The sequence below is a fragment of the Apteryx mantelli genome, chromosome 1, assembly GCF_036417845.1.
Source record: "Apteryx mantelli isolate bAptMan1 chromosome 1, bAptMan1.hap1, whole genome shotgun sequence".
Lineage (NCBI taxonomy): Eukaryota > Metazoa > Chordata > Aves > Apterygiformes > Apterygidae > Apteryx > Apteryx mantelli.
The window spans coordinates 165176224-165241189 of record NC_089978.1 but is presented as its reverse complement, the minus strand read 5'-3'; the positions used below and the strand labels follow the sequence as shown (position 1 = coordinate 165241189).

General features: G+C 50.0%; 1 protein-coding gene and 1 long non-coding RNA gene across 3 annotated transcripts; both read right to left on the bottom strand.

The window, feature by feature from the left end:
• Nucleotides 1–5776: 5776 nt before the first annotated feature.
• On the bottom strand, nucleotides 5777–13282 carry LOC136991152 (uncharacterized). Its single transcript, XR_010883193.1, has 2 exons — nucleotides 13164–13282; nucleotides 5777–6694 (listed from the first exon to the last, which is right to left on the bottom strand). It is a non-coding gene; the product is annotated as an uncharacterized lncRNA (long non-coding RNA).
• A 3353-nt stretch (nucleotides 13283–16635) lies between these two features.
• Nucleotides 16636–55071, bottom strand: TAB1 (TGF-beta activated kinase 1 (MAP3K7) binding protein 1). Of its 2 annotated transcripts, XM_067310107.1 has the most exons (13): nucleotides 54946–55071; nucleotides 41284–41521; nucleotides 39244–39389; nucleotides 24539–24675; nucleotides 24190–24343; nucleotides 23473–23559; nucleotides 22769–22907; nucleotides 22172–22285; nucleotides 19657–19768; nucleotides 19406–19550; nucleotides 18807–19029; nucleotides 18345–18501; nucleotides 16636–17322 (listed from the first exon to the last, which is right to left on the bottom strand). In XM_067310107.1, the coding sequence occupies exons 1-13, from the start codon at nucleotides 55042–55044 to the stop codon at nucleotides 17115–17117; spliced, it is 1959 nt and encodes a 652-aa protein (XP_067166208.1). In that variant the 5' UTR covers nucleotides 55045–55071; the 3' UTR covers nucleotides 16636–17114. The 2 variants fall into 2 exon arrangements, with proteins under 2 accessions (XP_067166208.1, XP_013803001.1); XM_013947547.2 differs by lacking the exons at nucleotides 39244–39389; nucleotides 41284–41521; nucleotides 54946–55071 and adding an exon at nucleotides 25545–25608.
• Between the last annotated feature and the right edge of the window lie 9895 nt (nucleotides 55072–64966).

Below are 64966 nucleotides of genomic sequence, written 5' to 3'. Positions count from 1 at the left end.
GTTAACTCTTCGTTGTGTGCTTTGTGGGTTAAAGCAATCACCAGCAGAATGGAGAGCGGGAAGAATTTGCCTCAGGCCATACTGGAAGGGGCCCTGGGCATTTTCCGCGGGAGTGGAGACTGTCTGCTAGGACCAGGTGGCTGTACCTCAGCTGATTGATTTTCTCTGACTGCCCGTCGCACAGGGAGGGCCCCGGAGGCCTCTAAAGCTGGACGTGTCCTCACACAAGTCAAAGGCGGGAGATCCACGTTAAATCACAGCTGTCCCCATCCACCCTCTGCCCTCCTGCTCTGTCACTGCATTGCTCCTGGGACGGATCTCTCCTGAGCTTGCTTTTAAATATTCCCGATGGTGTGGTTGCCACCACCACCTCTCTGAAACCACTTCACTGCTGCAGCAGTCTCAGGCGAGGCAGCAGCCCAGCTATCCCTCCTGCAGTTTCCTTTCCTCACCTCTTGGCCCTCGACTCTGATCTGGAGCTCCCTCGATTCGTCCTCCAGCATCTTTTCTCGTCTCACCTGGATTACATCTATTCAACAGCCACAGGCTGCGCTTTAACCTGCCTGGCCCTGTAGAGACACAGCGGGTGGATTTGAGGAGGGGGCAAGGGCAGAGCCCCCCACAAGCACAGCCCCATGGCAAGGAGAGGCCGGGTTGCATTGCAGCTGTCCTCCCCGAGGCAAGCAGCAGGCACTGCTGCCCCTTCCTTCCCTCATCTGATCTCCACCGTGGGCACAGGCGCGGTGGGATTTTGGCCAAACGAGTTAAAATGCTGCTGGGGCGCGGAGTGAGCATGCTTCAGGCAGGCTTGGATCAATCTCACCAGCCACTGTGACTGATACAAGCGTGTCCAGCCAGGGAACTGTTAAGAAAACAGGCTTGAAACCAATTTCACTGCAGCCAGTGCCAGCTGCATGCATTGATAAGGGCTTTGATAACATTGCAAAGAGGAGTTATCGATGTTGGTCGAGGTCGTCTCATAGCTACAGCTCTCCCGCTGCTGGCCGGGGGGAGCTGGAGGCAGGTACCAGCAGCCGCTGACAGCACCTGACAAATGGCCATTGCATGTAACGACAGCGCAAGGCAGCTCCGAGCCCCAGCCGCTGGGCAGGGGGAGCAGCTGGGGCAAGGGGAGGAGAGCCCAGCTGAGCCCACCCCTGGCGGAGGGCTGAAAAGCCCTCGCTGAGCTGCTTGCCTTGTCTGTTGCACCTGAGCTGCATCAACTCCCTCACTGCTTCTCCACCTGGGGAGACACTGGGGACTTAGACCGAAGGGCCATACAGCCCAGGGGGATGAGGGCATCAGCAGGCAATGAGAGAGAACAAGTAAGGGACAGGTCAGAATTTGCTCCCCATTTTCTTTTCCTTTTTTTTTTTTTTTTTTTTTCTGTTCTGACCTACTCTAGGTAATTTCTCGCTCAAACCCTCCAGATTTACTGCCAGCTCTGGGCAATGTGAGAGCCATGTATTAAGGGCTTTGGGTGTTCATCCCAGGTTAGGTGCTGAGCTCCTGGGGGATTTTGGCCCCATGCTGGTCCCGAATCTGCAGCTGCGCTGCCTGCCGTTCAGGAGGACCCCCCTAGGAGGGAGCCGTTGGGTATGTGGGGCAAATGGCAAATACAATGCATACATTATTCAGTTTTCCCTTGTGTGCCCATCCTGTCAGCGGCTAATCTTATTTAGTTGCTCTTTTCTGAAGTGCCTTGAGAAACAGAGGCTTATCAACACATCCCAGCGATAACCAGCAAACCGCCTCGGGAGGGGTGATGGGCACCGGGCTGGAGAGCTGGTGGGATCACGGTCCGCAGGAGTGCCGTGTGGCTGTGGGTCATGGGAAGGAGGCTTCCTGCGGACGCCTTTGGGACTGGCGTGAGAGCTGTTGGCTTTCAGCCTGTTATTTGGTGAAATTTGGCTCTGTCTGCCTTAGATTAACCCTGGAGCTGGCTCTGCCTGCAGTGGCTGAGGCAGGAAGAGGAAACGCAGGCTAGCGCAACCCACACCGCTGGGGCGTGAACCAGCTCTGCTCTCCCAGCCTTGTTAATCTAACTAAACTATTAAACCCTGCTCAGAGTGACAGCTTATTGCAGGGCTGATGTGGTTACACCGCAGTGAGCTAACTCTGCCCAGCACGGCATGCCATTGCAGGGATGCGCAGTCCTCGCCTGTGTGGGGGACCCGGCACCGCTGTCCGGCTCGCCGGGCAGAGCAGAGCCGCCAGGGAGCCCTCAGCAGAGATTTATGCGTCCTTGGAGCCGGGAAGGATTCCCAGGAGCCCAGAAATGCAAAATTAGTGTAACGCTCTGAAAGCAAACAGAAACCTGGAGAGGAAATGACACCTAAAGGGTCTGATCACATCTTATCTGCCTGCAGCTGGGCAGGATTAAAAGGTAACCAAGGCCAACTATCTGGCGCCGCCTGGCTCCCTGATGGCAGATTCGGCCTCCTTCTGGGCACTTCCAAAATTACTGGCTCGGCCCCTTGCGCAGCCTCCCCGTAACCTGCTTCGCTGAAGCAAGGCAAGTTAATTTGTACTGTTTCATCAGTCAGCCTTCCCTCGTTGGGCTCGTGCCGGCCGAATTGGCACAGGCAGAGCTGCCCGTGGAGATGGCGGAGAGGGAGAGGCACCTTGTCATCTGGGCACGGCTGTCGGTGGATCGGGTCTGGTAGGTCAGCTACCACTGCAAAGGGTGCCGAGGTAGGTCTGGGTAGCAAGAAGCTCCAGGCAGGCGCAGTGAAGGCAGCACAGAGAGGATGAGTGCAACCCGCCTCCGTTTTGGGTCACAGCAGTGCAGAAAGGAGCCGCGGGCGGGCAGAGCCGACATGGGGCTAAAAGCAGGATGAGCCCATCCTTAGCAGCCCCCAACAGCCAGGGTTCAACCAGAGTCATGCCGTCTAGTCGCAAAAAGCTCCTGAGTTTGCAGAGGGTGGTTGCCCGCTGGTTGGGGCATGGGAAAGTGGCAGGGAAAGCCCTCTCTCTCCGTCGGGGCCTGCCGCCAGAGAAGTCGGGGGCTGCGAGTGCTCGGCAGGTTTCCGTCAGGCTCAAGGCTGACCTCGGAGGAGCTGGTTGCACAACCCGGTTCACACACAGGGACGCTTCAGGCCTCAGTTTTTCCCGTTCTGGCCTCCTTGGCAAAGGGCTTTGAGGTGCAAAGAGGGAAATGGTTGGAGGAGAGCGAGGCGGCAGCGCCACTGAGGCAGGTACGCGGGGAGCGAGGCTGGTGTCCTGAGCCCGAGCAGAAGAGGAGACTGGTGTCTTCGGTGGATACGGCTCCATGTAACTTTAGCTCCAGGCCATTTCTATTTGTCTTTGCTTCTTGCCTGTTGTGAATAGATATTAGCTCAAGCTCAATGGGCTCCATGCAGGTCTTGGAACCAGATGATTCAAGCTGGGATTTGTTCCATATCTCGGGTTTCATGTGTTTTCTTTAGCTGCATTTTAATTGTGGGGTTTTCCTTTTTGTTTGGTGAAATGCACTACGCGGGTGCCATTCCTTGCAGCTGTAATGGTCCCAAATAAATACTGCTCTCTGTTTATGCGAGGGTGAAGAGGAAGTGCCCTACAACATAATAGGTTAGGTTTTTATCACAGTGCTTCGTCTGGAAAGCTATTGGGAATGTGTCCACAGAAAATGTCTGGCGCTAGTCCGGAAAACAATGTACAATGTCAGCAGAGCCCTGGAGAGAAGAGCATAACATGGTTAAACAAAACTTGGATTGGTTTTAGTTCACCTTTATTTCCACCTTGAACCAACAAGTCCAAATGCAACTCAGCTGAGCTCAAGGCCTGCTGGGAAAGGGAAAAAAATTCACCTCACTTCTGTAGCTCCCTGAATTTTTGAGGGTTGGTCCTGACTGGCTGCAGCAATCCGGGGGCTGTTTTTTGCATCCCGAGCTGCAAGAGGCCAGGAAAAGGCTGGCGGCCCCAAACGAGATGCTCCAATCTTATGCAGACCCATCCAACCTGATGCAATTCATTTCCATATGGGTCACGGAGCAGGAGAGGGGCTGGAGGAGCCTCAGCCTTGTGCAGGAGCCCGCTCACAGGTTGTCTGGCCACGTGCAGGCGTTACTAGTGTTTGTTATAAGACCTTTAGGAGGCGCAGCTTTGACAGGCCACTCCTGGCTTTTGCTGACCCCCCCAAAAAACTAATTTGGGGCAACTTGCAGCCCTGGCGGAGCATGGTCTGCAGCTGTGATTTCCTGAAGTGCTTATGTGCAGACACCTGAGGGTCGAACTGTCCTGTGAGTTATTGCTGTCCCTGCCTCCAGACTTTTTTAACACCACCTGAAGCTATGCCAAGAGTGTCACAGTGCAGATGACCAAAGCACGTGGTCCCAAAGTGCTCCTGGCACAGCCTTCGTTCCCACTGCTGAGCGGGGCACCCAGCTCAGAGGGTCTGTGGCCTGAGCCACGGTGCTGGCAAAGCGGAGCAGAGGGGCAATTTTCCAATGCTTTGGCCATTAGGAAAGTGGATCTCGCAGGAGAACAGGTAAGGAGATGAAGGAAGCATGAAACTCCTTAAAATTGCATATCCCCTCCACTCTGCCGCCTGAGCACTTTGGTGCTGCAGTTCGCGCTGCTCGACTTTCCTCTCACTGTGGTTGTCCTGGCAGGAGCATTTTCCCCATCCTCTGCCTTGAATTTCTTGCACTCCCAGGAAAGCATTGAGAGAGTTGGACTGGGCACTCTCAATGGGTTTTACAGGAAACAATCCTATGGCAAATAAGAAATACATCATTATTTGTGTTGCATGGATTGCTGAGCTGCCTCAGGTAGATGGCCACCTACGTCCCCTTCCCTTGCAGCTGCCTCCACCATGTGGATGAAAACCCACTGAGGAAAGGCTCTGAGCACAGAGAGCTCTCCATGCCCCAGTGTTCGCCGTGCCCTTGTCATCCTGGTGGATCCCAGCTGATGGAGAGCTGCTGGCGGCAAATTTGAGCAGTGGTCCGATGCCAATTTAAATAAGTAAATGACCGCAAATGCTTTGCCTTGCAGAATGGCATCTCATCCAGCTGTTCAAGCATCAAATACCTCAGGGATTCTTTGGGTCTTAATTTGCAGAGCTATTTCCCTTTCTAGTGCTCTTTTATTTTTATTCTGCTTATTTAAACTTGTTTTTCTTGTAGTGAGCAGCTCTTGCAGGTGAAAAGAGGCAGGTTTGGGATGTTGATGGAGTTTTCCTCAGAGTTTAAGAGGGATCTGTGGACTCTATTGAAAAGGCACTTTCTGGCCTTTGCGTCCCCATTTTTGGCTGGGGCGGGGGGATGCAGAGGCACGTTATGGTGGTGCAGTTTGCGTTTCAGTGCCGTTGGGATGACAGATCACTTGTCTGAAGCATGCTCCAAGCGGCAGAGCCTGAGCAGATGTGCCAGAGCCAAGAGGAAGCGTCGCCCGCCGCGGCCAAGCAGCAGCTGCGGAGCCTCTGCACGGGGGCTGCTGCCGCAGGAGCCACCTCCCCAGCCCCTTATATGGGCCACAGGGACTGCAGGATGGGAGGAACGTGCTTGTGTCCAAAATACCGTAGGTGTCTTAAGGAGGGAACAAGCTCAGGCCTGGTGAAATTGCCTTTAATGTCAATGCGATGGGTGAATGCACGGGGCTGGGGAGGAGGGCGAAGAGGCAACATGCCCCATCTGCAGCCCCTGGGCTCTGCCCCATTTGTTTTTCTGGCTCTGTGTGCTTCTGGCTGTGGGGTTTGCACAAAAATGCCTGGGGAAGCTGCCCGGGGCACCTGAAAGGCTCGAAGAACAGAACACAGATGGAAAGGACCTGGTATCATTTTCATTTTTATTTTAAGCCAAACACAAGAATATTAAGGGATCTGATTCCCAATATTTGAACACCTGGGACTGATACACAGCAGAACCTTCTCAGAGGCACGAGATTTTCCCTGGACATAATCTAAAACAAATGTCTTCCTAGTCAACCTCTAATCAAGGCCTTATGGATCAGTGAATAAATACAGGGGCTTAGTTAAATTAGCAAGAGTCATGGTGTTGTTGTTGCTTTTATGACTAGCTCACTTATCTCCTTACGTAGATTTTTGTCTTCTGTCTTCAGGAAAGAGGCCAAGTCTTTCAGCATCTGTTTAATACAGTGGCTAGATATGGTGCTTTGCAGATATTTGCTAACAAGCAACGATGCTTCAGGGCAGGAAGACGCGCACAGGCCCAGGTTCCTGCAAGCCTGTCCTGGATGGCACTAGTTCCTGCAAAAACACCTCCTGCGAGCAGTTCTCCAAGCGCAGTTTTCCTCTGCTCGTGCTTGCATCTTTGTGCTTTTGCATAGTGTTTTTTGCAGGGACACAGCCACTTTTGCAGCGCTGTAGTGGCCTTTTACACTGACGGAGGAAGAGCATGGAGGATTTGCACTGGTTTCATTTCTGAGTGTGTCTAGTCTCTAGCAGCCTTCGCTGTGGTCAACTTTGCCCGCCAGCCAGACCATAAGTAAACGCTTTGGCCTCATGTTTTAGGCAAGTTCAGTAAACACAGTGCGAGCGCTGCTGCAGCCCTTCAGCTCCTCCGTATTCCTGCCAGCTCTCCACAATGATGGATGATGGAGAATTGACTGTATCCTTGGTCGAGAGCCGCACCAGAAGGCGCGGTTCAGCGCCGTGGGGACGACGTGCTCTCCGTGGGGCTGTTCTCCGCCGGTCTCTTGCGTTTCTAGCCAGCCTGAGGGCTCTGCAAAGCTAGAACAAGGAGAGAGGAACTGTCGATGTGACACGGCTCGGTTAGTGAACGATGGTGCTCGTTCCCTTGTGGAAACGGCACTGCTGGTAGAGTGATAAACTGGAAGCCTTCAGGGATTTGCGAGGACAGCTAGGGAGCTGAGGATGAGTGAGACATTGCTGTACGTCTGCATGAATAGACACAGACAGTGGGTGTGAGCTGGAAGGCCCGGGAGACTGTGGAGCACTGTCCTTGGGTTTGCAGGGCCAGCAAAGCCACCAATGTGGCGATTGGCAGACTTTTCCTCAGGTCTCAGCTCTGGAAGGGGGCTGAAGCCATTTTATAGTCCTTACCCTGCCACACACAGTGCTAGCAGATGGTACTGCTGCCGCTGCAAAGCAAGTGCTGGCTCTTGGAGCTGCTTTGTAGCTCTGGGCACCTTGGCCATTGCCACAACGGGCTGGGACCAGGCATAAGCAGCGTGGGCAGTCACTGGGACGGTCCTCTGCTCTCCGTGCCAGCTCTGCTCCTCCTCACCCTCTTCTCATTACCCTGGGGAAAGCAAAATCCAGTTTTGCCTCCATCGCTGATCTACTGTCACCCCTGCGCTCTCCTCTCAGGCTTTCTCCAGGCCTTGGAGGTGGGTGCCTCTGTCTGCCTCCCCAACCCGGTCTTGCGAGGCACCAGCTTTGCAAAGCGGAGCGGAGTTTGCTGCTTCTCGTCCGTGCTCCAAGGCCCTCTGTACCTGCAGAGCCTGGGCTTCCCCACCGCCGTCCACAGCCCAATGCCCACGGTGGGAACGGCTCCAAAATCAAGCGCCACGAGCAGCCCGGCGGCACGTGAGTCTGCTTGGTGAGCCCAGCTGGGGAAGCGAGCTGGCCAAAAAAATTCCCTTTTTTGCAGGGAGGGTTATTCTTTAATTCCGCTCGGCTCCTCGTTCGGGTTTCCGCTGGTTCCTCCAAAGGAGCCGCAGGGCAGCCCGGGGCGGGAGGACAGGCAGGTGCCCTCGGATGGGCACCCTCGCGGGGCGCTCAGCGCCTCGAGGAACGTTGCTCAGCTGGCCGTCAGCTAAAGCTAAAGCTGCTCCGTCAGCAGTTCAAGGCAAGTTCAAATACTGAACTGCGGAGCGGTTTCCTTCCCCACGGACTGAGCGCAGCGCCCGGTCCGCAGCAGGGCCCGGTGCCCAGGCAGCGTGGTCATCGCTCCTTGCTAGCACAGCGCCCACGAAAACTCCCGCGTTGGGCTGGAGCTGGCAAGGGGCGGAAATGCCTTCCCCTGCGCCGCTCCAGTGCTTTGAAAAGTGTTTACATTCCAAAGCGGGATGAGAAGTCCAAATTTTGCCGGCATTTGGCCAGGGAATCGTTCCAATTTGCAAACATTTACGTGACTTGTTTTTTGATCGTGTTAACATAAATAAATAGACGGGATCAAACCGGCGTGGAGCGATCAGCGGACCAGACTGTTTTGACAGCCGAGCTCAACACTGCTTCCTCAAAGGAGTCTGTCCAAAGAGGTATGTCCCAGCAAACCCTTCTGATTTTGACGCCAATTACATTTTCCTAAAGAAAGCTGGTCGTCCCCACCAAGTCCACATGGCGTAGCTTGCTTTCTAGTGACCTTCTGGCCACTTCCATATCCCAGATGATCTATTTAATGTGATTTAGCAAACGTGCCCTCTAACCAGACTGTCACGGCCACAGGGCTGCTCTCTTGGGGGGTTTCTGCAGCAACTCTCTCTCCTCTATCTGGTGACTCTAAGTGCTATTTTCCGGAGCAGGGACTTCATCAGCCACGGTTAACTGGGGAACATGGAGCAGCCCCCTTTGCCACCCTCCTTAACCCCCCACTTCTAACACCCTCCTTTGAACTCTTTAGTGAAGATGCCAGGACTTGACTAGATATCTAGTGCTCTGGTGCTCACTTAAGCCTCCATGCCCTAAATAGCACTCAGCAGTCATTTATCATCGCGGTCCGGGTTCTCCAGGCAGTGTGCTTTTGCATGACAGTATTTATAGCCATGCCAATTTTAATTTTTTCAGAAATACTGAAATACTTGTGTTCCCTGCTAAAATATCTTATCGAAGCTGCCATGCTCCTGTGGTTCAATAAACATCAACCACCTCACAAATGAAATTTGTCACAACATATTCTTTTATTATCCCTTGATCTTCCCTAGTCGTGGCTGCTCTTCTTCTGGAAGCTACCATCATTTCCCTGCTGAGGGCACAGAATGTCTGGGCCACACAGTTGGCTTTCCTAGTGGACGTGGCACTTGGCTAACACTTGGGCCTCACATCTTTCTTCTGTCCCACGTGTTGGTTTGTGTCATGGATACTGGCCTCCCTGTGAATCCCATAAATGACCTGTGTCTGGCCATGGCATGGGGGGAAAGCTGGGGCAATGGGCTTCAGTGCGGTGGTCTGTGTCCCTCCTCCCTTGCTTGGGGGGGGGGTCTTGCTAAGTCTCATTGCCTCCCTCATCCCACAGACCCCCAGTGGGTTTGGCAAAGAGCTGGCAGAGCAGTCTGGGAATCATAGCCCTCCTCCAATGCCTGGTTCCTCTACCTTGAGAAATTGGTCTAATTAGAGCAGAGTGAAATGCTTCTCCTGCTCGCAGAGCCACCGCTCCCAAGACAACTTAGAGCGCTGCCTAACACCATTAGCATGACAGCATGTCTCCTGAAAACTACGCATTTGCTCACACGCTCAGCAGGCTGCAGACCAGATGTAGCCACTCTGGCTGGAGGTGCCAAGCATAACAATTAAGGGCAGCTTTGCGGTGGTTTTGCAAACGGCAGCTGCAAATCGCAGGCACATTTTGCTGTCCTTCTTGTTTCCAGGCACAATATAGACCTCTTGTACCCCCCCGAGGGGCACCGCTGGTTGGTGTCAAGATGACGGTGAGGATCTGCTCATGCCAGCTGGCCTCAGGACCTCAGTGACTTACCAAAACCAGAAGTCTCATGGCAAAGAGCACCAGCTGATATGCATCTCAGCTAAATCGCTGAATATTACATCTTGGTTTTGGCAAGCTACTCTATCTGTTTGTTTTTTAAACGCTGACTCAAGCTGCAGTTCTGCAAACACGGAGTAACTTTATCCAGGTGAACAACCATGCTGAGTTCAGGAGGGATGCCATCGTGCACAAGGGAGCTTCTTTATTTGCAGAATGGATGCAGTAGCAGGCAAAAACTATTTTATTAGGTCTTAATTACTTCCTTACCATCCAAAATTCTTAAATTTGCCACTAAAGGCAGATAGAAATAAAAATGTCACACTTTTGCAGCTCAGATATTTGCAACCATGAATAATAACACACTCACACACTCATTTACTAATGGATATGCTTCTCTTCTAATTTTTCTCCCCCTCCAAACATTTATGAAAGCTCTTTTCATTCCCATCACACCTTTGGTAGCAGTAAACCATTCTGTGTTTTGTTCCTCTTATCTTTTCTCTGAAAGCTTTTATTGACTGCATGTTGGGTTTTTTTTCTCCTCACCCTTTCCATTTCCCACATAGCCTTTTTTCTGCTGTTGTTTTAAGGCTTCAGATCTGAGAAGTCCCTGGTGGAGCTATTTTGGATTTTTCTCTCCGTGGCAACTGAGAACTCCTAGATGAACTAATGACAGGAGCAATAAGGAAATGCAGAGCTGGCTCCAGAATATATTGGAATTCTGGGGTTTTAAGCAAGTTACTGAACTACCTGGATCAAGAATTCATATCCAAAAGCCATTTTGTCTTAGTGCCTGACTCTTATTTACATCTAACAGCTGTAAGTGTTTTAGGGATCGGATCTGAAGTTGTTTCTCTGCATGTTTTTCTTCAAAAAAGAGGAAAGAGCCTCTTCCCTTTTCAAATAACATGTGACTGCAGGTAAAAAAATTCTGTAGCTCATAGGAGGACCAGCTGGAGCCAGTTGTAAATGAGCAGACTTGGACCTCCATGCCAAAAGGATGAGCAGAACTCAGTGAGCCCTTTCAGAAACAGCATTTTTTTGTTGCTGCCTTCCCATCCAAGCCGGGCAGCTCGCTGCCTCCGAGAGCTACGAGCAGGGAGCACTGAGTGGGAACAGGCAGTCCACAGCCAACCTTTCACCAGGGATAAACTGGATTATCCAAACAGGATCCTGGTTTTTAGCTTGTTATCGGTGGCTCACTTTACTGGGTCTGACAGCTGTGTGATACCTGGATGCTAGATGCAGCGGTTCGGCTCTCTCCCGGACTGTTTGTGGGGTATTTTTGTGAGTGACTGAAATGCATCTCAGATGGGGGTCTGCCTCGCTGGGAGGAAAGCTCTGGTATTTGGTCTGGGTCTCTTCTGCATGCCTTTCGGGCGACAAAGCGCCCTTCCCCTCCCGGGGGCACGGTGCCTGCTGGGACCCTGCGCTGCAGAGCTGCAGCTTGCCGGGCTTGTGCCAGGGCAGATCAGCCAACACAGTCTGCTTCTCCTAAAATTCGATGCCATGGGTCTCTGTGTCCTGTCCTTGCTGACACACATGCCTGTTGTCCCTTGCCCGTCCAGCCGCGCTCGCTTGCGAGTCCCTCCGGCTCAGCAAGTGGCCTCCTTCCTCAACGCGCTCTGCTTTTCTTGTACTGCTTTTGGTAGCGAGCGCTGGAGCCAGGGACACAGGACAGCTCTGCCAGTACCTTTCCCGCAAAGCAAAGGTGCCCGGCTCTCCCTCCCCGGCCCGTGGGGTTTGCACAGCGGGGCTGGGCAGCTGGTGTTACCTTCCTTGTGTTGGCGGTGCCGGGGCGTTCATTTAGCTGAGATGACACTCCGTGTCTCCCCTTCCCTAGTGTGTTCCCTTGGGATCGGCCCCTGCATCTGCCGGATGGGGCCACGGAGTTGCAATGTGAAATCACGCTGCACTTGCCCTCCTCAGCTACCGAAATGGGGCACGGGAGGGGAAATCGGACCCTACTCAGCTGACCGGGAGATGACGGACGCCAGTTTTTGCCATTTCATTGAGTGCATCTGCAGCCAGGACAGGAGTCGAGCAGCTCAGGTGCCAAAAAGGACAGGAGTGCACCAGGACATGTGAGCGGCTACCTGTTCTGCTTTGGTTGCCAGCTGCTGTTGGCTGGAGCAAGGGACTTTCCAAATCACTGATGCACGAAACCACTAACAGCTCAACTTTGATCCTTACACTTTGAAAGGAGTCCTGAATTTTTCAAAGCAACCAACTCTCAGCACAGGTCATAGGCAACCACATTTCCCTGACTTCACTTCTTCTGGGAAGGCTATGCTGCATGTTAGGAAATGCCCAGCTACTTCTAGGAACCTCAGTTTTGGGTTACTGGGTTTGTGGCTGCTTTTGGAAATAAACCACAAGGGCCTTCTATGATGTTTTGGTGGCTATTTACCACCTTAATCCTGCACTAACCAAATGGGTTTTTTTTGCAGAAGCGTTTCCTTAGCTCCTGAATAGAGATGTGTAAAATTGGCAGCTCTTCCAAACAACTCTCTCCAATTTTGGCAGGTGCCAAGTGCTTGGCACCTCTGCAGTCACCAGGGGTTTAAGAAAGCAAATCCCGGTTAGATACATCAACGAAAAACAGACTGGGCAGAAAGGGGGAAGTTTAAAAAAGAAAAAGAGAAGAATATTACCTACAGTTCTGTGTAGTCCAAGGAATTTATGGAGGCCTCTTTTGTTTCCATTTGGGAAAGCCCCAAACAGAAGTGCAGGGATGCATGCTAGCCTGAAGAAGAGCAGCTTGCAGGTGGGCTGCGAGGCCTTTAGAGAAGGAGAAAGACCTTTAGTCTTACCCTTCTTTGCTACTAGCTCTTCTGAAGTAAGAGTAGCTATTGGCTAAGTGCATTACTCCATGGATGGGGTCTGGTGTTGCTCCCTAAGAGCGCTTAGTTTCCGCGAGACGCAACGAAGCTCTTTTTGCCCAGCTCAGGCGGGCGCCGCAGAGCAAACGCCGTTTCTAGGTCACTCTGTTCTTGAGAGATGAGGCAAAAAGAGAAAGCAGGTTAGGAGACACTCAAAACACCTAGGAGAGAGGAGGCCAGGCCCAAGCATTAAGTGGCCTAGAAGTTAAAAAACCTCTCTCACATGTCTTGGAAACCCCTTGTCTAATCTGCCTCCTGCGGTGGCAAAGTCCCTGCTAGCAGGGATCCTGCTGCTTGCAGCCCAGAGAGCTTGGGCTTAAGTGGATGCCTGTTTTGGGGAGAATCGGCACAGAGGGGAAGATTCACCTCCAAGCAAGATGTTGAGGCTTCGTTAGCATAACACCAAATCCATCAGATCTGCCCTGGCTGCCCTCGCTGCTATCTGAGGCACTCCCAGCCTTTTCCTTTCCATGTGTCACTGGAGTCTAATCCTGCACGCAGAAAATGCCTTATGCTTTTTGCTCTTATTCCTTCAGGGCATCTGTTTTCTCTTCCCTTTTGCCTGCCTGCTCAACAGTCTGAGCTCAGCTAGGCTAATCCCTCCATTTCCAGTTACGTTCTCCGCTTCACATAATAAATATTAACAGCTTACATGTATCTTGGGGTTCTCGCTCAAGGACTCCAAATAGCTTCACGGTTCATCTGCGCATGGGGAGCACATTATTCACCAGCAAAACACGGCCACTGATGAGGCAGCAGTTGTGTAGCAACCTACAGCAACAATACACAACTGCAAAGATGGGAAGTGAAGATAAATATCGTATCCGTTCGAAACTGGGAGGGGATTGGAGTTGGCGCAATATAAGCATTCACATTGAATTTTAGCCAGAATGCTGCAAATAGTGCTCCTATGCTTACAGAAAGAACTATAGGATTTAAAATACTTAACCCATCCCTGGAGGTTTATTTACAACTCACATTAGTGGTGCTGACATGTTAGGATTTCAGAGATGCCCTTAGCGGGAGAGCGGGTAGTGACTCAGTGACAAACTATACAGGATTGCTCTAAAGCTTTTCCTCAGAATTTCTGTGGAAGGAAAATTCTCACTATTGTATATAAATAATTATTATCTATCAAATTGAAAAATGGGAATTGCTCGGGCAGCTTTGCCCTTCAGCTATGGCTTTCCCTATCCCGCGATGACAGAAAGACAATTGCTACTTTTTTTTTTTTTTTCCTGTGGTGCTACAAACCATTCTGCTATCTCATAACACTCTCCAAACCTTAATGTGGTGAAAGGAAAAGCGGGAGAGGGGAGAGAAACCCGTTCCCTCCTCCACAGCGGAGGGAGTGGAGCGGCCGGCCAAGGACGGCATATTCCCATCTTTCCCTCACCTGGTCCGGGCGGCGGTGGCAGTGGGCTCGCTTGCCCGGTGCCTCCTACTGATTAGGAAAGCCAGGTGTGCCAAAAGCAACGGCACACACAAAGCAAGCCGCGCGCAGGAGCGAGCTGGCCCACGCTCGCTTCAGCTGGTGCCGCAGTTGCTGAAGGGACACTGAAGCCCTTGGGCGCTTGCCCGCAAACGACGTCCCAGAGCTGCAAATCGAATCCAGCCTCTGCCGTGGGGTTTGGGGGCCTCCCTTCTCTGCAGCAGCCGCTGTCGCACTGACGGGGGCTTTTCATTTCTACCCTTGACTCGTAGGGGACTGCTCTCGAAAAAAAAAGGTGACTGAGCTGCCTTTGCGGCAGAATTATTCTGCATATTCAGTCCTTAATTTGCTAGCGCCTCTCCAGCAGTCTCCTGCTGCGTGGCTGGGTTGGTTTTTCTCTCTTTCTGCTTAGGACTTTATGTTTCTGGTGGTTTTGAATTTCACTACATTGAAAAAAAAAAAAAAGCGCCTCTTCTCTTGTTTCTCCAGATCATTCTGGTTCTGTCCTCCTTCATCCACTACTTCATTTTAAAGGGACAGGGAGAGGCGATTTTTCCACAGTCACTTAGTCTGCATCTTCCCAAAGCTCCTGAAGGACAATATTAAACACTGACGTTCTCCCGTGGGTCTCCTTCCACCATATGCACAACACCCATTTTTTTCCTTTGACCTGGACTCTTAAGCTATGGCGTACATAGCACGTACAGAAAACTGACTTTTCCTTCTCTCTTTTTTTCAGTGGCTGTACAGACAGCTTAGTGCAATCCACCCTCTTCTACCCACTTTTTTTTTTTTGTACTTAGCAAACTGGTCATTATGTCAAAGGATATGTTTGTTTTGTGTGATCTGCTTTATATAAGTGTGTTTGGCAATTCTTAAACTTTTATCTGGAGCATCCACATGCTGGACTATTTCCCACTGGAACTGCTCTTGGTATAAGTTAGCAAATACCATAGATAAATGGGAGGGGGGAATAAGCAAGAAAGACTTGTTTATACAGCTCGCAAAACTTGTGCTAGGTTAAGGGAACACAGGATAGCGTAAAACCTTTTCAACTCCATTTCAGTCTCTGTCAGGACTGCACCATCCTGCTAAACAGCCACACAACAGCCTGGAGGAAAGGACTAGGATCCTTGGATTAAACAAGACACTTCGGAGCAGTTCCAGACAGCAAGGCCTGGCTGGACGCTGAGACCTAAAGTCCCCACTCCTTACAGAGCAGAGACAAGCGCAGAGGACCCGTGTCTCTGCAGGGGAGAGAACTGTCTTCCCTGTCCTCAGTCGATCACGGGGACAAAGCAGCAAACCTCAGGCAACTCTGCTGCCTTTTTTCCCCAAGCCATTAAGTGCCATTTCTCTGGCAGGGTTAAAAGGGTCTTGAAAATAGGTTCCCTTGCCAGCACGTTTGGCTGCATGCAGCACACCCAGCCTTCCTGGGAGGGCACAGAAACGAGGGTGTCTGCAAACAGCCTGGCAGCCAAGAGCCCCACACAATTCGCATGAATCCCCACAGGGCAAAGCTGTGCCAAGAGCTGGGGCAGCGATGGAGAGCCACCCACATGTGTTTTAGGGATTCCTTTTGTGCCAAGGAAACAAGCACGTCTCATCACTCAGATTCTGCCCACATATTTCTCAGTAAACTCAGATCTTGCCTTAGGGCCTTCAGTACTATTTCATTTATCCCATTTCAGTCCCCCTCCACCCTGTTCTAACCTTGCACGCCACAAACGCCTTGAACCTGCACGCACCAAGTCTTGTTTGGCTACACACTGGCCGTAACTGCAGCATCCCCTGCTACTTCATCCTTACCCCTTCCTGTTCCCACTCTCCTGAGGTGACCAGTCTGGAAACAAAAATGAATCAAGGAAAAGATCCAGGTGTGTTCTGTCATTTTCACTTTCACTTCTGTAGTCATGTCTTCATTTTGTCTAATGCTATATCACATTTTCACGTGGAGCCACCAGACAGTGCGGCAGTGGTCATCCCAGAGGCCTCTCTGCATTGCTTATGAAAGCCTAGTTCCCCAGGGAGGGGCAGAGACCAGCGTGGAGACTGGAGCGGGAAGGAAAAGAGGCTCGCTTGCCGCCTGCTGTCAGAAGACTGAACTGAAGAGCAACATTTCAGTGATCCTGACACCTTTGACAGCCAGTTCATCCCTCCTGCTGACTTGATGCATTGCAAGCAGATCAGCAGCCCACCTCCTCTCTTCAATAGCCAGCTCTCTGCTCTGACACATGGAATGCACTTCTGCATCTTCAGGGCAGGCACATCACTACATAGCTATAGTGTCCAGTACAATCAACCTGTAACTTCCTCCTTCCTGTTCATTACCAGGAGTCTGCTCAAAGCAAACTGTGTTTGTAAGCTCTCCCCTGTGTTGCACAGCTTTGCAGATTGAGACTGTGAGAGTGCATTAAGGGAAAAGCCATGCATTTTGCCCTGCTGGATAAGCTGAATTTATATTTTAACTCCAAGTCATAAGCTAGGGACAGAACTTGGCAAATAAGCATGCGTAAGACAAACACCTGCTTTGACATCACCAATAAGGGGTCAGGCTACTTTTAAGGCAGAAGCTTGCCTGCTACAAGCTGCAACTCTGTGTTCTGGAGAAATACAGGGTTTCAATGGGAAGAGCTGTCACACCCACACATATGTCTGATGTAAGTAATAGAGCAAGCCACATAGGTGCCAATGAGTGTAGCTATAAGTTATTTATTCTGCAAAATAGAGGTATCTTCTATGGAGTTGAACACTGGAATCACAGCATTATGAACCGAGTTGTGGAAACATTATGACAGCACACACGCTAAGGCACACACACATACACCTACACGCACACACAGCCTTTGTACAGGCCCCTACTCTTGCATTATCCAGAAAGGGAGCCCTCTCTGCAACTTTATTTGTAATAACTTGCAGTGAGGGTTGCATTCAAGATCCCTTCCCGTATGCACAGGGCTTCCAAGGGAACGAAGTTGGTCAGGATAGGGTGCATTGCACAGGCAACACGTGTGTGAGAGAGCTGCACAGGCTCCCCAGCCCAGTGTTCAGCACATGCTGGATAGGAGTTAACTCTTGGCAGAACACAGCTGTTGGCTGGAGCTCTCTCCTTGCCTCAGTCTTTGCTCACGGAGCTGAGTGCAGGGTGGCTGCAGGAGGCACATCCCCATGTTAGGACACAGTCAGCGCTCCCTGCTCGCCATGGTCCATGTTCCAAAGCCGGTAGAACTCTGCAAAGTCCACATAGGGCTCAACACGCCCGTCTTCATCCGGCTGGAGCGAGTGGGTGGGTCGGGAGCGAAAGAGACCCCCATCCGAACTTGAGCTGCTACTCTGCGTGTGGGTATTAGTGGACTGGAGAGTCACAGTTGGACTCTGACTGTGGAGAGAGAGAGAATGAACATGAGCATCTGTATTTTTTCCCAGCCAGTGCTTTGGACATGAAAAGCACCGGTAGAAATGCCAACTTTTTTTCCACAGATCAAGCTATCCTTCACAAACAGATAAAAGAAGTTGCAATCCCTTGCTCTATCAGAGCATTAGCTGTGTTCAGAACTGCCTGGAACTGATGAGTGCCAAAGATATCTATCTCACCTTTAATTGAAGGACCTCAAGTACCACCAGGCTTCTGAGGAACAGAGAAGAAGAAGAAGAAAAAAAAAGCAAGGCATGCACTCTGCTGGCCTCCCCACACCCATGCAGAATGACCTTTACGGGAAAAGCCTGGCAGCAAGAAAGATCTCTTCTTGTGTGACCTGTGTCATGGCCAAAGCAACTCTGGTCTGTCAGCCTCATTTTTTTCTGCAGCTACCAGAGCACAATAACCAGAGAGCTTCTTCACTCTGCAGCGTATACACACTCTACCCTATGCCAAAGGCTCAACTGAAACCAGAGCCATTGGCATGAGCCTGCAAAGTGGATCCAGATGCGATCCAGTTCTAATCTTTATTCTCTTCCACCCTGGCCTCCACCTCTGAGCGAGCCAACTTGTGCAACACAGCTTCTCCAGCAGCTATACAGGTGACCTGCACTGCCCCTGCCCCTTACTAAAAATGCTCCCTCCACGCACAGCACCCACCACACTTTGCACCCAAGACCCAAAGAGAAGGGCTGCATGCTGCCAGCGTGCCCTCCAGCAACTGCAGCAGCTCCTCCCAAGGCACGTTCCCAGAGCTGGTTTCAGCTGCTTGCTTTACTCATTCCCACTCTTCACACAATTGCTTTCCAGATAACACATTATGCTGGTTGTGAATACGGTGTGATGCTACAGTCAGGAGGGCCACGTTGCAGATAAAGGAAATAGTGACAGGTAACTGACAGGTGTCTCTCTGCTTTTCAAACCCATTACACAGTGTGAAGCACAGGGAAGGATTATGGCTATCACAAGAGAATGGTATTTACTTAGTGAGGGTGGGGGTGGCTTCATCCAGAGTAGAGCTGCTGTGGGCACCATTGACCATCTGGCCTTGGGAAGGCATGACGAGGGACAGTGTGACACTTGTCTTACTTGTGCTTTGGGAGCTGGAATACGGCACAGAGACTGGATAGACACGGCCTCCTGAGAAGGGAGAAAACAGAATTATAAGTCCTGTCAAGACATAAGTGATTGGGCACGAACAGGGTCAAATAACAGTCAAAGGAAAGGCCAAAGATCCCAAGAAAAGAACTTGTACTAAACTGCCTTTCTTAAATGTACTGCATTTTGTCAAGTTGTCCCAGGCTCCAGGTCCTAGAAGCAGACAAACCCTTTAACAAGGAAATGCCTTCTACACTGAGCATCTTTTCTCCTAACATTAAGTCAGTGCTGAATCAAGAGACCTTGTCTTCCACCCTCCATTTTGTTTTGTTCCCTCCCCAATATACCTTGCGTTGGTGTCAGCGTGGGCTGGCTCATTTCACCCAGGGGGTACCCGAAATTCCTCACAAGTAGTGTCATGTCTTCATGCCGGGGACAGAACTTGGACCGTTCCCCACCACTGGCAAAAGTGTCACAGTGGATCCGCTTAACCCGGTCCACTACTGCTTGTGCCACTGCATCCAGTGATGTCTGCTTCGCAAACTCTGTGGCTATCATGGCTGCAATTTCCTGAGCACAAAAAAAGGCAGGAGGATGTTTCAGAGAGGATTCTGGAGGAAACTTTTTCCAGCCATCTGGCCTAAGATTTTTTACAGCAACTCATCTGGCTGTTGTGCTTGCCAGTCTCACTCGGTGATATTTGCCTTTGTACCTTGAATCATCTTGTTCTCCTTAATGAACTACTCCTAAAGAACAGAAAGCTGCCTGGAAGAACTGGCTTGGCAAAGCAGCTCTCTCATTATTACAGGCTGGGATGGGGGAGCACAGGCATCCAACCCAGGTGGCACTCACAGGACAGATGGGGAAGAAAGTCTGCATCAGAGCAGCTGGCACCACTGGGATAAGCCAAAAGCCATGGGAATGCTTCCCACATGGGAACGTTCACCTGATTGGCCTGTCCAGGCCCATGAGCTGCCTCCAGAGCTTTGTAGAGCCCTTCTGACATCAGCACCAAGAAACCAGTCATGCCATCCAGCGAGTGCCCTCCATGGATTTCAGGCTCTGCTATGATGGGTTTAGATTTAGCAGCACTGGAAAGAGACAGCATATTTAGTACTTAATGGTGATGTAGTAGGTCAGAGTGGAGGGCCATGAAGAGAAAGTGGGACTGAAGTCACAAAGTTGAGTTTTTCTAACCTGAGCAGTTCAATATCAGTATAGCCATACTTGACTTTGTAATCTCCAATGCGCCGAGTGCTTTCCTGCCCACGAATAGTTCCCACTTGTTTTATTTTCCCTGCATCCAAGCCTGCCAGATTGAAGGAAAAAAAAAAAAAAGCTCATTGACTTTGGGAACTTTGCAGGACTTCTTGAGGTTATACAGTGAGGAATGAGAAAAGAAATATCCACAGCTAAGGAGAATTGTGAGACAAAGTAAGATGTCAAAGAATCATTAGGAGTCCAACAGGAAGGACAGGAAGAATGGCTTGCTCTGTTCAATGGGGCACCTTCTCATTAGTCGTAGCCTGGGAAGGAGAGAGATGCATGCACCCCGACATACACACTCTGAATGCCATGGCTGGCTCCGAGACAAAGCCCATGTCCTAGTCCAAGGCCACCGGTGGCAGCTGGCCTGGACACACACGTATTCACTGAAAAGACAGTGGAGCATCTGTGCCTGTCAGCTTCAGACTGTGTGATAGGAGGAGGAAAGCCAGACTGGGGGGAAAGAAAGAATGTGAAGGATTCTGCTCCATTTCTCTTTCACCTGCTATTGAACCCTGCTCCTAACCTCTATACAACAATTTCCCTAGTATGCTTTTTGGGGGAGGGAAAAAAAGGAGAGCTAGCTATAAAAGCCAACAAATTTGCCAACTGCTGAAATCAGTACTGGCTATTCCTAAAAGCTAAGACAGTGAGCAAATAAGTATTTACCTTAAAAAAAAGTTTAAGGAAACATGCCTCTGCTTCAGTGTATAACTCAAATTCAGCAGGGGTTAGGAAGGCACCCCATCTTGAAAGAGGTCCTAACTGGGACCATCTGGGAGCAGCTACTATTTGAGACAGGACTTGGAACAGACAAGCCACTTACCTGGTCTGTTCTGGTGATTCCTCCCTGCTTACACCTAGAGCTAACAGGCAGAAAATATTGTTTTGAGATTTTATCTAGGGATGACTGTCCTCAGTACAAGGTGAAGGCAGGGGTCCAGCTGAAACTCTCCCTCTGAGTCAAACCAAACCTCACTGCACAGATGGCTCCACACCTACCCCAGCAGTAAGACACAACTCTGCCATCTGCTGCAGACCAAAGCTGACTCATCAACGCGGCCTGGCTCATTTGCCAGCTCACAGCAGGGGGATACATGCTATCGGCAGACGCAAACATGGGGAGGCTTGCAGCATGCCAGAGGTTCTCTGTCTAAATCACAGCTCCCTCCTGGAGCACTGAATAAGCTGCAATGTGCTGGATTGACAGCGATACAGGCATCACACCTCTCCCTCCCTCCCTCCACAGAGAGGCAGCACAGGCAACACCATGACAAACATGACCCCCACTATTTCCTATCACTACGCTTCAATCTAGCCTTACAGTGACCTCCTTTGGGCCCCAATAGAGCCTGTGCACACTGGCTTGTTCCACAGGCTCTCTCCTCTGTTGGGACTGCCAGTAGGAGAGCCACTGCTGTGTCAGGTTAAGAAGGTGGGTATATCTAGCGGATTCCTGTTCTGCTGTGGACTGCAACCGAATTCTGCACAGTTCTTCTGGTAGTGGAAAGAGAGTTGAAGGCTCTCTTTCCCTAGACCTTTGTATTCATTTTTCTATTTCATAGTACATATCACTTTCACAAGATTATGGGTAAAAAAGAGAAAACGGAAGAGAAATGGAATGCAAGATAAGATCTTGCAGCAAAAAATTACCACACCAACAGCCTTACTAGATAAGAATATGTCTACTAGGTGAAGATATTGAAGAGTGCCAAATTAGGCCTGTCTAAAAAATATATATATACAGGACATAAGTATCTCAGTAAGAAGAATTTGGTGTTAATAACCACACAAATGATTTGGGCTAGTTTTAGACAAAGAAAGAAAACATGTCAAACATAGTAAGGAAAAGGGAAATGGCCTGAAGCAAGATGTCTGTATTGGACAGAGCTCAATAGTTACTGATATGACACCAGTAAATGCCTGTGTTTGGCCTGGTTCCCTCTGAAACGTAGCTGCTTTTTTGCAACAGTTTGTACAAAGGCATATTGAAATGCACCATCCCAAGGGTGAGGCATCAGGCAGAACTTAACCCAGCATAACTATGTTTTGTCTCCAAAGGGGCAGTCACGCACTGTCCTTCCCGCTTCTACCCTCTGGCTATGCACTTCTGCTCCTGCCTTCAAATCAACTCTAGCAACCACACAGCTGGAGGGCAAATCAATTTCAGTTCGGCAGTTGGACATGAAACTAACTCTCAAAACGTGGGGAAAAAAAAATGGATAGTTTGAGTCAGTTCAGCTCGCTGAACCAACAGAACTCTGTAACCTCACAGTGGCTAGATCTGAAGAAAAAGAGGGCACTAAACTTGTAATTTGAAACCGCAGCCCATGAGGAGCTTCTTTTTGTGGCCAGTTATTGTTTCCAGTGGCTTGAGTCATTCCCGGTAACACAGAAACTGGGCCATGAGATGTTCTCAGATAAGAGCATGAAATCCAACACTTACCCAGCTGGGAGAAGCGAAAAAGTTCATCCTCATTCTCTGTTGTATGGTCCACGTTGAGCTGAGTCACCTGCAGCCCATCCACCGTGGACTTACATAGCAGTGCCCGGTTTGTACCTGCAGTAGAAGTAGTAATATGAGGCACCAGATAGCTCTGCCATTAAGATGCAGAACATATCCAAATGGTGAGAAGGAATGGAAAAGGGGAATAATGAAGGAAAAGAAGAGAAAGGCTCATGCATTGTCTTATCATAATCTCCTAAAAGTAGCCTTACTCACAGCATATTAGGCCTGCTAGGCATTTCTTTATCCAGGCCAGAGCTAGTACCTCAAAAGAAAGCTCTCCACTTCTCATTGAACCCGCACTACTGCCTCACAACCCACTTTTCTTCTGTCCTTTGGTCATATATGTTATATGAGCCAATATTTACGGAGATAAAGACCTAGACTGATTTCAGCGACTCCTATAAGTTATAAGCATATCACTTTATGGCCACAGACCAAACAAACTGCCCCCCAAGTTCAAATTTCTTTTGCTTCCTAGAACTGCAGCCATCCTCAGAAATGCCAAGACTGAGGAGCTGACAAAGAACAACTCACCCACATTGGCGATATAGAGCTTGTTGTTGAGAACAACAGCCACAATAGCCATGGCTCCTCCAGAGATCTCCTGCTCTACAACCTTCAATCTCTCCACAATCTTCTGGTACTGAGAAGGCAGTTGGTGGTGAGGGACACCCTGGAACCCAAGATACCAGGGGAAGCTTAAACACACAATCCACAACACAGAAACCACAGCTGGAATCCAAATGCTGCAAGGAGGGAACTGTCTTTATACAGTCTTGCCACGAGGCTGAGACAAAGAAACATCCTAACAAATAACATGGCTCTGATAAGGTTCTGGAGATGACAGCCCAGTTCATCTGAAGAGCAGAATCCACATCTGCCCAGATGCCATGCAAATTTGAGGCCCTGTCTGTTATCTGTGTCATATGGCTTGGTTCTGGAAGAGCCAAATGCACAGGGGTGAACTCTCATCTCCGCAATATATTCAGTTCTTCACCCTTCTTCTGAGACGACTAATAATGATTCTACGTAGGGCCAGTAAGAACACAGTAGGAACTGGACCAAGACACTTGTTTCATTTCACACAGGCTTCCAGGAGAGAACTAAAGAGTAATAATTTTTCAATTACAGCCTCCTTTGGACCAGACTGACTAGTGTCTCCAAGACTCATTCAGAAATTTGGAGGGAGGGAGGGAGGGAGGGACCTCCTGCAATCTCTGTTGTTAAGGCTACATTACCTCTGGTAGTTGGGACTGCAGGCTGGCCTTCTCTGCCAAAGCATCATCAATGGACTCCAGGAAACTCCTTTCTACCACATCAAAAGCCTAGGAGAGGCCATAAGAGAGACTGAGCTCTTATCTAATATCTGCAGAGCTTTCTGGCTACCCATCCCCACCACACCAAAACTGGCTCACAAGAGTGGCTGATTGCTGTATAGACATTCAAGGATCACTACATCACACCTAAGAACAATTATTTCAGTGCAACTAATTAGCAGCTTGTAAAAACAATCTGCAATATGCAAAACATGAGATAAAAATATATGTTATGTTCAGAGTGATGTCAGAGACCTGTCTGATTTTGTGTGTTGATTGTAAGAACTTATCTATTATCACTCCAGAAAATACACTCACAAATCCATCTCCCCACACATTAAGTATTCCCTTTTACTCATTGTCATCTCCTCCACAGGCTGACTTGTCCCTACATGTCCAGTGAAGACTGGCTGCAGCTTCCCACAGAGCTCTCAGCAGTGCACTGTCCGAGCCAGGGGGACAGATGGGTATGAGGTGGGAGCAAAACAAAGCACTACAGCTGCTCAGGATGAGTGCTATCTCAGCTATTGGCAGATGTTCCCAATCCTCTCAGAAACCAGATGCTGTTCCCCTGGTGGCAAAAAAGAGGAGGTGGGTACTGTGAGAAGCAGGGACTGTTCTCAGCCAACTCTTATTTACCTGCAGCAGAACACGGCGCACATCAGCATCGCTGTGATCTGCGTGTAGCTGGCCCAACAGCAGTTCTGCAGAGAGCCTTTGACCCACAAAGTTAGTGACTCGGTTGCCATCATAGCCATTGAAGACGCCATAGAGGTAGCAGTTGTTCTCACTCCTGTCAGAGACGGCAGAAGCAAAGAGGTCACAGATGTCTGCGACATAAAAAAAGGCATACATAACAAGTTTCTCCAGACAACTCCTGCATGCTCTGGCCCCACCCTGTACTTCCAAGTCCTACTGTGACAAGCCAAACACCGCTCTTACCTGCCCGTGTCTGCAACGGTCTGTGTCCTGCGTGCAACCCACTTACCTGAATTTTAACCAATTATCTTCCAAGGGGTGACCCTCCGCCCCCTTGCCATCTGCACTGTAGGAACGGTTTGGAGCTGAGCCTACCCCAGAGAGATGGCAGGATGGTAAATCATCTGTCCAACTGGGCTGCTGCTCCTGGGAGACAGGAAAAGAAAAGAGACCATGTAAATGCCAAGCAGCCCAAAGTGAAGACTCTGGTTCAGCATGGGTAACAGGACCATCCCCACCCTCTTCTCAGCCCTTCTCACCTTTGCTAAAAGGGTAGCACACCACCCCAGCCAGTAACTTCACATTCCCTGCCACTGCTGCAGAACTGGAACACTTACCACTTTCTTTCCCTCTGAAGCTGAGCTCTGGCTGCACCTCCAGCTCTTGCTAACAAAAAACCAGAACTGAAATTTGCACCTGAATTTTACACTCAATACAGCATAGCACTACCGATCCATTTGGTGAACCAGACTCTCACGCATCTGTGGCCTGGAAGCATGGGGAACGCTATGACTCCCTGCTGGACTACATCCACTCAGGAAAAGAGGGCGAGAGCCCTGTCGCTGCAGACAACTAGAGAGGATCCCTCGGGGCCACCAGCTCCCTGTCACACACACACACACACACACACACACACAGGGCCTGCCGAGGCCTGGCCTGCCCTGCCGCCCCGCTCCCACAGCCCAGGCACAGCCCCTCTCAGCCACCTGCCGCCCCCCACCCGCCACACGCCCGTGCCCCTCTGCAGAGCGGCAGGCCAGCTCAGGGAACAGACATTTGCGCATGCAGAGTCCCCCCTCCGCCCGGGCCCGGCCGCCCAGCAAGGACTCGCTGCCCTGAGGCAGAACGACGGAGGACAACGACCCGCCACCACAGAAGTGGCCCCACCACCACCACCACCGGCCCTCCCCCTTCCCACAGGGCGCCGCGGGGGGCGGGCGAGAGGGGCCCAGGCCCCCCTCACACACACCTGGGGGTGCGTGTGCACGGAGGGGGGGGGGGAAGATGCCACTCACACTCTGCAGCAGACTCCTCCTCTGCGCCGCCATCTTGGAGCAGGACCGACCTTCTTCCTTCCCCCCCCCCCCGCCCTGTCTCCTCCAGAGCAGCCGAGTCTGCCGGCAAGAGCGGCCGCTCCTCGCCTCTCCTCTTCCCTCTCCCCCCCCCCGGGGGCGCGCGCAGCCAACGGCCGCGGCACGCGCCGCTTCCGAGAGGGGGCGCCACAGCCCCGCCCCTTCCGCTGGGAGAGCGGTGGTTGGGCGGGGGGATGGTGCGCAGTCTCTTCCCCGGCGGGGGCAAGTGGGGCAGCCGCACTGGCAGTGTGGCGTGATGCTAGTGTTATGCTCTGCGCTGCTCTGTATTTATATATATTAATATAAACGAATAATTATTAATTAATTAATAATTAATTAATATATTTATATAAAAATTTCTCATTTCCCTTTCCTCTTTTCTCAGGCAAATTGAGACATTTCTTGTTTCTTGCCTGGAGGCCATGAGTACTGAGAGAAAGAAGCACCCTTCTACCATCATTGCAAGTGTGTGTGGAGGAGGGAGGAGAGGCAGAGTCATGAGGAATCCTATGAAGTGGGGTTATTTTGGGCACCAAATAGCCCTAAGCAAGCCTGGCAGCCAGTTGTGTTCTGTGCAGTTCTTAAGGAAGACCAAGTGTGGTTAAAACCAAGGTACCAGCTGTCAGCTGCACTCTTGGCCCATAGATACCACAAGAGGCCTCCACTTTCCTCAGCTTGGAATTCCTCTGCTGCCAAGGTGGTCAAGGTCCTTTCCCAAACGCATTTACAGGCCACAGCAAGGACTTAGTGGGACCATGCCCTCAGGCCAGCAATGGGAAGGTGTCCAGAGCAGCTCATAGGTGCTTCTCAGTATCCACCATAGTTTAGAGCAGTCCTTGGTAGACTGGAGTCAGACACAACAGCAAAATCACTTGTAGTTTGTCAAAGAGCTGGATCAAAACTGCTGGGACCGTCTGAAACACCCCTCTGCTGGCATGGAGTGCCAGCAGAGCAGAACCACTCAGGTTCACTATTCAGAAAAATTTGTGGGGAGCGCTTTGCAGGGGTGACAGCTCTGTGCCCTGATTTCCCTGCTCAGCCCTGACAATGTGCCTGACTGGTCCTCTCTGATCTGTGCCACAGGCTTTCCCATCTGGGGCGAACCGGTGCCTTTCCAGCCCCTGTGCCCCAGTGTCACTTTTCCGTATTCTGTCCTATTATGACACAGAAAGGGCACAGACTTCTCTTTGCTAAATTTTCTAAGTCCACTAGCCAACACTTGCAAATTCCTTCTCCATCTGGATCATGATCTGACTGAGACCTTTACTAGGTGGGGATTATGTTTCCCTCCTCCATGCTCTTCGCTAGACTTGCAGGCTGAGGCCTTCCTTTTTTGCCCTCCCTGCCACCTTGATTCTCAACTATCTTGACTGAAACCTCCCTGCAAGGTGCTGTGCAACTGCAAAGCAGGGCCAGAGCTGAGCTGACCCTGGCTGCTGAACTAGTTCAAGCTGGAGCATATCTACATAGGTGTTGTGAATCCACTTGTTACATGTCTCTATGCCTCTCACTTGGGATGTGGAGGAACTTGGGTGGGAATACTTGACATCTGTGTATGTAAAATGAGCGCTGTTATTGAGCTCTTCATCTAGACTATATTCTGTGCCATCTCCTGTCAATAGATTCCTGTAAGTAAATTTAGGCCAACACATTCACTTTGCTGTTTCTACTTGAGTGATATAGACACAGAGATAAGTGATTTTGCTCTTCTTTAAGAACCTAACTTTGCCTTTCTAGGCTGAGGTAGACAGTTTCAGGAAAGACAGTTTCCATTTAGCCAGCCCTACTGAACCAGGAGGGAAGAAACAGGAATCATTCCCATCACTTACTTTCATTGTAAGTCAGTTGAAGAGCCCTCCAGGTGCGTGACTGTCATCTCTTGAAGTGAGCAATGGCAGGCAGACTGGCTGCAGCACCAGGGCTTTCTGGGAAAAGCACATCTCTGTGTGAATCAGAACTGAAGGGTCTTCAACATGCCAGACGTGCAGTTTTAGTCATGTGTAGCAGTGCAGTTGTGGTGAGGATGGGAGTACTAAGCAGTCTTGACTTCCAGCAGTCACTTGATACTCTTTTAATGACATCTTTGTGGCAAATATATTAGGTTCAGATGCACTTCAGAAATAATTGCCAGTTAATTAACCTCATTCTATAGAATGATGGCTTTTGCTGCAGGGACTCCTGCTAGAGGATTCCAGCTCTCTTCCTGTAAATCCTTTGTCTATTGTTTAATTACATCTCTTTCTTCCAAATATACAAAGAGTTCATATCCTTTTCCATTGTGCAAGACACACAAATTTTCAGCCATTCAAGCAGACTTGGATACACAGGCAGGATTAATTTTTTTAAAGGTTATATTGTCCAAAGATGGAAAAAAATGCTGAATCTAAAACCCCAGTCTACAAACAAGATTCCACATGTTTAGCTTCACATATAAGCTTGGTCTCACTGATGTCATTTGAACTATTCCTGGTTGTAAAGCTGTGAGTGGGTACAAGTAATTATAGGAATGGGGCCTGAGTCTGCTTTAAAATTGAAATTAGGAGTAACAGATTTAGAATGAATAAAGATTTGTTTTCTTACCCGTATTAAAAGCTCATGGTGCTGCAGAAACCCGTGTAGAACAGCACTGTCTTTGTAGTTAAAAAGCAACAAAGAGTTACCTGCTTTTAAACACGATGTCACTTTTTTTCAGCATTGCAGCAAAAGCTTATGCTTATTTAATGACATTCAAGGCTGCAGTCATGCACCTTGATGAGCATGGGCAGACCCTGTCCTTGCACAGAGCACCACTGAAATCAGCAAGGCTTCGGATGTGCTGAGACCTTCCAGGGTGTATCGCATTGCAGGACTGGGAATTTAGGAGTCATTTTTGTCTTCTCATATGCATAAATGGCTCCTACTGAGACTAACAAGAGTGGGGTCTGTGTGTGTGTGTGTGCGTGTGTGTGTGTGTGTGTGTGTGTGTGCGCGCGTGCCGTTTTCCTTGTTTGTACAATGATTAGTCACCTCTTGCATTTAAAAGTGTGCCGTATTCCTAATTCAAATGTGTCTGGCTTCAGTTCTTACTCACTGATTATTGTCATTCTGGCTTATCTTTTTCCTTCCCCTTTGGGCTGGAACACAGACCTTCTAGTACAAAACATTTTCACATGGTGAAAATACTTGTGCCAGATTCTACCTGGATATTGCTGTTGCTCTGCCATTTAGTCTCTACCCTAACCTTGAGCAAGGCGCTTAACTATTTGCTCTGCAAAAAGAGCATGATAAGACTTACCAAACAGGGCTGTTTGCAGTGCTAAATGGTTACTTGTCCAGCATTTTGCAGTCTTCCAAAGGAAAGCACTACTGATGCTTGTGTGTTGCTTTGTGAATAACTGTTCACAGAGACCAAAAACTTTATGCAGCACTTGCAAAATGAAATACTGCACCAACAGAGTTTTTGTTGGTTGTGTTGATCAAGCTTACTTTTCCCTTTATTTATGCTTTTTATCTTTAGTAAATCCTCTCAGAAATTACCATGTTGTATGAGACAGCCAAAATCTCCCCAAGAATACCCAAGAATACAGAATACTGGCCATTGAACCTCATCCACACACAAATAAATTCATCTTAAAACACAGCTCCCTCTCTCATGTCAGTTTAAAACTCCCATATTTCTCATTTCTCTCTCTCTTTCTCTCTCTCTCTCTCCTTTTGTATTTATTGTTTCTCACTGCTTCTCTATTTCCAGTGCTAGGGATTATATACACAGCATTTCTGGTGCCAAGCTGTACTACCGCCTTCCTGTTTGTACAAATGATTTCTCTGTAGAAAAGGAAGTGTGGTCACTCTGCTGGGCCAGTAGATAAAAGATGTTCCCTGTTAAACAACATGCTCTGGGGGAGCACAATGTCAGTAGGACAGCCCCTGCAAGGTGCTGTTGTAGGCGCTCAGAAACTTTACACAATGAGAAGCAATTATAGGATTATCAGCAAAAGCCATCACATCATTTAGTTTTTCTCTGCTGGTCACAAGTGAGACTGGTTTAGGGAGATTTTTTGTCTGCCCTGTTTTGCTGATGATGGAAGCTGGGGCTGTGGGGAAAGTCGTGGTTTTTGGCAAGGCTTGCAGGTGGTGATATGGAAAAGGGTCACTCAGGCAGAGCCAGCTTGCTGCACTTGCTGTGTTCCTACAGCAGAGCATTACAGAGACTGATGGTGGAAGGGGTGGTACCGCAAGCATCACACAGCTCCTCCCGAGCTCTCCCCAACTCCCTCTACCAGCTTCAGCCTGCTGCTTCCCACAGGCCCAGATGCCCTAATGATCCTGGTTCCTCTGTAGGCCACTGCTTCCAGGCAGGCTGGAAAGGCCAAGAAATAAAGATGGAGCAATAGAGGGAACAACCATTAAGGAAGGAAGGGGAGCTGGAGGTAGAGAAGACAGCAGCTTCCTTCCTCCAGCACCTTCCAGGGAAATGGAAGGCCAAAGTGGAATAGCTACAGCCAGGAGAAGGGGAATGGTGAGGGAGAGCTGATGCCCAAAGATAAGAGAGAGCAAGCCAATATCACTGCAAAATTGATTTAGTAAAGAGCTGTGAGCCAGTTCAATTTTTTGAAGGAGGGAAATGGAGCTGTTACAGTTGCGCTGAAGCGTATGATTTTATTGAGTTCCACCATACACTAAACAAAGCCTCAGCTCCTGGAGCCCTGGGATTATGTGAACATTTCATTTTTTTAACTTTGTAACAGAATTGTGTTTCTAGATTTCAGGGCTGCAGGGAAAAGCTTCAAAACATGACTCCTAAGAGCTTGAAATATGAGAAAGCAATTAAAGAGATTTCAAATAATTAGAAGAAACAAATAAACTCATAATGTTGGATCCTTATTCATCTTAAATGCTTGGTTTTGGCAACATTTTGTCTCACGAGTTTTTAACTCTTACATTTGCCAACACAGACATTTTTCTTTCTGTGGGTAGGATATTTCCTCAACACTGCCATGGCACAAGCTAAGAACCCACAAGCACAAGCAAATCTTTGCTTTCTCCAAGCAAAGATTGATCAAAGGACAGATAGGTATATCAGCACTTCTGGATGTAGTCTTATGTGAAAGGAAGCTAGGAAACTCAGGAAGGAAAGGAAAGCGTGTGTGTGTGTGTGTGCACATGTGTGCATGTGCCCACCTGTGTATGCATGAGGGGAGGCAGTTTCGGGGACTGGATTCAGACTGTTCACCATCATGTTCCTCTGCTTATTGCCCCCAAGCTGCACAAGGGTAGGCACATGTGATGCTCAGGTATTCAGATGATGGGTGTATTAGAAGGGGATGAGAGAAAAGCTTTATCTAAGCACTGGAGGGGATGGCATTTTGAATTTTATTTTTATTGCACAGCAAGTTGAAATGAGATCCATTTTAATGATAGGGTGTCTATCACTGAAACCCACTATCTGTAGTGTCTTGAGAGCTCTGATTTCTCAGTATTTTGTTATGTTTTGAAAATGTATACTCTGCTAGACATCTGAGCAATAGTCACACATAGGTGAATACAGGTAAAGATGCATCAAAGTAATAAACCCATCTTCTTCCCTGGGTGTGAAGCTACTGATGTTTACTTTTGTATGGGTTTGTATCTTATATTCCCATATGTTCCCCATCCGTATCTCCTATGACCTTATCCCTTTCACAACAGAGCCCACTTCCCTCCCCAGTCCCTCACCTCTCACATGGTACTTCCAGCTCCTTCCCATGTTTTCCTGCTGGTTATGTAAGAGACACTTGACAGTGTGGATGGTTTGAAACATAAGCTGAGCAAAACAAGGAACTGTTAGCTCCCCTTGAAATGTCTCTCTCAATAAGGGCTGTTATTTAAGTCTCTCTCCTCCATTCAGCCACTGATTTTCACTAAACCTGTAGGAACTTAGTACCTTGGGCACCATCTGCACTGTCACCAGGAGAAGTGTCGGCGTGGGTGCCCCAGCTCTTTGACTGAGGTGGTATCCAGACTGCAGGGCCCCAGGACCCTCTGGGCCAGATGGGTGTGACCCCACTGCAGGCCATGGCAGGCCCACAGTACCCATCGCTGCTCTGCACTTAGGCTTCCCTTGCAAGGCAATGCTTTGACTTGTGCCAGAACAGCACCTGGATGCATGTGAACCTGTAGGCAGTATGACGAAGGGACTGAGACATCAGGGTGAAGGCGAGTGCTCTGGTATCAGAGTTCTGGGCCACGGTCCCCTCTGACAAACTGGGTTAACGCTGGCCAACAAGTTATCAGGCAAGTCCTGTCTGTCAGACATAAACCAGCGGGCCAGCCAGGTGGGAACACGTGAGCCTTGCCAGGCAAACTGGGCTAAAAAAGCCACCCTTTCACAAAGAAGAAGAAAATCCAGCCCATTTTTGATATAGTTTGGTTATTTTGAATGTCATAACTTTATTGAGACACCAGTAGTTACCACCTTCACTTTGTTAACCACAAATATATAGGACATTGTAAACACAGGTGCCAAGGTGGCAGGGTTCACTGTAGTTGGGTTTAGAATGGACGGGGTGAGGGTCGGAGGGGAGGAGGGGGGAAGGGACACTCGGGCTTAGACAAGTCCACTCTGGGGATCCTGTATGCGGCAGGCCATCCGTGAGTCATCGTATATACGTATATATGTATAGCTTTATATTATACATCTTTTTAAATATATATATATAATATATATACTATACACAGGCAGTAATGCTGCAGGGGAAGGGGCAGGGCAACCCAGATGTTGTTAGAGATGCCACAGAAGCAGCAGAGTTGTCTGGATGAATGGTTGGACTTGCTGCGTGAGGTGGCCTCACTGGGCTCCTTGCCTTGGTCACCACACTCTTGAGACGGGAGCAGAGCCTCCTATGGGAACCATCCTGCAATGCTGCCTTCCTGGGTCCTCCCAAGCGCTTACGAGGGTGCAAGATGTGGGGCCAAAGATGGCCTCCTCCCCTGAGGGAACTGGCAGGAATAATGTGGAGGGGAAGGGTATACAATGAGGTGACAAACAGCATAGTGGGGATGTGTGTGAGCTGGGGACGGGGGAACCTTGTTCCTCAATACCCATCAGGAGACTGAAGTGATAGGTAGAAGTGGAGCAAAGCTGCATCACCTCTTTGCCCTTCACAGCCCCAACTTCCATAAAACAGTCCTTTACTTGGGGGTTTCACAAGACAAGAGGACATCAAGGGACCCATGCTCACAACAGGGGATGGCATTTGACTCAGCAACATAATCCTCTGTAATCCAGCCAAACGGCGGAGAGGGGAGAAAGCCTTCATATCATTTTGCTTATATGGCCTTCCCTCTCATCTTCTAATCCCTAGAGTGGGACTGATCTCACCCATGTTTAGGATCTAAAAGGACATGTCCTAGCCAGCTGCCCAGGCCTTGCCTATGGCCCTCAGAAATAGGCAGCGCCTTAACAGAAATGCCTCAGGCAGACCAGAACCTGCAGAACCAGCCTATACCATGGGAAACTTCATTTTAAAAGCTACATACAAAGAAGGTGAATCCTACCCCCAGGCCTGTTGTCACCAGGCCTCAATGGCAAAGGCTGAAAGGAAGTTAACCTGAGGAGAATATGCCTCCTCCTATGAGCAAAAGCAAAAAATTGCTGAAGTATGTACTATTATAAAGCATCCCCTGCCACAGCAGTCCCTGTCCTGCAACTTACAACAAGAAGGAAAGGGACAGAGAGGTGGGAAGTAACCCAGGATGAAGCCACCTGGCTCATCTCCCACTGACAGGCCTGCTCTGAGGGAGAGGCCTGTTCCCACCTCAGGCCCACCAGAACCCATCAGTTACATGAGGGAAGCAAGCCAAAGAGGATGCAGAAAAGCTTCCTCAGTTGTCAGCCCCAAAGGATGTTTAGCCACCCATGCAGCTTTAATGGGAGAAGGGACAGGTAAGACAGTCCCATGCTATACCGCAAAGCAGACCCCTAGGTTAGACAGACAGACAGACAGACAGACAGACAGACAGACACACACACACACACACACACACACACAGGTCTGGCCCATACCTCCTCCCCATAGGCCCAGTCCTTCACCCTCCTGATGAGTGGGGACAAGCGATGGCCAGTTTCTCCTGGAAAGTACATTGCATTTTTGTGCTGAGGGCTGGTTATTTATAGCTTCCTCCTCTTCTTGGTTCCTCCCTTCCCACCTCACCCAAAATGAAAGCATGAAGGATGATACAGATGAATCTGGGTGAGTACACTAGTTTTTCTCCTCCTCCACCTCATCTTTTTTTCTGTGCCCTCCCCTGGCAGAAGAGACGGACTGGAGGGAGTTCCCCCCACAGCCATAGTCATGACAAATCTCTCTCAATAAAGTAACCCTCTCCCAAACCTAAATATTAGGTTGGTCCCACAGAAGAATAAGCCCAAGGGGCTTCCTTCTGAAAAATACCCTTCCTATTTACAGTACTGTTTTCAGAGCCACAGGGCAAGAGATGTGCCAAGTTCCTCCTCATGCTTCAACCAGGCCTACTGCTGCCCCTCTCCCGCTTCACTAGTGGTTAACCACAAGCAAGGGATGGCAAACCATGGGGAGGGCTGCCCACAGCACAAGTCTGCAGGCAACGTCTCAGCCCCTGCCATGTCTCTTCCTCACCCCTGTAGGCAGGTCTAGCAGCCTTGAAAGCTCCAGATAACAGGTAGAAATTGTGCCTATGTACAATGGAGAAAATTGCCCTCCCTTTGGGGCCTGCAACTCTAGGTTTTCTACCCCTTTCCTGTCACGGTGGGAGAGCTAGAGAGAAGTAACACTAGAAGGAGGGGAAGGACCGGTAACCCAGATGTTTTATGCTGTCCTAATGGCAATCCTGATGAAACAGGACTCAGCGTCCTCCAGACAAGATGTTCACACAGCCTCAAGGCAGACCTGTGTCCCCTCCTCCTGACTCCTGAAGGTGCTACAGGGAATGGGTTGAACACACAGAGGAAGCACCTATGGGTTTGGGGTCTGCTCCTGATCTCTGCCACTCAGGCCAGTGTTACCTGGACCAGGCTGGCAGCCCGGGAAACGGAGCTCCTTACTGCTGCAAGACATACCCAGCCTTGTGTTTCAGCCTCTTGTGCTCTGAGAGGTGTCTGTGCTGGGGAAAATTGTCCAGGTGGCTATTGCTGAATTATTTCCCTTTAGGGACACTGTCTTCTGGAATAAACATTACTTCTATCCTGGAATAAAAAGTGTGCTTCCAGATCAGCATCTCTACTTGAAACAAAATCACCAGGAGTGTGGAAAAGCATCCATACAAGCTCTGTCTGGCAGTCACTACTGCCACCTAGGTGAGGCTTTAAAGACAGCCAGGATTTCAGATGCTGCAGAAGGAGCACTATGTAAGGTATAGTAGGGCCAGTTTTCAGAGTGCTCAGCCTGACCCCAACCAATTTTGCAAGGACAGAGGAAATTTTCCCATTTCAGCTCACCTTGCTGAACCACACACTAAGACCTCCTCCCCACCTGAGTGGGAAGCAAAGCACAGAGCTCAGCTGGGAAGGCGCAGGACCCTTTACTACTCGGTTACACCCCTGTATAGCAGCCAGCCACAGGCTGGCTGTCATAGCAGCAGTATTTCTTGCCAGGGGGAGTCCTGCTCCATTCCTGCATGCTACAAAGATGGTGTCAGTGAGAGGCTTTGCAGTTTGGTAGCAGAGGAAAGGAGGAGGATTCAGCAGGGCATGAGGGAAAGTAGCTTTTTTCTCCTCCTCCTCCTGCCCATGGCGAAATGGCAAAGCTCTCCTCTCCCTCTGATTAGACTCCCTCAAACAGCGCAGCTGGGGACAAGGACTTCCTAGGAGCACACCTCCTCCATCCTTCCTCCCACAGAGCCTGCACCTTGATGCCAGGGACAGCACAGCTCCCCTGTCCTGCCTCACTAAACACAGTGCTAATCTGAGAAGAGTTGCAATTAGGACATACAGATCAGGGGAAAAACACAACCAGCTCAATCCAAAACTCAATCCAAAAGGACCTGGGGACAGAGTGACTCTCGTGGCACTGTCACTCTACTCTGTCAAGTCTCTTCATTTAAATCTACAGATGTGTCTGTGGTTTTGATTGTACCTGCAAATCCTCCTCCTTCCCCTCCCACTTTATCTCTCTCTGCTCCCTCCCCTTCTTCCCCCCTGCTCAATACCATTCCTCCCCAAATCCTCTAAAAATAAAGCATCCCTCCCTCACCTGTGTGCATCAGCACGGGAGAGAAAAGCACCTTTGTCTTTGCATGCCTACGTGGGGACCCCTTTCCCACTCCCCCACCCACCTACAGCCCTCCCTCCACCCTCGCACGCCTGCATGCTAACTCTCATGTCTTCCCCCCTTTTGCCACCTCATGTTCCCCTCCCTGAGCAACCAGGCCTTGGGCCCAATTTGGATGCTCCCCCACATCTACTCCAGCCTTTAGCAGCACCAGCTCTCCTAGGAACTCCTTGGTCCCTGTTTCCTCTCACCCCTTCCTTTCCTTCTCTAGTGCCTTTTTCCTCTGCTCTGCTGGTGCCATAATCCCTCTCTCCTGTCCACCAAGAGAATGAACTAGATCCTTCCTTCCCGTGGTGAGGGAAGAGGGAGAGAAGGGAAGGGGGGACCCTTCTTGTTGCGACACAGTGACACATTTGGAACAGCTTGGTTCTGGCGGGTAACTCTGAGGGCAGGAGAAGGAAGAAGTAATGGGGCGCTTTTTTTCTTTTTTAAAAACAATAAATAAAAACAGATGACCCAGAAGGCTGGAGCATAGCTGAGAGCCACCTCTTGTGCCACTATGCATGTGTCTGTTTTGTGCCTTGGCTTTTTGCCAGCAGTGGGAAAGGGGCAGAAGGGAAAGGGGAGGGGGAAGGGGCATCGGTGGCTCAGTAGTTCTGCGTTTGGTACCCTTGTGTCTCAGTGTCAAAAGCATCTGCCGGAGGGGGCTGCTGGTACGTCCCCACCATATCTGTAGCATCCTCCTCATTCGTGTAGGGAGCATAAGGCATGCCGGAGTCCTGACTTGGGTCCATGTAGTCCTGGGAGAAGAGGGCTGAATCGGCACCCAGACGGAAACGCTGATACGCCAGGAATGCCTGGCCCACCTTTAAGGGAGGAGGTACAGGAAAGAGATGGGAAGCAGAGAGAGGACAGGAGAAAGAGAGGGGGAATGTACCGAGAAAGAGAAACAAACAAAAGTGGGGTTAGTAGTGGTTACAGATTAGTGGGTGAAGCCCATCTGGAAGATCACTGGTAAAATACATCCAAGAGCAAGGAGACTTAGACTGCCCCTGAGAAAGTGTGAGCCCACTGGGAGAGGGAGGGGGGTGAACTAGGACAGCCGTGACTCCAGCTGGCTGTGTGTAGCCTGCCAGGGCTCACAGCTGTCTCTGAGGTGTGCTGGGCATCTTCTGCCCAGTGATGGGGCTTCACTGACATGGCACAGATGATTGCAGAGGCTCAGACAGCCTGTGGATATCCAGTTAAGAGCTGACCCTGGGGAGGCAGTCTGCCTCAGCTTCACCTCAGGAGGTTCATCTGCTGGACTGGATATATGAGCCATTTCACCTGGAGCCCCCAGAGGCCAGGAAGGAGAACAGGATTTGATTCGTAGTACTGAGGTAGTGGTCACCCCCAAAAAAACCTTTCACTGCAGTTAACCAGCCAGTATCTGCAGAAGGCAACACAGACCTTGAGAAAAAGGGCAGGGAGGCAAGGCAGCCATTTCCGAGACTGGGGTGGTTAACAAGCGTGCTGCTGCCTCCTGCCTCAGGCACTGGAGGCAGACTGCTCTTTGGTGGATTGAGGGAGCCTCAGCACAGGGTTCAGCATTGCTGAACTACCCCAGCACACATGGCTCATCTTCCCAGAGCATCCCTGATAGAAGTGAGCAGTCTAGCAGGTCAGGGACTGCCCTGGGGGAGAGGTTTGGGGAGAATGAGGGGTGGGGGAAATGGAAAAGATGTATTAGTGGGAGCAGATGGTGTCTCCTGGCTAAAATATTAGGTCTGATCAGTCATTGAGAGAAAGGCACAACAGTATTACTCAGGATTAGTTAGGGTGCAGGTGAGGCAGAGAAGGGGGGCAGAAGAGGAGGAGAAGTTGTCAGTTCCAACTCCCAGTGGGAAGCTACTCATTCAGTGGATGGCCTGGTCCATTCCTGTTCAAAGGCCCATCTCACCCTGCAGTGATGCCATACTGACACCCATGCTCAGGGAGTTGGAAATGTCTGTGCTCAGTGACCTCCTCCATCTGCAGCCCCTTCCCCCAAGCTCCCCCATGAGTGCGGGTAGTTAAGGCAGCAAGGATGGGGAGTTAGGGAAAAGCGTGTTGTACTCTTCCTGAAAAGTAATGTCTCTGAGTCTCCGGAAAGCCAGAAACGTGAGGGAGCCCTGTGAGGAGAGAGAGGGGTGTGGGGAGGACAATCAGTATGAAAGAGCAAACCAGAGCATTTGAATGAAATAAAAAATGAAGGAACTGGAGGAAAGGCTGTCTGTTCAGCCACCTGCAGCCCATGCACAGGAGAGGACCACAACAGGTGACAGCATTCTGCTTAGAGCATTCCTCTGAAAAAGAGTCCTGGGGGACCCCTTGCAAAAACCTTGAATACCATCACACTTTTTGCCAGAGCCTGAGGAGCACTGCTGTTTGCAAGGGGCCTTCAGCAGCACTCAGAGCACAGGACACAGCTTGTGGGGGGACACACTTGTTGCTGTCCCTTGTCTCCACTGTCATGTTGGCAAAGGTGCTGGCTGCACAACTCTCACAACCCCTGGCAGCCCCCCTCCTTCTATGACAGCTTTGTTGTGTGACAGCACCCTTCCTATCTGGGCATAACCGCCCCAAAATAACACCTTTAGGGAGAGGAGAAGATAAAGCCACAGGGAATTACACAAGGAGCACACTTTAGCTCTCACATACAGGCTCTTTTGCAGGAGCCTATGTGTGGAGGGCTGATAAAATATCTCCTTGAACAGATGCACCCAAGGCACTCACAGGGAAACTGGCCTAAAATGCTGTCCTGTTTGGTCTCTCTTATCACTACAGACAAAAATTACTCCGAACTAGGGCTTTGGGGGCAGGGATGAAATTGTGGATAATATTTATATTGGACATCATGGTCTGCCCAGGCAAGGAATTGCTGGGGAAAGGGAAGTCTTAAGAGACTCCACCATCATTTTCCTAAGTGACTCAGTGAAGCAGAGCTGCCATCATGGGAGCAGACTGTGTCGTGAGAGCTGTAAGGGACACAGACTGCAGCCTCTTGTGGCCACTGGTGACATTTCACCTGATGAGAGCAAAGCAGGGAGAGAGATGGATGCAGCCCAAGGCCTGGAGTGCCCTTCTATCTTTAGTGTCTGAGAGGTGCCAGTGCTGTTAAACTTCTTTGATGCATGGGGAAATATTGCTTGGGGAGGCTGGCTTGTCCAAGGTCATATTAGAGGTTTGTCAAGGACACTCCTGACTGGAATATGGGACTCTCATTTCTGTCATACTTATTAATGCTCTACTATCTTCTTCCACATAAGGATTGCAGTCTTTGTTCCCAAGTTAGCCTCAGAAGCCATGTGAACTGGGATTTCAGAGGGAATCAGTCTTAGGTAGGCACCTTCTATCCCCACAAGCTAATACACTGCAGAGGACACTTGATTCAATATCATGACTGTTTTACTCACCCAGGTGAAGATGGAGAAGAACGAAAATGCGATGGCTGCTCGGGCTGCATCCCCTCCCTCATTCATTGGGTTGTCCTCTTCTTTTGAAACTTGCCACTGGTTGGTCAGAAAGCAGAAGCCAACAAACCACAGGAATGCCCAAAAGGCTGGGATGGACCACCACCATCATGCCAAACCGGAAAAGGAGAGAGATCAAGAAGGTAAGTGTGAACAGATCATAAATACATTGTATTTCTCTTGAACCTTCAACCCTGAGAGATCCTCTGCTGTGTTACAAACTGGGCCAAACTCTGTGCAGCCTTTCTAAATCCTGGTGATGGTCAAATTGTCAAGGTGATGATAGGTGTCTGCAGAAAGCACCTCAGGAGTGTTAGTGTCAGGAGTTTTCATTTGCTTGTCTTTGGATTAGTCACGGGACTTGCATTTGGTCCTGGGAGGGAGTTTGAAGGGCTTCCAGTACAGGAGAGATCACTTGGGCTCTCTGAAATAGCCACTGCTTCACAACTCTGTCCTGCAAGGACAAGTGAAGAGCAATTTCTTCCAAGGGAACTGCAGAAGGGTGGGAAGCAGCCAGACTGCAATTGCACAGTGCCTAGACTTTGCTCAGGCTAGCAGAGTTAAAGCCCTTACATTGAAGAGAGGTGCTGAGAGATCATTAACATCCTGCACTGTTTACTAATAGCGTCTCAGTTTTACACCTTTTCCAAAAGACGGGTAACACTCTACAACAGTAAACGGGGTAGGAAAAAGCACTGGAAAACAAAGACAGAACAGCAAGTGCACCACAGCGTTTTCCTGCAGGCTCTGGATCATGGCACCCTGGGAAAGGGGTCAAGACAGGGAGAGCTGGAACTTGGAATCAGATTGGCATCTGGTGGGGAGGAGTGAGACTCACCCTCTCTCCCAGGTATAACCAGATGCCGGTGGGGGAGGGAAATGGGCATTTGTAAGTGGTAATGAAACTAAGTGCTTGCATCTTTGGAGCATGTTCCTATTCCTTCCCCTCTCTGCATCCCATTAGCTGTACACAGGACTGCCAGACAGGGGGCAAATGTCCTAAACATGAACAAACTTCCAAGCCAGAAGCCCTAAACGAGTTCAGATGCCGGAACTGCTCCTGTTCTCACTCCACTTGTGGCTCCTTTGATGAGCTATAGGGGAATTTTGAAATGGAGAAGTTTCACTATATTGATGTAATAAACCAGAACTGTGACTCAGGATCACAGCATGATCATGATGCTATCAACTTGCCTTACACATGCATACACACACATGCTCTGTCTGTCATTTCTACACACTACTGGGGATGAAGAGAATCTGACTGTAAATTAGTATAAGACTCAGTGTCTGAATAAGGTCCTGCACAACTATCAGTACAGGGAATGCCAGGTGACTAAGGAGGAATGATTTAGTCAGCCTGCATGTAATCCTCACCATTTATTTAATGTTGAAGTATATGTGGTTCAAACACTTGTGCTGAAGCTGGAAAAGAAGAACATACCATCTCCAGACATCTACACTCAGTCTTAGGAAGCATAAGCATGCAGGAAGACAAGACATGCTGATTCTAAAGGACTCCCTCTAAGCTGTGTCTATACAGAACAGCAGAAAGACATCAGCCAGCCACTTCTTTCTTTTGCAGATCACGTTTGTGGCAGTCAATCGTTAACAGCAGGACAGCAGTGTGTGTGTACACACTTGGGCCCACCACACAGAGCTGCCTTTGGTCTCCTTAACCCACTATGGGACCACAGTGAAGCTGCCTGCAGAGCTGCTACTGAAAGGAAGTCATTCTGAGAAAGTGTGGAAGAGAGAAGTGGTGAAGGGGGAGAGAGGAAGAATGACACTGTAAAAAAGAAGGCAAGAAGAGTTTGGCTGAGAAGAAGAGAAAGGAAAAGGAGAGAGGGAAGGCCTGAGAGAGTAAGAAGCCCAAAGAGTTCTCTGCTAGCAGGAAGCCTGGTGTGTGAGGTGTTAAAAGATCCTTTCCTCTCCCTAGCCCATGGTGGAGAGGGCCCTATGCCAGCTAGCCAGGAAGCTTACCAGAGACTCCGATGTCCGAGAGAACTGCCTTCTTGCGGTCTTTGACACTACTGATCTGTGGAAAGTAGGCATCCAGAGCCAGGTAAAGAAGGCAGCTGAGGAAGGCGAGGACACCCACAGTAATGCCATAGTTGCAAGCATTGCGATTGCGGTTGAAAATGCAGTGCTCTTGTGTCTCATCCAGGCGGTTCACATACCCTTCATTGACAATGGAGCCAAACACCACGATGGAGAACACCTGGTGGGGAGGGAGGCAGGAGACACATGAGGGCAAAGTCTAGTCTCTGGACCAGCACACAGGAGCAGAGCTCTGCACAGGACGGCTGCCCTTCACAGGCATCTCTGCTGTGCAGAGCTCCTGTCCCGCTGTCTTGTATGGACGATAGCCATGGAGAGTTTACTGGGGAGATGGTTTTATTTTATTTCTGAGGATTAACTTAAAATAGGACACTTTTAAATTGATTCTTTTTATCCATCTGATCTAAACCAATGTAAAACAGTCTCAGTCTGGAGTAAGGGTGGCTTCCCGCAGACACACAGGGAGTCAACATGGAGTGTAAATTAGGATACGGTTTTGGTAGAGGTGTCTGTGTACAAGGGCTCCAAGTAGCGGAAATCCTCTTAATCTGCATTTATTCTCCCACCCACTCTTTCTCCTTCTAGGAATTCATTGTTCCTACCACACATTTGTTCACTAATTTTATCTATCCAGCTACTATTCTACTACTATTCTATTTTCCCTATTCGCCCTCCCACAATCCACAACTCTGCTTGCTCTGCAGGTCCGTTCTGCAAGGCTCCCTCTCTCCCCATCTCCCTGCACTTCATACATCTGCCATAATCCACAGTTATCTGTTTAATCTTCACGCACTGACTTAGCCTTTGTCTCCTGCTACAAGGCCTTCTGTCTTTGACACAGCAGGTTCACCAAAGCAGAGTGATATTTACAGCAGCCCCCTCCTTCAAATCAAATAAACCTCATATCCCAAGCACAGCTTCCGCTCAAAGCCACGGGAGAAAGAGAGGAAGATTAGTGGCATGTACAGATTTTTCTTTGCAGGGGTATCTTGAGACCTCAGAAGGCACAGTGTGTGTTAGACACAGACCTTCCAACTTCAGCAACTCTGGTGCCAGACAGTTGCTTTTCACAGTAATCTTTTGCTTGGCAGTTTTGGATGGTGATGTACTTAAATCTGAAAACAGGTTTCTAGAAAGTGAGCCACAAAAAACATGCAGAGAAACCCTCCTGGGTATTTGCAGCAATTCTCTGGGCTGCCTGCAAGGATACCAGGTAGATGGGCAATGGGACCTCAAGCGTGGAGCACACATACTTGTGATGTGCACTAGGATTTTACCATGCCGCTCTGCTAGCATGGGAGTTATCTCCGCAACAGGAGCCTATCACACGGTAAAGCAAGGAGTGCAGTAACTACTTCCCAATCCCCGAAGTGAAGCAGCAAATAAAAAGTAGGGATGGCCAAGTCTCCCACAGGGAGTGGAGGTAGCTCTAAGGATTTGCTCAGTCAGAAGGACTCCAGTACTGCTTAATCTGTCCATGGTGTCCTCTCCTGGTCCTTGGATAACTGAGAAAGCAGAGAAGCTGCTTTGCGAACACAGGGATAAATAATTGGTTGATAAGTGCCAATCTGATACATAATCTGTCATCAGTGGGGTTGGAGGCTTCAGATCCACAGCGCAGACCCCTGTCTCAGTCTTTTTCTCCTCGCTGGTCCCCACTCACCGGCCCTCATTTTCTCACTCATCTCTCAGGCCTAGTTTCCTTGCCCATCCAGGCTCCGTCTCTTTATCCTCAGCCCTCCTCGCCCCAGTCTATTCCTTCCATGCCCTCCTCCCTCCTTGCCTTGGTCAGGCTTTTGTCCCCTCTGCTTTCCATTCAGGAGGTTCCCTTCTCCCTGCTGCCTAGGTGCCATGGGCAAAGGCAGCGAGGGTACACAGGATCAATAATTTTCCTGCTCTCAGTATTTGTGCCACAAGGACCTTTGGGCATCAAGAACCAGAGGAAAAAGCTTACTCACAGTCCCTTGCAGTCAGACAGACACTCAATGTGGACCACATTTCAGCTGCCAAACTCTAACGAGTTATCTGTTGAAACTCATATTATTTTTTCACCCTAAGGCTCATAATTTGGTCACATTTGGGTTGTTGACATTGGACATATTTTTGACACACTAGAAAAAACTAACAAAGCTGGAAGCTAATGCTCCCAGGCACGGGGACCATATGGTTTCTCAGAAAGTTTACCAGAGTCTTTTAAGCATGGAAGTAAAACAACTTATTTTTCCTCCTCCTTGTTCTTGAAAATTGGAATGGATCTTTTTTTTGCTGAAATTGCCTGTGAAAAACAAGAGCAAATAAAAAACCCTTCCGCTTGAAGCAAATATCTAGGCTTCAAAATTTCAGTCTGAATGATTCAGAAGGTCAGCAAAACTGCACACAATTAAATATAGAATCTTTTAATGGGAAGTCCTTCACACCTTAACTACAGGCTATGTTGACAGCTCTGCCTTGGTTAATTTGCAGTAAACAGTGTATTCCTCTAACCTGAGGGAGAGCTGACAAATTCCTTGAAGTGAAGTCTGACTGTGAGGCTGTTATCAGAGCTGACACTGTCACCTGAAATACCAGTCTCCTTATATCGGGATTACAAAGTGGATGCCTGGTTTTCCATAGCGTTAGACAAAAAACATATCTTCTCTTTGGAAGATGAGAAACAATCTCAAAAGAGGAATAATCTGGGATTCGTTTTTGTTTCAGGGATCAAAAATGATATGATGTTGATTCCCTGACTTGGGTCAGCCCTTCCAACAAGCTCTATGGTGAATCTCTGCTTACTCATTTTGGGACGAATGACTTCTCTAATGGTCTCTCCCCAGAGACACCTTTGTTTTCTCTGCTCATATCCTGATACACATCTTCGCTCTGCTTGGGTTTATTGCTGGCCTGGAACAGACTTCACCTGGGAGTGAAAGAAGCAGAGTAATTCCTTTTTGCATTTGTTCTTTTATACTTATGTATGTTGGCACTTCGTAAAGAACAAGTTCAGAGTCATAGGACCACAGGGACATCTCACTCTCCCTAAATTTTCAAGCAGAGGTGGCAAGTCTAACTTCCTTTCTCCATCTTTTGACAGACATGCTACAACTTCTTTCCTATGAAGAGTGACACAGTGAAAGTTGTTTCCCAGCCTGAAGGTACCCAAGATAAGATCTACTGCCAAGCATCTGGTTTAAGACAGTCTTAGTAGTTTTCTGAGGAGATTCCACAAGGGGTATTCTCATTTGTGAGTATAACAAGTCACTGCAAATGCCTATCATCTGCATCCTAAAATAGCCGCCCCAAAGTACTGTCTGCCGTTAGTACAGACCACAACACAGTAGTTGAAGGGATGCCTCTTTCTCTCTGTGTTTTTCTCACAACGGATATCTGCTCTGGTATTCATAATCCATACTTGGTTCCCTGGTACTCCAGAGAAGGAAAGGTTAGTGGCAGGGGGGAGGGCTTGCTCCCTGTGTCAGCCTGCCACTGCCTTCACAAGACAGCCCATCACAGCAGGCCACCACGCAGATCATTAGTGCACTGAAGCATTCAGCTGGACTGGATAAAACAGAACGGACAAGAGCTGGCAGGTGAAAACCAGATGTTTCAAACCAACAGCCTGAGTTGGACAGCAGGAGAACAAGCAGTCGCTGCTGCAGTTTGCTTGTTTTATCTCAGTGATATCAGTGTACCCAGAAGCTATTGCAATTGCACAGCAAAACAAATTTCTAGAAAAGTGATAATTATGAAAGCCCAGATCTTGCAGCCCTCAGAAAAAAACATGTTGCACACCTAATCCACAGCAACTATTTCTTGTCAGTAAGGGGGTGGGTGGAAGATTACTAATTTAGCAAGTCATCATAGAAAGATCAAGCATTTTGTACTTCCTTGATTTTGCAATCCATGTGTGTGCAAGTATAACCCAGGCAGTAGGTACAGTATGAATGTCTGGATGGATTATAAACAAAAATCCAAAAAGCCTGCAAGGATGAACCATTTATGATTCAGTTCTCATGACATCTGCATCACTTACAAAGACACACTGACCATCAGCAGCACTGATACAACCCTGTTTCCCCTGTGCATTGCTGCTGCGTGTCACTCGTATTACAGAAATACCCCCATTTTGTACAGCAAATCCCCATTTCACAAGGCCTTGTGTATAGCAGCTAGGTAAATGGATCAAAATGCATGTACAGCTGCAAAGACAAGATGAGGTAAGAGGGGAAGACGGCAGGACTATTCTGAGATGTACAAAATACATAGAGATGCACAAAAGTTAAGTTATTTGTCAGAAGACTTACAGGAAGCAAGCACAAAGCACTGGATCCTCATATTCCTCAGTGCAGTACAGTGCTTTCATTGCAAACCATTCTCTCATTCTGTAGAAGGAGGTAATTAGCTGCTTTCTTATGCTCAATCATGAAAAACAGATAGTCATTCATAGCTTTGTGCACCTCAGTGGCCTCATTTCTTCAGGCAGTCTGTTTAAGTAAGTAAACAGGATTTAAAGCAGCTAGAATTTTAGCTTGACAGGGTTTCCTTAAGCCTTCAAGAGCAACTTTAATTGGCCAGGTGCGCAACCTGTTTGAAGGTGCACATTTATGGCATAAGCGGTAACATATTCTAGAGAAGATCTGTCTGAGTCAGCATTGCTGCTGGGACCCTCCTTTTCGTGACTTCACTGCTCCTTAAACATTGCATCAACACAGGGTTTTGCAATTATTTTTCTAGACTTTTGTTTTCACTGAAGAACTCCAAGACCCAAAGCTAGGCAATCTGCACAGCTGACAAAGACAGAAGGCTTCACCAGACGCGCCTGTAAGTGCTTTGAGCTGGACTGCATCACCCAGGGCCAGGACTGGTCTCTGTTCCAGCACAACACTGATGCCATTTAATCTTTGGGAGCTTCCTGGAGCTCCCTGGTGCAAGGGGACACAGCTCAAACTGCTTTCAGGCACTGTACATTGCCCACTGCAGGGCTGACATGCTCTGCAAGGTCTTTGCTCCACATATTCTCTTCTTATTTCTCCCCCCCCCCCCCCATTCTCCATACACCTGCCTATAGACCTAGAAAATTTGGTGTTTTTCTGCTACCCTGTCAATAAAACTGGGAAAGCCTACCTCTCTACTCCTGTCAGCTTTTGTAGCTGGCAGAACTCTCTCTACTCCTGTCAGCTTTTGTGGCTGGAAGAGTTGCTCTAGACTCACATCGCTATTTGAGGAGTTTTAAAAACAAGCAGAGACCTTTAGTGAGACTCAGACGGCAGTTCCCCCAGGGCTGTGCTCTCCAGGGGAAGAAGTGCTCCCAAAAAGGAGTCTCTCTGCTCCTTGCCAGCCCTCCCCCAGGTATGAGGCTGTCCCATCCGTACGCCCTTTGCTCGCCTGATGGTATGCTAGCACCATGGCTGAAAGACGCAGGGAAAATGAACCAACGCTGGGGCCCTGCGGGGAGAAGACCAGAAGAGGTGCAGTGTTCTCTCATCTCTGTTTCTCAAGGGGCCTGAGCTTGCTGTCACAAGTGTGCAAGGATTTGTTAGGGCAATAAAAGTGCAGAATAGACAAAAGGCTGCAACCTGCCATGAAAGACCTTGTTTTCTCTCAGTGAACTGTGGGATCTGATTGTGGCAAAGGCAAGAGACGCCCAGTCCCTCCCTGCCTCCCCGCCACAGGCTCAGCCCTGCAGAAAGCCCTGCAGACTGTCCTGAGCATCATGTGAGGCTTTCCATCATGCTGCCCATTCCCAGCCATGCATTAGGCGCTTCTGAGCATCATGTGATGTATCCACAACACGGCGATGCATTAGGATTTTCTTGCATCTCATCCGAGGAATTTGTCATGCTGCCTCCTGACTTCTTCCCTGAGATCTCCAAGATGGTTGTAGCAGGGATGTGGCTGAAGGGGGTTTATGTCAAGCTGGCTGTTTTGGCTTGCTGAGATGCTCTCCAGTCACAGGTTCTGTCACGCTGCGTGTTTCCTCTCCCTCTCCTAAACCCCTGCTTTATTCTATTATAAAGAAGAAATAGTTTGGTGACATAATATTCCTCATGGGACATAAAATCAAATCCACCTCAGAAAGAATGAAGCAATAACCTCTTCTGTGTCTGATCTGGTAATGACCAGGAATAAATCTATTTAAAGAGAGCAAGAACAAGGAAGGGTGCAAATGAAAAACTAATCAGAGATGATCTACTTTTCATTTTCATTCAGCCACTCACAAATAGAGCTTGTGGAAAGCTTTGGAGAGTTCTGGACAGACACAGATTATTATTATTTTTGTCATTAGATCTACTCATATTCAATTCATTATGAAGAAAACATATGCAGCTTTTGATAAGCATGGGACTGGCAGCTTGGAAACAGAAGGCCTCTGTTTATTCACTCCAGCCGGCATCATGTGGGGAGCAAATGCCTCCTGCCCACAGTCTTGATGGCATGTCTGAGCCCTGACCTGGGAGAATCATCTCTGTGTAGATGGTGGAGGCCAGCCTCCCAGTACACGTTTGTCCTTGGTTCCTCTGAGCATCTGATGAGGAAAGAGCAAGGGTATGTTAGCACCCTTCTCCCATTAGATGCCCAGCTCATTTCCCCTGGTCAGCAGCTGTTGAACCCTCTCCAGCAGCCCAACCCCAGAGTGATGGTGCAACACAGCTGTCCTCAGAGCCAGCCAGGAAAGCCTCAAGGGCATCAAGACCCCAGCTGTGCAGGAGCCCTCCATCAGGCCATTTCCTACTGCTCCATGCATCTCCAGGCTCATCTCAGGGTCCCTAACTGGGGCCTCAAATCCCCCTGGCAGGCCTGTTTCTCTCTGCACTGAGCAGAGACTGCCCCATGGCCAGCCACCTACAGCCAGACTATGTGAACAGCCCATCCCATTGTAAATGTCCCATGCACAGCGGTCTGTGCTGCTTCCCCTTGTGGAGGAAGAAAGAGCTTTCCTGTGCTAAGACACACATACCCATTGGTATAACAGCAAGCTGTGTGCCTAGATCCCAGAAGGCAACTTCAAGAACCTCAGTCCAGTCCCACAGGTCTCACGCTCCTCCTGACTTTTAGATAAAACAGTATCTTTTGTCCCACCACTCTTAGTGATAACTCCCTTGAGCCATTTCCTCCCTTTTCCATGTTGGCATTCAGGTCCTTCTATGCTTTCCAGACAGTCACCACGTCACCAAGTCACCAGCCAGTGAAGTGACTGTCTGAAAATCACATCTTTTTCCATAGGGAAGAGTTCAGTTTTCTTTCTAGCGACACATCTCTCTCTCCCTGGTTTGGTTGTGCCAACCTAGGTGGAAGACCGCTATCTGGTGCTGTCTCTGCCTATTATGGTCACACTAGACCTCTTTGCTGCCCTGTCTTACTGCAGATGTTTGTCTTAGCCATGTCTCATCGTCATTCAGGTTCTTCGCTTCTCACCTCTGCCTCTCATGTTTTGGAATAGCAGATTATATGTGATTATCTTATTTTTTGCTCATATTCCGAACTGCCTTCAGTCCCTATGTGCTATTTCTCAGATTTTTAGTGGTATCTGCAAATACCATTAACAAGAGATCTGTTCTAGCTCCAAGATCTTTCCTGGAAATGTTATGTTGGAAACAACATAACCTACTATATCCAACCCCTAATCACCACACAGCTGTGCACTTCTAGTGTTCTTCTTTTAACATGGCCTCTCACCCAATTCCAGTGACAGTGATCCCCCAAAAAACCCTTTGGAAACCAGCACAGAACAGAGGACTTCACGAAGAACTGTACCTAGAGCTTGCCTCAAAGCACATGCTTTGTGCTGCTGCCTTTCTCTTCATCATGTGCCAACAGATCTCATGAGCACACCGCCAGCAGGCATGGTGGCTGGGGCAAAAAATCACATGAACAAGCCGAGGCAGAGAGCATTACCTAGGGTCCGCATAGGAACCCCCGGAGCGAGGACCAACAGACGCAACTGAGATTGATGCAGGGGGAAGGGAAGGGAGAGAGCTCATCCAGGGCCCCTTTCCCTTCCCTCCATTTGCACCCATTGGCTTGGGTTGCATTCCCATGTCACATGAGGGGGTCACAGTCATGCAACATGTGCAGCTGTCCCCTGCCCCAAGTCATGGAGGGGACTCCGCCGCTCAACTCCATGGGGGTAAAACAGGAAAGTCATGGAGAAAAATAAACTATGCAAGAGGGCCAGGCCTGAATCCCATTTTCACCAATGAGACAGGCAAAAGCCCATTTCCCAATAGGGACAACCTCATATACTTGGGTAAAACATCACTGGGAACATCTAAGCTAAATTTAGCAGCGATGAAAAAAAGGTGGAGGTTGCAGCTGGTTTCAGACTGACATGCCCCTCGGGCACTAAGCAGTGCCACTTGCAATAAGTTAACCATTACTGCAAGTCCACGCTGGGTGTCCTTTCTGTACAGTGATGGGAGGAAGAAGTAAGGGGTGTCATGGGCAAGGGGTCAGTGTCATGAGTTGGAGACCCAGCGTAAAGGTACAGCAAGGGGCTCTCTGGCATGCCAGAGCTTGCCCTCATCTTCCAGCTCGCAGGCCCCTGAGCAGCTGAGCTGCTAACATGCTTGGAGGCCACGCTGCTGAAGCCGATACTGTCAGCTAGCAGGGTTGTAAGGTGAAGCCATTTGCGCTGGGACACACCGTATGTCCTTCCTTCTTCTCTCTGGAGCATGCAGGTCCCTGGGAGAGCTGATAAAGCTGCTCCTGATTTGTAGCACACTAGGAGCTGATGCTACCCTCAGTCCCAAAATAAACAACGTTCAACCTCCTGTATGACCAGTGTCAGGCCACAGCTCAGAAGTTAAATTAGGGCTGGCCTTGGCCTCAGCACACATCAAATCCCGCTGTGGTGAGGCCTGGAGACAGCAGCTCCTGTCCTTCACCTGGCTTGTCTGTTCAGACTGAGCTCTCTTGAACATGCAGTGCCTGCAGAGACAGAGAATAGCATTCTGATCTCAGCTTGAAATGTCTACACAAGTCAGAGGACACAGGGGCAACAGCAGCATGTAATGGAGGAGGAGAGGGAGGGCAGACAGCTCCCTTCTTCACTGAACCTCCAAGGGGGCAGTGCCCCTTGGCGTTGGAAGGAGACTCGGCGTCTCTGTCCATGTGGCAAGTTTTAATGGGCTGTTTTGCCCAAGCAGCTGCAGTCTGAAATATGTTAACCCAAGCCACCTAGCTGGGCCAATTTCCAAAAAGCAAGTTACTTTTGCCTTGTTTGGCTTTTTAGATGGAACACTGCTTTGGTTTCTGGAGCGAGCAGGTTTCCAAGCAATCAGGAGCTCCTGAAATGACCTGTTTCAATTAACATTTTACTTATTTATGGAACCAGCACTAAGTTCAAAGCCTGCAGGTCACATCCTTCCTTGGAGCTTTCCAGGCCTGAAACAGCTGCTATAGAGCTTGTGGTAGCAGGTCAGAAGGGCTTCATCTTTGAAAGGAAGCTCGCCGGCTCCATGCAAATGGGAAGGGTGTAAAGGAGCCTTTCATCTCCCCAGCGCCGGTTGCGGAGGACTGCAGGCCAGGGTGTGACAGGATTATTCAGGGCTGTGCCCACACTATTCTATCTTATTTTTAAAAAGATCCTGGAGCTGCACACTGTAGCACAGCTCCTGTGTTACAGCTGGTGTGTAATTTAAGTGTGCTGAAAGCAGGTCTGTAAGTCAGGGTGGTAAAAAAAAGCCCATGCACCCATGTCTTGTCTACTGTAGGGCAGCAGTTGTGTAACTCAGCTCAGCTCAGAGCAGGTCTCTGCATCTCAGCAGTAAAAACAGGGGGGTTGTGTCTCTGTTGGGGCTCAGACTGTTGCTGGCACAGGGAAGCTGCACGGGGGCTCACAAGCATGGGAGCTTCTTTCAGCAGTGACTTGCTTAGACAAAGCCAGCCACAAGCAAAGGGGCACTGCGTGGAGCTATGCCTTCAAAAACTGGGACTTAGAATAAACGCCAGGGACCAGCCATAAAAGGGCAAGTTGCTTGGCTTCCTCTCTGTTGGAAACATGGAGGGACTTGTTCTCCTGTTCCCCACAGAGAGGTTGGGAAGGCTCGAGGATCTTCCACCAGCATATTGGTTTTGTTGGCAAGTCTCAGCCCAGCTGGATCAGACAGGTCCCCTCACTGCAAGACCCATACTCCACCACCGATCCCCTTGGAAGCAGTCTCAGCAGAGATGCTCAGGAGACACTGCTCACTAGGACTAACTGCCCTGCTTGACTAGCTGCTGTTTCTGGTATCTGGGGCAGACAGCAAAAGAGGAATGGCTTGTGCTGAGGCTCATCCAAAACCGACACAGGTACCCTGCAGGATCACCTCTACCACCTATGTCAGGCAGCCTTTTTGTAGGAAGACACACAAATATTCTGTCTTCCTGAAGGTCTGCTGTGTCCTACCTCCAATGCACCCAAGAAATCTGAGCTTCCTCACAACAGCGAGTGCTAGATAGATCCTCCTTTAAAAACTTATCCTATCTCCTTGTCAGCAATGAGCAACATACAGAGTCTTCTATCACTTCATCTGCTCCAGATTCTACAGCTCTTAATGGCAAATTGCTGCCATCTAAATTGGACTGCAAACTGCATGGACAGGAGCCAGTTTTGCTGACTGTTGGTAAAATGCCATACACACCTCTGTGTCATAATAAAGTCTAAAACACAGCATGACCTGAGCACAAGGTCATTCCCTTGGGAAGTGACGATGAGAATTTCTGCTCCTTATTAAAGCTCATCATATGTAATGGGCCAAAAGGAGTCTCAAGCTGGCCCTGGCTGGGGAGATGATGGACCACCAATGCCATGAGCAGAAAAAAAAGCATATGAAATCCTAGGAGATGGCCGTCAAGGTATTTCCAGTATATACTAGAGCAGGTACATGGAAGGACTCCTACAGAAACCATGGAAAGGGAGAGCCCGTCATCACTAGAAGAGTTTGGCTTGTAGAGCCTGGCAATATAAAGGCTAAGCGTGGTTGTGATTGCAGCCTATAAACACACCCAGGGGAAAACACCAGTGAGGGGAAAAGTACCATTTAAACTGAAGGGCACAAGAGCACAAAAACAAATGGGTAAAAGAACCAGCCATGAATAGATTTATGGTGGAAGGCCCTTGCCATCAGAGCAGCTGAACTCTCTCCCAGAGGGAGTAAGAAAGTCAAGAATACCAAGAACTATTTTTTTTTCAAGTGAGGTTCAACCAGTTTATGAAAGGGGCCATAAAGAATCTGATGCTTACAAGAACCTGAGATAGGACTCTATTGCCCATGAGGAGCCATCTTGGTCTCAAGTTAAAAAAAAAAAACAGAAAAACACAACCCACAACTAAATACCTGAGGTGACCTTGTGGCTCCCTGGCTGTGCAGAGGGAGAAATGTTAAGGAGAAAAGAAAAAAACAAGCCAGGGAAGAACATGAGCAGGAACTTATAGTTAGGGGGAGAAAAGGTGCATGCAAAGCCTTGCGCCATGACAGCCAGGCCAGTTTTCCTTGCTAGAGTGCTGACCTGGAGCACCTCCAAGTCCTGCAAAAGGATATTAATTTCTCTGGCCAAGAGCAGGTCTGCCACACACTGCCTGGGGTGAGTCCCATTCTGTCCTCTGTCAAGGTCAGGCAGCGGGTGGCTATGGGGAAACAACACCAGGTCCCAAAGAGATGCTGGTCCCTTTCTTGCTTGGGGACACCTTACGGAGCCTGTAGCTGAGCTCAAAGAGAGAGCCAACAGCACCTGGGTTACACTGAAGCAGAGAAGGTGCCTGATAAAAAATGTATTTGCTGTCCTCCCTCTCTCCCTCACACTTTTGGGAAGCCAGAATCCTGCAGTGTTTGCATGAAGTCATAAAGGAAAAAAATAAAAAAAGAGTGAGAAAAAGGAAATTCTGTCACAGAGATTAGGAATGGGAAAGTCTTTTTAGGTCACATCATGTCCATCCGCCTTGGGCATGCACACTGGCTCTCCTTTACCCAGCTCCGGAGCCGGGGGTGCCTGTATCACCTCACCCAGCTCCCAGCAGCAGTCGGAGCACAGAAACCCTGCTCGCCGCGATAAGGAGCGTGATGTGCAGTGCCGTAAATAAGCCCGGATGGACAGACAGACCGGGCGACCGCATTGATCACATCCACAGCTGCCTCCGGGCACGGTACTCTCCAACTACCTTCTGCGCTGCAAGCAACCACAGAGAAGGGGCAACTCCTCCCACAGCAGGAACGGCCGGTGCCGCTGTGCTTCTGTCCCCATCAGGAGCACAAAGCCCCCTTTCCCCCTCATGTGGTGGGATGGGATGGGGGGCTGGCACTGCCTGCAACAGGCCAGGCAACCCTCTCACAGACCCGCCACCCCCAAGCCACCTTCTCTTTTACGTGTTGTTTCCCCCGCGCCGTATTTTTTTTTATTTTTATCATTTTTTTAAAGCAAGCCCTTGCAGCTCACGGCACCTCGCGCTTCGCCTCCTTGCCCTGGTGCGCATGTGTCCCCCGGCACCGTCTGCCGCCCTCCCCTTCTCGTCTCCCGGCTCAGACCTCAATCTCCCCCCAGCTCCGTGTTGCAGCTTGCTCCCTTAATCCCAATGACCTTCTTGCACATACGCTCCAGCCCCATGGGCAGCCATGGGATCAGTGTCGCAGGAAGAGGGGAAGGTCTTCCCCCAGGCAACCTGCGAGGTGGGACGGCCTGACAGGAGCCCCCTCGCCCTCCAGCAGCTCCCTCAGGTCCCCCAGCCACTCCTTGCCCCCGGCCCCTTTCCCCCTTCCCCTCGCACAGCACGAAAACAAATTACAGAAGGAGGGGGCGGGAAAGAATTACAGGGAAAAGAGGTTGGGGGGGGAGGGGAGAGAGGGTGAAATGCAGGACTTCCACCCCCGTACCTCCCCCCTCACATCCCTGGCGCAGCACCCCACCGACCCCGCCGGGCTGGCGGGGGGCCGTGCCAGCGCTGCAGCACCCACCCCTGGCGCCCCACAGCCCCCTGCCTCCCCCGGCCCTCCATGCAACCACCAGTTTGCAGGGGAGCAAGCACGCACACATCCCTCCCACCCCCAAAACAGCCCAGCCCCACTCACCCCTCCCTTCCCCAGGGAAGGGACCCCAAACCAGGCGGCAGAACGCTCCCACCCCGCGTGGCTCCCTACACATAAGCATGGCTATACATGCATATATTGGGACATACCTGTGTGCGTGTATGTACGGAGATATATGCGGACACACATATGCAGGGAGATATACCTCTGGATATATAACTGTACAGCCAACACACACATATATACATGGCGATATATGCATATATGGAGATGTATACACACATATGTGTGTGGAGATATATATATATATGGTATATATATGGAAATATATCCACATAGGTATATATGTGTGTAAATAGTTACATATGGAGATATGTCCAAGTATGTACATGTATCTATAGACGTGCATATATATGCATGTACACAAATGCACGCACACACTTATACCTACACACACGCGCGTACCTAATACCTATATAAGCTATACAGACCTCCGTCCGTGTACGCGCACCAGGGCCGGCGCTGGGGCCGGCTGCCTGCCGCGGAGGGGCCCCCGCAGCCCCCGGGCCGCCCAGCCCCCCCCCGGCGGCGGCGGCCTTACCCAGGAGAGGAGCCGCAGCAGCGTGTGCGGCTGCCGGAGGAAGGCGTGCGGGTCGAAGGCGCCGCCGGCTTTGCCCGCGCCGAAGGCGCCCCCGTCCATGGCGGCGCCCGCGGGGTCGGCGTGCGCGGGGAGGCGGCCGGGGGGCTGCGGGCGGGCCGGGCCGGGCCGAGCCGAGCCGAGCCGGGCCGAGCCGAGCCGAGCCTGGCAGCCCGGCGGCAGCGGCAGCGGCGGCGGCGGCGGCGAGCCGCGCGCGCTCCCGGCGGTGGGGCGCGCGCCGGGGGGGGGAGCGCGCCGGCGGGAGCGCGCACCGCCCCCCCCCGCCACCGCTACAGAGGGGGGATGTGGGGCGTGGGGAGGTGTGGGGTGTGGGTGTGTATGGGGTGTGGGGGGAGGTGTGGTGGGGGGGGGAATGTGTGGTGTGGAGGCGCGTGTGGGGCGCCCTCCCGTATGGGGGGAGGAAATGCGGGGTGGGGGTATGTATGGGGCGTGGGGGGGGGGGTGTATGGGGTGTATGGGGAGTGGGGTGCGGGGGCGTGTATGGGGTGTTGGGAATGTGGGAGTGTGTAAGGGATGAGGGAGGTGTGGGGTGGGGGTGTACATGGGTGTGTGGGGGGGTGTATGTGTGTGAGGGGTAGGAGTGTGGGGGCAGTGTGTGGGGGGGTGGTCTGGGGGTGTGTGGGGGGAGGTGTGGGGATGAGTATATGGGGGGTTGTGGGGTAGGAGTGTGCCTGGGGGCCTGTGGCTGTGTATAGAGGTGTGTGGGGTGGTGAGGTGTGGGGTGTGCGGGTGGCAGGGGTGTGCAGGGGACACAGGTGACCGAGGGGCATGGGGGGCGCAGGTGCATGTGGGGGGTGCTGCTGTGTGTGCGGGGGGGGGGTGTTGGAGGGGTGTGTGTGTGTGTGCATGCACACCTCCAGCACGGGACACGCTGCACTGCGTCGCGGCGTGGGCCCCCCCTCACCTGCTGTCCCCATCACCCCACAGCAGCACTATGGCCAGCAGTAGCCCCCGCAGGGGGCAAACACTCGCCTGCTGCGTTAGGGGCACGTCAGTGTGAGGCAGGTGCTGTTGGGCTGCCCCCGGCCCGCTCTGCGCTCACGGCGCGGCTCCCCAGTGCTCCCCACGCACCCGCAGGCGCCCGTGCCGGGGTCGTGTGGGTTTAGCATTGCTACAGCCCTGGCAGCACCAAGAAAGGGGTTTCTAAGGGGAAAAAAAAACAGCACCAGCCGCGGCTCAAGTTGCTCAGCCTGGTTCTTCTTTTGCACACAGCAGCTTTGTACCGGCAGCCTGTTGGCTTCAGGAGATTCACTGATAATCTACATTAATAAGACTGAAATTAAAAGTAAACACTTGGGTTTTAACATGGTTTCTTAAGCTCTGCAGTAGGAGCCAAAAGTGCTTTGAATCTGCTTGTGTTATGTGGGACAAATGACACAGTGACCTTCAGTGAGCAAATCCCTTTCCCTTCTCAGCCCTGCTCTATGCGCATGTTTTCTGAGGAGTGGGGAAGGAAAAGGAATGTTTGTCTATGGATATAACTCGTTCTGAGGGACGGGGCTGAAGCCATCCATCTCCAATACCAACAGGCAAAGCTACAGCCCTCCTAAACTCTCACACGGTTACGTAGGTGTAAATCTACACCCTCCGTATAGGCCAGAGACAACTGCAGCTGTAACACATCCGAAGGTCACCAACCCAGGATCGGTCTGATTTAGCTTTGCAGACACAGGGGTGCACATCAGAGGTGCACTGAGGGTTAGGGAGTGGGCAGTTTATATAGCAAGATCTGAGGGGTTTTATTAGTTTTCAAAAAACTGTGGGAAAGGAGAGGTGTTGCAGATGAGTGAGATGGCACCTGCGTAGCATCTGGTTTGTTATAATCAGCTCCTGCCTCGCTTTACCCACATAGCCAGTCCAGACAGGCCCATATCACTTGCCACTCTACGTCATTATTCAATTCATTTTTTAGGATTTAACGTTCAGCTCTGTGTTATTTTGGAGTTGCTCTCCGCAGGAAGTGCCACACTGGCTCCAGCTCAGCCCAGCCAGCAGGATGGTGTGCGCTAAGCTCACCGCGACACTGCAGCTACGTCCGAAGAGGCCAGGAAGAAGTGCGGGCTCTCTGGGAGGCAGTGGGAGACATCGCAAACCTGGCACTTCTGCACACGGACCCTCGTTTCCATGCCTGACCACAAAAAAGTGGCAGAGCACCCCTTTCAAAATTGCAGCTGGCCATTGGGCTGAGGTTTGCTGCCGCTGGATTCGTTAGCGAAGCTGGTGTTCACTTCAGCCTGAGCAGAACTGAGGCCCAACTGCTCACACAGGTAAGCCAAGAAGAGATGCTCCGCACCACATTTCTGCCAGGCAAACCATGGGACATCTTTAGCTCTTCGTTACTGAGACGCTGAACTCAAAGGAGCCAGCGGCTTCGCTCAAGGCAGCCAGCTGAGCCATGAAACAGGAACTCTGGGAGCACTTTGTAGGGTTTTAGAGACTGCAAGAACCAGCCAATCTTCAGGGGGGCCAGAAATGCAAAAGTCACCACATTTGCAGCTAAATCCCCAGATGAAGAAAGAGAGAGAGATTTGTTTTTGCTGAAAAGGTGTCTGAAATGCTCCAGTACTCTGGGTTAAGAGCTCTACTGGATTTGCAGCCAGCCAGCTATATATAGAGCAAAAGCAACTGCTTCAGCTACAGACCTGTGTGGAAGGCTAGTATTCCTCCTTTCCATGCTGCAGAGTACAGGAAGGTTGAAAAAGCAGAATGACCAGTTGGATGGCTTACGGCACTGTCGCTTCCCAACCACACCTATGCCCAGATTCACGTTAGCAGCAACAGAACAAATTGCAGAAGAATTTGGTGGGGAACATGCTTAACTTGCTCTAGTACGCTTTCGTTCTGCCTGAGTTTGAATTAGTTTTTGTTGCGAGGTCTATGAATCAGCTCCTCCATTCAAGAGCTCTGTGTAGGAGTTAGAGGCAGATGTACTGGGGAGACAAAAGAGTGTTTAAAGCTCACCATGCACCCTGGTGCAGCACTTGTACTCAAAAAAGCAAGCAGCACTACCTAGTCCTTTGTGGGGCACCTTCAGCAGGGCAGGTTGGGGCTCAAGGTTGAGCAGTCCCTCTTCACATCCAGCCATGCACAGGTCCCTTTGGGAAGATGATGCATCCAGGAATAACCAGCTGTCTCAGGGAGACAGACCCAGCTAGCAGGGTGCTTGGTGCTGCACCTCCGCAGGCTGCACCTCTGTTCACAAGCTGCGCAGCATTCCCAGAGATGGTGTGCACAGCTAATAAGTTGGTGCAGCAGAACTGTCATCCCCATTGCAAGTGTCAGGGAGGGCATCACATTGGGCTAGAGGATCCCATCGACTAGACCCCCATTAAAGGCTGGGTGAAATTTGGGTGACCTCCCAGAGCTCATCTTCCACCTCCCTTCCACAGGGTGTTCCTGATGGGAACTACAGCACTAACCCAGCTGCACCCTCAGCCCCCCGAAGGCAGCAAGTTTGCCTAGAGGTTGTCCTTGTTGTGAGACCTGAAGTCCAGGCCTCTCTCCCGCTCGTACCGCTTCCCTTTTCATTCTCTGCCAGGTCAGGGTAGGCAATGAAACCGCTTCCAAATGAGGTACCTCTCAGTCTACAAGGGCTTTTTCACACAAGTCGGTATGCAGATTCCCTCTGGCAAAGCCCACAGCATTAGGTTTTACTTAACGTGCAGAGACTGGAGTTGGGGAGGGGAGATGGAAAGTCTCTGGGAGTTGATTAAGCTTGTTTAATACTTGGATATGCTTTCCTTAATTATTTCACCCTGGATGGGTAGCTAGCTTTCCAGTGCTGAATGGCTTAGCTCTCAGTTATACAAGTGCAGCTGGCAGCAGGATTTGGCTCTATTGGTAGGTGTTTGCTTGAACTACTTAATTAATGTTTGCAGTAACTTGATATAATCATAATGTGCAGCACTTACATTGCATATTACGGGTCAGCATCCCAGCGGTGGGAATTCAGACGGCTCCTGGGCTGGTGCTGCAGTCCCACCATCATCTCCGCCTCACAGAGAGGGGGAGACATGCTGTAGAGAGGAGGCAGTGCTGCAACTGGCCAGCCCTCAGGGCACTGCCAGCGCAGATATTTGTCCTGATCTGCCCCAGAGGTAGGGGTCTCTGGGTCCAGGTGGTTTGTAACAATTTCCCTTCCCTGTAACAGTCTCAGGGAGATCCTGATGGCAAACACCAGTTGCCCTGTGTGTGGGCAACATGAGCCCATCCAGCTCCAGGTACCATGGTCTTCACTGGCTTGGGTTTGCATCCCCTTTTGTACCACAGGCAGTACTGAATTAAGGCCCGTGTTCTTTACAGTAACCCCAAACTATGCACTTATTCCCAATTTATTCAGCTTCTGGATGTCACAGAGGTGGGTTTTTTTCATCAGCACTTTTCTTGTTTTCCACAGATAACCTCCTGGATATATCTAGTACCATCTCAACCATCTGGCAGCTTCATGAGCTTCCTCAGTTTGCTTGTGACATGCCTCCTCGCCCTAGGGAGGTGCTTAGGTAGAAGAATGAGGCCGTCAACAGCATACGTGGTGCTGTGCTGGACTGGATGCTCCCAACTGAGCTGGGCTCTTAGGTTTATCAGCCAGCTTGATTCCTGATGCTGTGTCAGTTATCCAAAACCTGGGCTCAGTCTATGTTAATTCAGTCGAGGCTGGCTGGCTGACCTAGAAGCAACGTGACACCTGGCCATTTTGACCGACAGACCAGGAGCCGATTCTCCGAAGCATCTGGCTTTCGGCTGCTAGAGTCCAGGCTGGATGAGTGGAGCTCTGCCCAGCCCTGTTACCCGCATCCTGTCCCTTGCCTGTGGGTCCCTTCCAGATCCTTTGGGGTGGTTTTTCTCTCCCCTCCTTGATCAGGAGGTGCAGGATATTTGGGTCCAGGCTCCTGACATGATGCATGGTGATTTTTGGTTGCTGAGCGATACCCATATGCCGACCTGAGCAATCACCTGGTGCTTGGTTCCTAGTAGCTTTACTGTCTGTGTAACTCTCAGGATTAGAAAAGAAAACTCCAATGGCTGCCAGGGCTCTGTTTATCCCGTGTGATCCCATCGCGGCCTCTCCTGTGGGAGATGCACTAGCAATAGGGACATCTGCTTTCCCCTTTCCTTGCCCTCACCCGGGCGTAAGCAAGGCATTGCAACAAGCTCTTTGCAGGAAGGAGGGACGGGATACCAGAGCACATTTTCCTGCCTTGCTATCAAAACAGATACTGGTGTTTCTTTTTTCATCCTCCTGCCGATGGGCCAGGCGAGGGGCTGAGGCAGCCTGCTGAGGAGTCCTGCAGAGCAGAGCTGGTGGCAGAGGAGACCGGGATCCTGCTCGGCAGCTTTGCTGACCTGCCTGGTGGGGCCTGCAGCTCGCCGGCTCACCCCCAACCCTCACACCGAAGAGAAGGCCTACGGCCCTACGTGGAGCATCGGAGCTGCTGTAGGAGACATTTCGGCAGCAATCGTGTTTCCAATCAGTTATCCCGCAAAGGCATTCACACATTTTCAAATCTAGGCAAGTCTGGGAGAGTTTCTTCAGTCTGGTCCTATCCAATTTCCCTGTGTCGAAGGAGGGGGAGTGAATAATTTATCTCCTGTCCTCTAGCTCCCTCCCTGCTCAGGTTTCATCTCAGACCTGCTTCTGTACACTGAAGAGATGCTTCAGCAAGAACTCCTGGATTAGCAAGTTACTGACAGGCGCAGAGCCAGCCGGTATCATCCAGTGATAGACTTGTCCTTATGGTGCTTATTTGTATGCTGAGAACAGTAGTAAGTGGAGCAGGAGAAAAAATATGTGAATAATGCAAATAATAAGATCTCCAGACAGGTTCCACAGTAAGTCTTACTTTTAGTTCCTCTTTCGCCGCGTAACTTTAGCATTTAGATTGTCTTTATTGTTCATTATTAATTCAGCAGGAGCACACAGAGGCTGTAATTGAATTTGGAGCTGTGTTGTACCAGGCACCATAGAAATACGTATTAGGATGCAGTCCCTGAAGGACACGCAGTCAGCTTGAGAACATATCCCTGGAGGAAAGAAGAAAAGTTATCTGATGTCTTTTTATATCTTAAGATATGCAAAGATGCAGAAGTAATGGGTGCCAATGTTAGCAGTGAAATCTATTTGATCTTATTAATTTTTAAATAATCCATGTTTTCATTTCTTTGTTGTTACTACATTTTCTCACATTGTCTAAGTACTGTGTGCTGCATCTTTTGCAAAGTATGAGGAAGATTAGTCAAGCGTCTTTTGAGTTACAGGTCATTACAGTTTCCTATGACTACGGAGCTATTTAATAAAAACAATTAAACATTATGACAGGATTTTCTGTTGAGGTATGTATTCACTCACAACTTTGAACAAGCAAATTATTTTTGTGGAAAAAAAAAATCTAACCTATTCAAGAAGGATGATTGCAGTGGTTCACACTTTCTAATGTTACATACATCTGAAAAATGACACTGGGATATCATTGCTTTGGGTAATGTAATATAAGAATCACAGCTAAAGATTTATTTAAGAAGTTGCATGTATTTTATCGTGTACCTCTCTTTACTTTTGATTTTTTTAATTAAAATATAACATTACCAGTGTGCCTTTATGTAAGTGCATACACTTAAATTTTCAGCAAACTCTGCAAGGTATTTTATGTGTAATTTTTTGCAGGGTCCCTTCTTGGAAATTTCATTTAAGGAAAGATTTATCTGCTTCAATGAGCATTCTCTTACCTAAGGCATTCAGGACTTTATTTATATTTTCTGGTTGGCTAGTATATTTTGTAGGTGCAAAGGTGGAAGAAAATCAAGTATGTCCTAAACCACTTCACAAAACTCAGTCAATTCAAAGCTGGCAAGACAAACTCAATTACATCATGACATCAAGGACAGCATTGCGTAAAGCTGCCGTCATACTTCAGTGTCATGGTAACAGAGTTAACAGCAACAGAACCTGCCCCTGCCTTGTTTTTTCCACTCTCATGGAAGTTGGTGGGCAACTTAACAGCTAGCCGCATCAGCGAAGCGTGCACTGATACCAGCCTTTCATTTTCCTATAAAAAAGGGAAGATGCTAACATGCTCTTGGATAAGCCTTAAACAGAACCTTTCCCTTCAGACTTAGGCTATACTAGAGCCTCAGACTGTTTCCTGCGCCTCACCCTGCCATCCGAAATGCAAGCAGGAGAAAGGAGGACCATGCCAACACTATTCTCTTTCCAAAGCACTTATGCATGAATGTGTGTTGAGTCCACTTCAATAGGTGAGAGGCAAATTACCCTCTGCAAAGCCACATTGCCTACTGAAAACCAAGCTTCGGAGGCTGTGTCTGTGAGACAGGTAGATAAACAGACAGGTTGCTAAACAGACAGACAGACACAGACATTTACGTTGATTGGCAGCAACAATAAATGAAGAAGTTGAGGTGGGTATCACGTTTCTACTGTGTGGTTTTAACAACGCTGACTGGAAAATGAGAGCAGCTTCTTTTGCTTCCCTTCTTCCTTCTCTTGCCAGATGCTGCTTACTCAGCCTACCCAGGTTCTTGTGACCTTCAAACACCTTCCTATTCGTTCTGCGTATGGCACTTTTTCTTTCATTTGCTTCTTTCCCTGCACACAGCAAGGTTAGCACCCAGCTGTGATGATGGTATTTGCAGTATGAGCCCTCTCTTTATCAGGATGGTCCGAGATACCACTCCTTCCCCCTCTGCTCCCTGGCGGTTTTCTCAACAAGCCACCCAGCCTGGTGCTGCAGGGAGGCTCCCTTAGAAAACTGCATTGCCCTGTCCTCTCCTCCTCCCAGCTCATTTTCTTCCTGCCTGTCCTCTCCTTTTACATCACTTTTCTCCTCTGTATCTTCACTGTTTTCTGCACCTTCCTCTTCAGAACATCCCTTCCTCCTAATTCTGCTCTTCTCAATCTCTTTCCTCCCTCCCTCCACCCTGTAATCTTTCTACTTCAGCTTCTTCTTATACTCCATTGCTTCTCTGTGGCTACCTAGAACATCAAGTCCCATTCCCTGCCTCGCACTCTCCATCACGAGTTAGGATATAGCCTCCAAACTTGTATCCCATGTTCTTTAGCCTATGATTTGGGCTGAGATCCTCTTGCATTTAAACAAGCCCCACTTCACTACTGATACCTGTCCCATAGCATGACATGTCTCAAGCATTTTTGCTTCTCCATCAAAACCAGAGTTCACACCTGGGCGCCAGGACACCTCTCCTGAATACAATGCTATGAACACATAAGGAGTTTGTGCATCCAGCTCTTCTGTCTTATTTACTGTGGATGACAAGGACAAGGATGGAGAGATAGAGCACAATGAAGATGAGGCAGGCTGCCTTAACCTGCCGCACTGCAGCGTGTCGGTGCCGAGCAGACATGGGTCCTTGCATCCCCTGCAGCCTCACATGCAGGAGGACGTCCATGCCCTTCAAGCCATACCTGCCCGAGCCATTGCTTGCCCTCCCACTCACCGCCACCACCCGCTTCGGCAGGCTGGTGCGACAGGAGAAGCCCTGCAAGGCAGGGGCAGATGGGCCTTTGAAGCAGTGGCTCAGGGGACGCGTGGCTGGAGGGAGGGCAGAAGCAATGACCTCCAAGGGCACTGGCCTGGGGTGGCAGGGGGAGATCCAGGCAACTCTGCATCCTGCGACCTGCAGGGAACATGCCTGTGCCCCCACCAGGAGCCCCCAGAAGAGCAGGGCCCTCGCCAGGCACGCGGCTCCTGGCAGCACTTTCGCGGCCCCCACGCAGACCTGCCAGAGAAAGGCAGTGTGGCGGGAGTGAGCCCACTTCGCCAGGGCCCACAGGGAAGCCCCAGCTTCTCCCACCACCTTCTCCAGCTGCTGGGGAGCCCTTCTTCTGCCCCAGAGCAGCCAGGACACGGTAGAGTGGGCACAGGCTGATGGCAAGGACTGCAGGGCCTCGCCAGCCAGCAGCGTGCCCATGAGCCTCTTTGTCAGGATGGTGCGCAGGGCAGTTTGCATGTCCGGGCTGCAGCGTGCGAGGCCAAGGAGGGCGATGGTGGGGCTGAGGGCCCGCCAGGAGACCAGCCCAGCCAAAGCAGCAAGGGGGCCAAGCAGGTGCTTGCAGAGGTTCACCGCGGCAGAGACGGTCGAGGAGCAGAGCAGCACCACCGAGCCCATCCTCCCTGACCCGCCATCAGCTCTGTCCCTCGCCCACCTGGAAACCTTTGCCCCGCCGGGATGCAGCCAGCATACGTGGCGGGTGGCTGCCTCGGTCCCCCCGCCAGTGACAGGGCGATGACACCACAGTCAGCGGCATCAGACAAGGGGGGATCAACGGAGCTGCACAGCGGGGCTGGGAAACACCGGGCCAACTCACAAGGCCAGCAGTGGGAGGAAGGGGACAGGCCAGAATGAAAGACATTGGAGGCAGGTTAACACGGGAGGGAAATTTCAGGCAGCTCCTGGGCGAGTAGTGAGATCACTGCTTTTATTAAAACAGTTTTTGCTTGCCGTGTCCATGCTCCATTTCCTCTTTGCAGTTTGTAGCTGCCTGCACTGCCGCTCGCAACTTATATAGGGCAATTTTCTAGGATGCTTCGCTCTAGGATGCACTGGCACAAAGCCATCTAATATCCAGGGGGCAAACACCAAGCCAAATCCAGCTTGCTGTGGGCCAGTGAAGGACTAAGAGACATTAACCTTTTTTTTTTTTTTTACATCACCGGATGTCTCACTTTAAAGAGACAAGCCAGCTTGTGGCACGGATACATTAAAAGTTTAGGGGTCAAAGGGTGAAGGTCAACCTGGCCTGGACAGTTATATTGCCAGGTGGGGTCATGTCTGTTTTTCTCCATAGTGGGCTATGCAAAATACTGCAAGGAAGTGGCTAATCCCCGGGCGGGGAAGAAGGTGGCTCCGAAAGCAGAGCCAGGCACTCGCCCTGCAGGCAACGCTGCTGGCTCTCCAGGAGTGAGCAGCGCTGTCACGAGCGGCAGCAGCC

What these genes read in the sequence shown, in the direction of transcription:
- TAB1 (XM_067310107.1), bottom strand. Translation starts at nt 55,044, where the DNA reads ATGGACGGGGGCGCCTTCGGCGCGGGCAAAGCCGGCGGCGCCTTCGAC. An exon ending in TCTTCTCCATCTTCACCTGG is followed by an intron (nt 24,676 to 39,243) that starts GTGAGTAAAACA and finishes CCTGTCTCCCAG; the next exon opens with GAGCAGCAGCCCAGTTGGAC. An exon ending in TGCGCCGTGTTCTGCTGCAG is followed by an intron (nt 23,560 to 24,189) that starts GTAAATAAGAGT and finishes GGCCTCTCCTAG; the next exon opens with GCTTTTGATGTGGTAGAAAG.